Source organism: Dendrobium catenatum, unplaced genomic scaffold (genome assembly GCF_001605985.2).
Source record: "Dendrobium catenatum unplaced genomic scaffold, ASM160598v2 fragScaff_scaffold_717, whole genome shotgun sequence".
NCBI lineage: Eukaryota > Viridiplantae > Streptophyta > Magnoliopsida > Asparagales > Orchidaceae > Dendrobium > Dendrobium catenatum.
Window position 1 is genome coordinate 29,801 of NW_021319179.1, and position 72,089 is coordinate 101,889.

The window sequence follows — 72,089 nt, forward strand, 5'->3', positions numbered from 1 at the left end:
GTAATCACTTCCAACTGAAGTCTCTTCACATCCTGAACTTAAAAATTATCGAAGTAAGCTAAATATGTGATATTATAGAAGACTTTCTTCTTGGAATATATATTACCACATTCACCTTATTTTGCTGGTATTGAATAGTCAACTCATAATCTTTAATCAGCTCAAGCCATCTCTTTTGACAGAAATTTAAATTTTTTTTACTGAATATATACTTCAAACTCTGATAATTAGTAAAATCTCACATTTAACTCCATATAAATAATATATCCAAATCTTTAAAGCAAACACAATACCAATAAGTTTTAAATCATGTGTTAGGTAGTTTCTCTCATGTAGTTATAAGTACCTTAAAGCATAAGTTATAACTTTCTCATGCTGCATCAGAACACATCTCAGTCCTTTTAGTGAAGTATCACTAAATATCTAAAATTCTTATGTGTTCGATGGTAGAGTTAGGATTAGAGCAGAAGTTAAACATTCATTTAACTTTTGAAAGCTAGCTTCATAATAAGATGTCCAAACAAAAGCTACTTACTTTTATGTCAATCTCATTAGAGATATACATATTTGAAAAAATATACTCACAAACTTCCTATAATAACTAGCCATGCCTAAAAAGTTGTGTATCTTAGATACTGTTATAGGCCTTGGCCAATCAACACATCCTATATCATTTTAGGATCTATAAAAATACTTGCATTGCTCACACATGCCCTAGAAAAGAAATTTTCTTATGTTAGAACTCATACTTGAGGATATTAATATATAGTTGATGCAACCTCAAAGCCTCCCAGAATAATTCTCATATGTATTGCAAGATCCTCCTCAAAAGCATAATAAACTAAAATATCATTTATAAAAATGAACACAAATTAATCTAGATATTATTAAAATAACCTTTTTATCAAATCCATAAAAATTATTGGTGTGTTAGTTACTCATAAAAGGCATGACTAAGAACTTATAACATTCATACCCAGTGCTAAAGACAATCTTCACCACACTTGCTTCTCTAACTTTTACTTGATAGTATCAAGATCTTAGGTAAATCTCAAAATTTTGATCATGTAAATCATCAATCATTTGTAGAGAATGCTTGTTCTTAACAGTAACCTTGTTCAACTCTTTATAATCAATACACATACACATCATACTATCCTTTATTTAAAAAAATAGAATAGGTGCTCCCAACAGAGACAAACAAGGATGAATAAATTCCATATCCACTAAATCATGAAGTTATAATTTTAATCATTGAAGCTCCTTAGATGCAATATTATTTGGAGTCTATGATACCAGAGATATGCCTAAAAATACATAATAAAGAACTTAATATCTCAGTCTAGAAGTAGTCTTACTAACTCAAGGAAAAAAAATCCAAAAAATCTCATACTATCAAGACATCAGAAAGAGAACCATAATATATATCCTATCTTAAAATGAGGCCAGAAATACCACACAACCTTTCTTCTAGAGTTTACTACTTACATAATAGAAATTAAGCAAGATAAACTTCTATAACTCCCTAAAATAAATAGCTCTTACCACCTAAAAAAAATATGACTCTTTTTTTTTCAAAATAATAAATCTAAGCACTATACCAACTCAACCAGACCATACCTAGAATAAAATCAAACTAAAAATTGGGTAACCAAATTAGACTAAATCTCTATATCCTACTAGATATCTCTTATTCACAAAAATACACTCTGCTGGGTATCTTACCATCTCAAGTTTGTATACTAATAGATTGAGAAAAAGGTAATAATACAGAAGGAAAATATAACAAATCAAAGTAGTGATAAAAAATGAATGATTAATTTTAGAGTCAAATAAAATATGATAAGGTTGATAATAAATTTAAGCTAAAACTCTAATAATATCTGGTGCATCTCAAGCCTCATGCTGAGTGAAACTATATACATATGATTGAATCAAAGCTCATGTAATGGAACCACTAGGCCCTCTTTGACCTGAAAGTAACCTAACTAATACAGAGCATGCTATTAAACTGAATCCACAAGCACTTCCACTTCCAAATAATGCCTTCAAAATAAGTAGAGTGGAACTATCCTTTATCTCTCCACCGATTTGATTGAACTTTTATACTTGGGCTTAGGTCGCTGGTCAGTTCTTATATGTGGATACTTAGCTACCCTATATGCAACCTGCCCATACTGAAAACACTTCCTTATCATTCTATAGCTCTAATTAGAATGTCATCTACTATAACTATAATATATCAGTGATCTACTGATAGAACTAGAACATGCCCTACTTCCACTAATAAGAATTGATATTGACGATCAACACATCCTAAATTATTCAGGTCCAAACTTGCTTATCTTTCCAGAATAATTTTTTCCAAAAGTCTCACTGCCAAATCTCTACCTACAAATAGTCCATTAATGCTAAGTAGTTATTAGATCATTCTCTATTAGATGAGATCACTATACCAACTCAATGAAATTAAAAGTTGGGAATAAAACTAGACACTACGGTAGACTATCTCAAATCCCTCTTAGAAACATATGACACTTCTCATTGGGAGTGCTAACCAATTATAGAGTATATCTAGCTAAGGAAAAAACTATATTGCATATTGCATGACAATCCTACTCCCCTCAATCAACCTCTAAAAGGTTTCTTATAACTGTTGATATGTAGATGGGGGTACAAACCACACTTGGAATACATTAGTGAATTTTCCCTAACTGATTAAGAAGCTCAATATCCCTTGAAATTTCTCCTCCTATTAACCCATCCACAAGTGTTATGCCTCTCCATCTAGCTAAAAATTTACTAAAGGAATCTTCCTCTCATGAGGATACTACATACTATCAATTTTTTTCTCCAATCTCCTCTACCAATCCTCTATTCTCTGGGCTCAATGGCACCCTCAAATCTTGGCGGCTTCAACCTCAGAAACATCTATAAATGTTAATCTACATCATCAGATCGGACAATAGGGACCTTGCTCCATACCTCACCCATCAGTCGGGCTATCGAACTGGCAAATTGTTAAATAATATTAAAACTCACTATGAAAGTGGTACTTTGTATTTGTGCTACTTTATTAACACTCTAATCATTTATAAAATATGGGTCTTCTAGATTCATAATCACATAAAACACTAAATTGAACATACATGCATATAAAAAAATAAGAATGAGTACCCATATAGACCTAAAGTTACCTCACTTGACTTAAAGATCAAACCATATAACTCTAATTTAGAATCAATTTCCAACGCAACTATTGTGATACAAAAAATGGACTATCACAATCCAACTTGATAAGACCCACAGATGTTTCAAGTCATATCATTTTGGTTTACAACAGGTTAACCCAAGATCTAAGTTTTGAAAACTATTCAAATTGTTTATCCAATTTTAACTTTAAAGTGGACAACAAACCATAGAGATGTTAATAATTTTCCAGTGTATAAAAAAATAATCTCTTCCATAAAATTTATTTTATTTATTATAAAATATACATATAATAATAATATTGTAGTATATAGCTACAAATTGGAACACAATATAGAGTATACTAAATGATTAGCCATGACTGTACAAAAATTTAGAATTGAAGTATCTATATAGACTCAGATTGGATCCTAAAACTCTTACTAAACATGCTCTTTTCCTTTCCCAAACCCTAAAAAATCAAGGTAGAATAACTGTGAGCAAACACAACTCAAAAAACTATATTTACCATCTAAATCTTCAATTAAATTCTTTATTTTGCATGTAACAAAATTATTAATAAGTAATATAACAAATTATTGTGATTAGTGAGATAGTAATTATAGCAATAAAAAAATTAAATAATAGTGCTGGAAATATAAATAAATAAGCACTACATATATGAAAAAAACTAAAGAATTCTGACCAGTATGCCTCACAAAAGATAAAATTCATAGAATTTTGACCCTAATGACTCTTAACATTTACCAATTTTACCTTTGCTATACTTTTATTGATGTTTATACTTGTGCTTCAGTAGACTTTTAAATTTGCTTGTTATCAATGTTATCTCCTTACTCTCATCATCTATTAAGCCACATTTATCCGTGTCTTTGTCTTTTAGCACTATAGTCTTCTCATCACCTGCATCCAAAAGTCTTTGACTCATGCTTTGCTCATTGGCAATGAGTGAGATGATTAGATTTTTAATAGAATAAGCATTCAAATCTTTCAATTCATATATAGCCATAACTTTGGCATTAAATTTATCAAATAGACAATGTAGAATTTTCTTAATATTTTCAAAGTTTGAAAGTTCTTTACCTAAAGCATGCAAGGATGCCACTATCTAAGTAAATCTAATATACATGTCTGATATAGTCTCATAAACATTCATGCTAAAAAGTTCATTGTCAAACAATAATAAATTTAACCTAGATTGTTTGACTTCACTAGTACCTTCATATGTAATCCATAGTTTATCCCAAATATCTTTGCTAGTTGTACATGTCAAGACTCTTATATAGTCTTTAGAGGTTAAATAACATAAAAAATAATTCATAGATTTAGCATTCAATTAAGCATAAAGTAGTTCTTCTCTACTCCATTCAATAAAAAGGAATATTTATTTTGACTCCTTTAATAATTTGTGATGGTATATAATAACTAGTTTGAATCATATGCCACATTCAAAAATCAATTGGTTGCAAGAAAGTAGACATGCAAATTTTTAAAAAATAAAATGAAATATTATCAAATAAAGGAGGTCGAGTAATTGAATAACCTTCTGCGTTTTCTCTAGGTTTTCTAAAATACTATTTTTGAGAATCGGCTCTGATACTACTTGAAAGTTTGAGGAGGTTGTAAGAGCTCAATGAATTGTCTCTAAGGCACACTAAGATGAAAGCAATAATATCACTTGATGCAAAAGCTAGTACACTTTTCAAAAGTTACAAAGAAAGTAATGATAGTCTAATCAATGTAATGTAATATCAATTATAGATTTTCAACCAAGCAGTTAAATAAAAAATAAAATGCAGAAAAATAAAGTGTAGAAATTTAAAATTAGAATGAGCACACTAGATTTATAGTAGTTTAGTCAAACCATTATTGATGTACACTCCTCAGAGTCCTCCTCTTCGAAAATTATACTATCACTATAGTGTCTCTCTTTTAGCCCCCAAAGAATATGCGGAGCATCACTTATAAAATCTCTTTCACCAACCCGATATGATAAAGGACCGTAATCCTTTCACAATTAGAGAAACTTAAATCCTATTTCTCCCTCCTAGAGATGGTAGAGAACTGAAATCCTTTTATAGGTAGAGAACCTCGAATCCGTTCTCACTCTTCTAGTTATAGCGGAGTAGTCAGGTCTTTTGTAACCAAAGAGATCTTCTCCCAAAACTTCCCTCAAGATAAACCTTGACACATAGAGGAACACAGGTGCAAGTTTTTTGGAGCAACCATGTGGAACTGTCTCTCACTCTCCCTTGAAACCCATAAGGATCTTCTCCCTTTCTCACAAACCTCACCCTTTCTCTCTTTAACTCAAGGTTCTCTCTTCAAGCTTTACATAGAAGAAATAAACTCAATGAATGCAAAAAAGACTCTTATAAAGTCTTATGAGAAAGCTTAAATAGTGGGCATAAAAAAACCCTAAAAATTCAATTCAGCCGTCAAAGATCGTATAACACGATCAAAGGATCATCCAGTATGATGTGCATAATTTGACCTTGTAGTATTGTACGATCATCAATATGAATAACCAGTCGTACAGTATGATAAGTTTAATTTTTTCTGTTAGTAATGTACAAACACCAGTACGAATAACCAATTGTATAATACGATTAGTTCAGTTGAAATGTAATTTGTCTAGGATGAATCATGGGATGACCAAATATTATTTCTATTGATCATACAATATGATCCAATTCATACAATATGATCAAAATATCAAAATTAAGTAGATTTGATTGATTAATCATAGGATTGAATTAGGCAATATTTTAAATATTATATAATATGAATAGTTTCATACACTATAACTAGAACAATATTTCAAATTCAAATTTTAGCATAATTTAATGAACTGTGGGGTTTCTAATTATAACATATCATCCAGCACAATGTGGTATTTATATTGTACAAATAATTAAATTTTAAAAATATTTTTTTTTCTAAAAAAATAAAATAATTAAATAAATTTTTGTAACACCAAATTATATAGTACGATCCATATTATATAGTACAATATACATAAAAATTAAAATATTTATAATTATTTGTGTGTGTGTACAATCACCAAGCTAACATACACCTTTATAAAATTTGACTCAAAAAATTAAAAATAAATAAATGAAAATTATATACTGTTTCAGCATAACTTATTATATCTCATCTTAAGCCCTGAATCTTCAATAACACTACATGTTGTACCTAAATTGTTAGTTAACACACAAAAAATATGCTCTATAAATACTAGGAAAAATAAAGACACAATTAATAATATTTGTTATCATCAAAATTATAAACTCGGGAGCCCAAGTTGCAATATTATCATGCATCAGTGTACATCTTGAGGGAAGCTCAATGAAGAACCCTTTGGTATCAAAGGGCTGTCGGCTACTCCATCGCACTAGAAAGGTGAAAGTGATTTAGGGTACTCTACCATACCAAGAGGGTGAAAGTGATTTGAGGTACTCTATTACACCAATGAGGTGAAAGGGATTCTATACTCTATTGTATCAAGGAGGTGAAAGAGATTTTGGCTTCTTCGTCACACCGAGTTGGTGAAAGTCAAAATGAAAGGACTTTTCCACCTAGCGATAAGGGCTAATTAAGGAAAGTCACTATTTGTTATGATTCACAAATACTTAGCATATCATATATTCAAAAATTTAAGCTTTATGACCTCTAATGCATTTAAAATAAAAGAACTTTTTCAACATCAAATCTCCTCAGAATAAAATATGTCAAACAAATATGCACATATATAATTGTATTATAATAAAGAAATGTAAATAAAGTAAATTATAGAAATTTATAGAGTGCTATGTTAATAGCCAACAATTTGAAGCACTCAACAGAAATTTAGAAATTCAAAATTTTTAGAATTTCATCAAATTATTAGGAATTGTTCAGGACTCCATTTTTAAGATTTAAATGTGCTGCCATAAAAATTTTAAGATCAAAGTTATTTTTTAATTCACCAAAAATAGCTCACTTTTTATTTGTCCAGTAAATTTTTTTTTAGAAAAATATTAAAATGTTCCAAATGATCGATCATATCTACAACATATAGAAAGCTACACTATAGAAGTTTAACATATATAAAATTATCCTCATTTCCATTAAAAAAATTATAATTTAAATTAGAAAAATAACAAAATAAATAAATAAATAATTGAGTTAGACATAATGTAACCTATCACAATCCGGTTACTTCCTGATTTGGACCAATAGTAGAAAAAGACAATCGTCACTTGAAATGAACTTTCTCTCTCTAGAATTCTCACCCTTTCTCTCCCTAGGTTGGAAACACTTGGGGAGAAATTTGTCTAAAAAAGAGTTTAACTGGATTTTGATATTGTTTTATAAAATTTTGACTTGGCGCCACTACACTCTACATAGTGGTGTCGCAATGCAAACCCAAATAATTTTAAATTGATCTCAACCCAAGAGCTTGGCATTGTAGTGCCCCAAACCCATGACCTTAGCACTCCCAAGGGAAAATTTTTAAATTTTGTATTCTTGCACGAAGATCCTTAGATCCCACTTCAAAATAGATATATACATTCATATGCATAAAAAACACTCATAAATGCATATAGAGGATAATGAGAAAGTTCTAACATATATAACTTTAGGACTGGTCAAAACATGTGTAACTTAATACTATTTTTGTGGGTATCACACATGATCTCCTAAGGTGTGGCACATATGTGTTCTTATTTATGTTCAACAATATGTTATTTGATTAATTATGTTTATATATACATATGCATTCATGTTCATATAACTAAAGTTTTGATGTGGGAGACTAGTCCCAAATTTCTATTCTATTCTACTTCTAATTCTAGCCCCATCTATCATGTATGTATGTAGGAGGTTATTACTTAACCTATCTGATTTAAGCAAGTTTGAGAGGTTCATGTGAATCATAAGTTGAAGTGGAGTTATAAAAAAATTTAGGAAGATCTCATTCACCTAGTGAAGTTTACCTATGGGAGATATAAATGAAAGTAGAGTTATAAGTAGTCATTGAGTTATAATAAGCTGAAAATAAAGAATATTTTGTTGAATAAAATAAGTTTAAATATAAAGAATGTTTTGTTGTTCTTGTATAAGCATTCTCTAATATCTTTGTCAATGGTATAAGTAGAGGTACATGTTTTGTTTTGTTAGTCAAAGGTTCACCCATTTGATTGGATTCTTCCTTCATGGAGTTAAATTAAGATGCCTCATATACTTTCTCAACATGAGTAGTTACCCTAAACCATAATCATATCCTTTTCTCTCTCACATAACACCTTCCAATAATTGTAATATGATTGTAATTTTGTTTTAGAGTCTAACATAAGAGTAGTGTTACCCGACCTTATAGTTGAGTTTAGCACAGTCTCTAACAATCAAAACTTACCTGATATAGTCGTAAAAGTAGCTTTTTACATAAAGAGGTTTCACTACGTGGTGACATGCAAGAGCAAGTGTTTATGTATCCTTACTGCTTATGGCCGAAAAATAACCCTTAATAAATACCATCAAGTGGATGTCATCATGCCCTTCACCCAACCGATCACACATAGGTTGATGAAAGATGGAGGAGTACATGCAAGTAGGTTTTTATTGCTTTACAAATTTTTTTTTTTCTTATTTCTCCTTTATATCTTGCTTCTTATGCCCTCCTTTTGGTGGTGCAATGATGAAGGAGTCTACCAACATTTAAAACCATCTATAGCATTACTCTTTCAATCTTAACATTGCCCACCTGAAATCAAACTTATTATGCATATTAAATAGGTTTTAAAATTAAAAGAGTTTTAATAATATATATATATATATATATATATATATATATATATAATAGAAATTCATAGAAATAGGCTTCAATTTATATATCATATTTTGTTAATTAATTTGAAAGCCCCTCTTTCACTTCACTTGAAACCTTTCTTCGATTAAAATAAAGGTTAGGATGAAAAGCTCATAATGATATCTAACAACAAAGACATGATGCTTTCTCTGATTGTGACTTGTCAGCTACGACTCTTTGTCCATTTTAAATACTTCTTATGCACATGGTTGGGTGGATATTGAGATTCACTCTTTTTATGAGGGAAAATGTTTTAAATACTTTGAATATATTTTCTTGTTTATAGAAGATTGGTGAGAATTCTAACTTATTAATACATACACGTCTAACTACTATTAGTAGCGTTAGTAATAATAATAATAAATATCCATTGAAAATAAATCTAAACGTTATGTTTATACGTTAAAGGACTAATCAAATCGTAGCAGGTTTTAGATCTAATAATAGAGCTAAGCATGTTGATTGAACTGAAAATAACGTACCAACTTTATTAATTTTTGAAGAAGTATTATTGCCTGCGAGATACTCACGTCAATGGAATTTTATAATCCATTGATAATTTTGGAGAAAGAGAGAAAATTTTATAATCCTGCAAAATTTATTTGAGTGAACGCAGATCTTGATGTAATTCTAGACATAAAAATGCTCGAGTATTTCAAGTAAACTTTTTTTTTTTTAAAGTTAAGTAAACAATTTTTAGGGTCAACTAAAATATCATCCAATTTTTATTTAAAATAAATTTATAGTTTAAATGAGTGTCTAAACAAATCCGACGAGCATATGATCACTTAACTCCAATGTAATTAAAAGATTATATTATATATATAATATTTAAATGGTATAAATTTATGTATATTAATTTTTTTAAAACCTGCCCAAACGCTTTAGTTTCCATAAACTATAACTTTTCTTATTTTGAGTGAGCTTACAACCTTGGAGTAGCGGCCTTAGCACCTCAATCCTAATGCTAAGCAGCCTAAGACCAAACAACACTAGGAAAGAGCACTTGAAATTAGAGAGTGAAGGTTATAAGGGAAGGATAACTCTTTACTAAGAAAGCTCTTTATAAGGATTGAAAACTTGGATGCTACGGAATGCATTACAAATAAGGGGGTGGGTTCTTATTTATAGTCCACCCCTTATCCTAGAACATTCTAGAACTGACTACATAATACATATGCGTGGAGTTTTCTAGATGACTCCACACTATTCTTATATACAATTCTTTTACATTGCATTATTTTAGAGAGTTTCGAAGTTCTCTAAAATACTCTCCAAGTCCCTACATATATCTAGATTACTCTAGAGACATGTTTAACCTTCTGAACTTCCATAGTCTTCTAGAGGTTTCTAGTTCCCTCTAGAGTGTTCTAGGCTTTAGTAACACCTTCTAGAGTCTTGTAGAATATGATGAGTCTATGTATTGAGAGCTCTGGTTAGTCTACTTGCCCTATTTATCCATGTCATGTGCAATTTAACATGGCTAACCTCATGAAGTTTAGGTGGGGCATGACACTCTCCCCCACCTATTCTCGTGATGCCCTCATTGTGTGTCTTCTAGCAGCAACATCTTATATAGTCCATGGTTGCTCTTTGACCCTTGAACTTCTTCCTTACTCCAAAGTTGGGTAGCCCTCCATTTGGCATGTATGCTACCTTTTCTTCCCTTGGCATTGGTAGCTTCTTACACTACCCCTAACTACCCCTGCAATGTGACTCCCCTGAACCCATTTAGAACATCTGCTTCCCCTCTAGCTCATTCTCCTTGGATCTTGGCTTTATATGTCCACTAGGTTATGCTAAGAGGATCCCCTTATCCTTTAAGGTGTCATTCCTTGTCTTTGGTTCCTTCTTCCATGGCCTGACATCCACAACTTGGAAAGCTGCCAACCGATTCAGGTATTGCTAGGTCCTCCTTAGCATGGGCACCGTGCAAGCCATACCACCTTCCATGAAAATAAGTCATTAGTGAACGCCTTGGCATGGTCGAAGAAGTCCATCCACATAAATGGCTTGATAGTCATCCATGGAGACGATGAAGAAGTCCAACTTCCCCTTCCAAGCACCCATGCATAATTTTACCCCACGTGCTATGCTTTAGATGGGCTTGGGTGCTGAGTTAATTAACTTGATAAAGCCTCCTTCATCGCTTGACTTTATACCCAACCTCTTTGCTTCCTATCATGATAAGAAGTTATGAGATGCCCAGTTTTCAAAATGGCCTTGGTGGTTTCCTTCCCCGCCGTCATCTCCAAAAAGAGGAGGTCCTTTTCTTTGATTTGAGGCGCTTTAGTTTGAGGGGCTTTTTGGATGGCACCAAGCATTTGGATCGCCCCCATATAAGCAACAATCCCATCGTCTTCATCCTTTCCTTTATCTTCATGGGCTACAAGGAGTGAATTTAAAGCCTTCTTCTTTGGCAGGCCCTTGACTAATGAGGACCTCCACAAATGAAGCATTTGTTCAACCTATATATATGTCTTTGCCATCCTTAGGCTTCTCCTTCTCCTTGCTTCTGAAGTCTCGAGGATGCTTGCCCTTGTATTGGCCCTTGTCTTTAGGATGACTCCTGTCTCCCCCAATATTTTTGTGGTTGCCTTCCTTAGGTTTGGCCTCCTTGGAGTAGTCCACTGAGCCCTCCGCTGTTGTTATGGAAAAAGTCTCCTTGGAGCAGTCCACAAAGCCCTTCGTTATTGCTATGGCGGAAGCCAAGTCCTGTACTCCCCTTCGCTTGCCCAAGGTTGGAGGCCATCCATGAAGTTGAAGAGGGCATCCTTGTCATACATGTAAAGGATTTCAAGGGCCAAGTCAATGAAGTCCTTGATATAATCTCGTATTGACCCTTCCTGCTTTAGTCGTCTGGGCTTGACTCTAGCTTCATCCTCTGCATTCTGTGGGTAGATTTCCTTCTTAGTTCCCTCTTAAAATCTACAAAGGAAGACATGGAGCATACCCCCTTTTCTATATATCCTTTCCTCCTCCTTCACCAAAGCATGGCGAAGTCCTTGAGGTAAAGAGCCGTTAACTATATATTATACTCTTCATCTACCATGCCCATCACCCTGAAGTACTGCTCTAGTCCCCATAAGATGTTGTCCACCTCCTTTGCATTGCATGAACCCCCAAATCTTTAAGGCTTTAGCACCTTGATTAGCCTTGCCTCACTTGTGCTACATGTGGGTGTTGTTGCCAATACGCACTTGCACAGGGCCACATCCTAGTTGAACTTGAGAGAGCATCCTATTGAGTTCTCCTATGAACCCCTCATGCATCTTGGCCATCTTGTCCCTCATGGTATCCTCCAAATGGGATATCATGTCTTTAAGGGCACCATGGATGGTGGAGTCTTCTTCCTCAATCCCATCCATCCTCACTTCCATCCAATCAACTTGAACCTCCATGCCATGTATAACCTCTTCTATCTGAGCCAGTCTTGACTTGAAGGTGGAGATCATGTTCTCATACTTCCCCCTTAGCCATGATGAAGCAGGATCAACTTGCTCCTCTTGTACTTGCACATGCCGCATTAGCTCCACATGGGTTGTATTTAGACTCCACAACATGATCCCTGCTGCTTTATGCCATGCTTGGATCACTCTTTTGACACTAACCTTATCCAAGGGATTCATCCAGCTCTAATACCAACTTGTCACAGAGAGAACTTTCCTTAAACCTTCCTTGTGGTCTTAGCACCTCAATCCTAATGCTGAGCAGCCTAACACCTAACAACGCTAGGGAAGAGGACTTTAAATTGGAGAGTGGAGATTAAAAGGGAAAGAGAGCTCTTTACTAAGAAAGCTCTTTACAAGGCTTGAAATTTTGGATGCTATGGAGTGCGTTATAAATGAGGGGGTGGATTCTTGTTCTTAGTCCTCCACCCCTTATCCTAGAACATTCTAGAATGGACAACATAATGCACTTGTGTAGAGTTCTCTAGAAGAGTCCTTAATATTCATACATAAAATTTCTTTACATTACATCATTCTAGAGAGTTTAAGAGTTTCCTAGAATACTCTTCAAGTCCCTATATATATCTAGATCATTCTAATGACATGTAGGACCTTCTGGACTTCCATACATGGACTTTCATTTATGGACTTCCATTCTTATGTAGAACCAAAATACCTACTTTAGCCATACCATGTCCAATTTAGCATCCATTCTCATAGGGCGTGACGCTTGCTCCGCACGTTTGTAGGACTGCCTCATAGTTTTTCTTCTATTCGGAGGCGATGTCAAGGATTTCAACTTCCGTTTCTCTTCCGCGCCTTGCCGCTGCCGCCACAGCCTCCGCCTTTCGGCGGTCCGCCGTTTCTCTTGTTGCGTCTTCTTTTCTCTGCTCAAAGAGGTTCGCTTTTCTGGTCGTCTGTCTGGTTTTTGAGGAAATCTTTCTTATTAGGTAATATTCTTGAAATTACCTTGATATTAGGTAATATTCAGGCGGAAAATTTTCGCGATGGCTGCTGTGGAAGCCACAGGTTCGATGGCATCTGCAGACTCTTTGGTGGTTAAGCTGCCATTCCACCCAACCTATGATCTCAGGGGCGTCGTCGCTCTCGCTCTCGCTGAAGATGCCGGAGACCGAGGTCTGCTTATTTTCTCCTTTTTTATTCTTGGCTTTACATCTTTGTTATATTTGAAAACTTGATTCATGAATTGAATATATCGAGATCAGTCTTAGAGGATTGCCATTTTCAAATGCTTTGAGTAATCTTAATTATGATCTGTTCTATGGATTTCTAGTCAGGTGAACTCAATGTGCTGTTTTTTATTTCCTTTGAGCTTGATTATGGAACTTAAATATGAAACTACATCTCTGTCTTTCCATTTCAGCTTAAAACTATGCATGCTCAAACAAGGGCAATTTTACATTTCACCTCGTTTTTGTTGTTGTTGTTTAATAAATTTCGTTTTGGAACTTTCAAATTCATCTCAGTGCGACTCTTTTTAACTATTGTTATGTTGAAAATGTGCTATAATTGCTTGCGAAGTAGTAATCTCTTGGATTGAAACTTTACTGAAAAATATTCTCGCTAATAGTATTATGAAGTAACTTAGACTAAAAAAAAAAAAAAAAAATTAAAAAAAAAAAAAAAAAAAAAAGTAACTTAGAGAATTGTACTAGCCACAGCCACCAGTTCTTAATAGTAATTAATGTGTAAAAAATGTGCCTTTGGAATTGAAACCATTTAACCTAGAGTTGCTTCAACACTGTTATACTTGGTCTCTACTAATTCATAATCGCAATTCATTTGGAGAGTCTTTTCATATTGAGCAAGACTAGATATAATCTTTTCAACATTGTAATACCTAAATGCTACCGTGGTTTGGGAGTGGGAGGAATGATTACTGGCTAACCTCCTTGATAAGTCTTACCAAACCTCCAATGGTAACCTCCATGATTGAAGCCCGCTAATCTTCTTCTCATTTGATTTCTTGCTTGACCTTCCTACTTGATTACTCTCCTCTTCGTCCTTGTCTTGATTGCTTGGTGAATGCTTCTTCCTCATGTGTTTCCTTGCGTTCTTGTGTTTGCACCCAATCTAGGCCTTCTTTTTTTATTTCTTGGAGAGTGGAGAGAGTTAAGAGGGATATGATAGTAAAGAGGAGAGGTGGGTGTATTGCAACTAGGGTAGTAAGGATGTTTGGGTTTTGTCTAGTTAAAGAAAAAGGTATTTTGGTTGCATTTTTTAGAGTCCCTTGGCCAATTATAAAAAAAAGAGAGTTAGGTTGGATATTTGGAAGGGAAAACATCTTTAATTGATTAATCAGATGAATACAAAATGCCTTGTACATGCCATGCTCAATAATTTCTTTGATAATTGATTTTTTTACTTGGATTTTGAGATTGAAGATGTGAGACCTCCAGGATCAAAGTTCAGTTTAAACCAGTTGACTCAATTTGAAAAAGAAAATTATTTGAAATTTTGAGTTTTGAAATAAATTGCATGTCTTTGAGAGTGTTTTTATGCATGAAAATGATTGTATGTATTCTAACATGAGTCCTAAGAGTCTGAAGGGAATTTTGGCAAAATCTGAAGTATTTTACTATTTGAGCGCCTCAATGTTGGGTGTCTGAGCGCCTCGGCACTGCTATAGTAATAAACGCCAAATAATGACATTGCAGAGCTCGTCTTTTTTGGATTTTTGAACTAGCTCCACAACGCTAAGTGGTAGCGTTACAGTGCTAGGCCACTAATAACACATGAAATATCTTTTAAAAGCGCTATTTGATTCATTTCGATCGCATGCAACATATAATGAGTAGAGAGAAGGAAAGAGTTCTTAGAGAGAGAAACTCCATTTTGAGCCACTTCGGGCTGTTTTTAGCTGTCAGGGTGGTTGGGAAAGTTGTTTGTCTCTGAGCAGGTTACTCTTTGCCTATCTCAGTTTCAATAATTTGATTTATTGGATTTTTTTCATAAAATTTATATTTTTAGTACCGAAAAATGAGGATAACTTTATATTGGTAGAATGTTTCACTACGTAACTTTTTATATGTTATAGAGATTTGATTATAAATATTTTGAGTATTTTTTGAAAATTTTCAACATGGTGTTTCGAATTTGTGCGACTTTTATTGAATAGAAAGTTATTTGTACTCTGAAAAATAGTGTCGTATTATGATTAAAGTCTTATAATGATGTTTTACACAATCTCTAGTTATTTATTTATATTTGAAAATTATGCATTTTTTACTTAATAATATTTTTATAACTTATCGTTAAGACATTTTGGTAATTTTTGAATTGAGTCTAATTATGTTTTAATTAGTGAAATGCATCGAAAATGTGTATAATGGTGAAAGAAATGTATGATGATGAGATGTTATGCCGACGTTAGTGGGCGATCTAGGTGGGATTCTATTACGCCGGTGTTAGTGGGCGACCGAGGTGGGATTCTATTATGTCGGTGTCAATGAGTGATCGAGGTGTGATTGTATTATGTCAACGCCAGTAGGCGACCGAGAATATATTCTATTATGCCAACGCCAGCAGACGACTGTGGTGGAATTCTGTTATGTCTGTACTAGTGGACGACCGAGGTGGGATTCTATTATGTTGGTGCTAGTGAGCGACCAAGGTGGAATTTTATTATGCCATTGCCGGCATTAGCGGACAATCGAGGTGGGATTCTGTTAAGGAAGATATATGACATTTTGGGCTGAAAGCCATTCTGATAATCATGATAACATGTTTGCTTATAAATCAATCAATTTCAGTGCAACTTTCAAAGTTATTTAAATGCTCTTAAATGCTTATATGAAGCTCAGTCTCAGCTTCAATTTAAGTTTCAATTTTTGTAATCATTGATTTCTGTTTTAGACTACAATAGTCTACTGAGCCGTGTTAACTCACTCTTACTTTTACTTTCATTTTCAAGCCAGGAGAAGGGGAAGGGGAAGGAGTGAGCTAAGTATGTTTAGATGAATGATACTGGTGGTTCTTTATCTCCAACACTTGATTTAAGAGAGTTGTATGTTTCAAGGTTTGGAACAATGAGATTAGCAATGATATTTGAATCAACAAATGAAATAAAAACATAGGACATGTTCTTTGTATTTGTAGGACTAATGTTGGGCATCTACACTAAGAAATCCTAATTAGTTTTTACTTGTGTGAATAGACCAATGAAATTGGTGAAGTAATTTGTGTGGACAACAAAAGGATGTGCATTTGGAGATAACAAATTAAAAGCAGTATACAACTAGATGATTAGATGAGCCAAACAAAACCACTAATGATAGCCTCTTTGATTAAAGCTCCCTTATCTTTGTCTCCTTTGATTTCTTTCTTAATTTTCTCCTCCTTTTCCTTGCATTGATAGTTTGATGAATGATTCGTTGCCTTATATCTTTATTGTACTTTTGACTTTGCACCTAATATAGGCCTCCTATTTTTTGTCCTCTTGGGTAAGAGATGAAGTAGAGACAAAGAAAGGGTAGTTGAGAGTGAGCATTGAATTGCCAGCTATGTTGGAGAGAGGATGCTTGGGTTTAGTTTAGATATTGAAAGACGTCTCTTGGCTATCTTTTTTTTTATAAAAGAGAGGTCCTTGACAGTATAGGAAGAGAAGAGCAAGGGAGGGAAATTGTAGAAGAAATTATTCTTAGATTTAACAATTTAAATGATGAAAAATGTTTCACTTAAGTTACTATTCAAAGGTCTTAAAATGTGTCAATAAAAAATTAAAATAATGAGATTAAATGATAATTATTATTTATTTCAGTTGACAAGCCTAAAATTACGGCAACTTCTTGAGAGTACATTATTTCAATTCTAGGTGGTGCAAACACTTCTTATTTTCATTGAAGGATATTCTGTTAGGACTTGAACACCTTAAATTAGCAAAAAAATAGTAAATTTTAGCAAACCAAATAAATTTTTTTGTTAAGAAAGCAAACACGAACAAGCATGATACAGTGATCTCCTTTCGAGAGGAGGACATTCTTTTCCAAACTCTACATGCTCCTAGAATCCCTTACAAAAATAGTAGACAACAAGAACACTCACAAAATCTATATCAAGAAAAGAAAAATACAACCAAAACGCCTAATATATCTTTTACTATCCCCAACCCCCAAAACATGAATTTATTTTCCCCCCAAAATCTGAATTTACTCCATGTTTTTCCCCCCACATTCTCTTTTGATAAGCGATCTACTCATTTAATTCTCCTCCCTTTCCAACCCACTTTTCAGTTTGGTTGCCCCCCCCTCACTTGGGCCCACTATTTTAATTGAGTTGGCCCTATTTTGGGCCAACTATAATGAATGGACCGGCTCAACCGGTCCATCAATACTCACCCCCAAAAGTGTCACTTTGTCCTTAAGGTGGAATGAAAAAAACATCTGTTGAATAGTCTAATATGACTCTTATATGGTCTCGTACTTAGAAAGGTTCCTCCTCCTGATGAACACTTCTTTGCTTTCTATTACTCACTAACGCACTCCTTCAACCTCCAATTGTTCTAAAAATGCCTCTATGTTGTCCGTCATAGTCGGGAGAAGTGAAGACAAGGGAATTTACTTTCCTATCACACATCGTAGCTGGGGTACATGAAACACCGAGTGAATGGCTAACGATTGTGGAAATTGTAGGCGATATGCCATGACATCGATGTGCTCTACTATCTCGTATGGACCAAAATAATAGGGTGATAACTTATCAATCTTTTTATGTGTTAAGATTCTCTGTCTGTAGGGTTGAAGCTTCAAGTGATTCCTGTCCCCCACCTCAAATTGAATGTCTCTCCTTTGTGCATCTATTTTCCTCTTCATAATTTGTTGAGCTCTGCTCCTTCAGTTCCATCAAGATCTTGTCTCTTTCCACCAAGTACTACTCTTTGATGCCACCGTTGTGCTGCTTTGTCCATAATATATCAAGTGAGTCAGATCTCTTATGTATAACACCTTAATTGATGTTGTTCGAGCTGCCGAATGATAGGAAGTGTTATGCCAATACTCTGCGCATGTCAACCATTTTTCCCAAAACTTTGGTGCATCCGATATGAAGCATCGAAGATAAGTCTCCACACTACGATTGACCTCCTTTGTCTGTCCGCTGTCTAAGGATGATAAGCAGTGCTCCTTTTCAGGACAATCCCTTGCATCTTGAATAATTCATTCCAGAACAATCGATTCCGGTATCTTATGTAGTCTCACCACCCCCCTCATGAAAATCCTTGCTAATGATACTACTGTATAGGGGTGGTGAATGGGAATCAAACGGACAAACATACTCAATCGATACTCCAACAACAGTATTATAGTATATCCTTCTGACTTTGGTAGCCCTTTAATGAAGTCCATGGTCACTTCCTCTCACACCTTTTCTGGAAGAGCTAATTGTTGTAGGAGCCCTCTTGTAGACATAGCTAAATACTTATGCATCTGACATGTATAACAACTAGCTACCATTTTCTCGACATCCTTCTGCATAACCTTCCAGTACAGTTTTGCAAAAAGTCGGCAATATGTCTTCTTAACTATCGAATGTCTCTAATGGCCATCCCATGAAACTCTTAAAGGAAGCAGAGATTGTAAGAAGAGGTTTTTGGAAGCACAAATCACCCATTATAAAGCAACTTATGTTCCGCCACTGAATATCCTGGATAGCTGTCCTTATTTTCCACCTGTTACTCCCTAATTTTCTTAAACCTCGCATCCTGTTCTCTCTCTCTCCTTAATGCTTTCCAGTCAACCATTATGAGCACAAACAATGCCATCATTTGTGACTCCCCTATGCACCTGGATAAAACATTTGCTGCTTTATTTTCAACTCCATGTCGATACTGATTCTTGAAGTCAAAGCCCAATAACTTGGAAAGCAACCTTTGATGCCCCTTAGTGATCATTCTCTACTTCAACAAATACTTCAAACTCATCTAATCAGGTTTGATGATGAAATGTCTTTCCAATATATAAGGTTACCATTTCTGAATGACTAATACAATCACCATCATCTCTCTCTCATAGTTTGAACTAAGTCTTGCCCTAGCCGTCACTATCTGATTGAAATAGGCCACAAGTCTCTGGTTCTACATGAGTGTTGCTCCCTGTAATATCAGTTTTTGCTCCAGGTTCGTCCGGACGAAGTCGGATCGTCCGGGACGATCGGTACAGGTTGTGCAGAGAAAATCATGTTTGGCTGTATGGTTCGTCCGGGTCGTGACACTCCCAACCCAAAATCTGAGGCATGTGTCTCAACTACAAAAGACCAGCTGAAATCTGGGAGTGCTAAAACTGGAATGTTATTCATAGCCTTTTTCAACTCCTCAAATGCCTAGGTGGCTGACTCTCCCCAGTTGAAGTTGTTATTCTTGAGTTGTTTCGTCAGCAACTCTACTATAGAACTTTATCTTTTCACAAAATTTTGATAGTAGCTTTTTAGTTCCATGAATCGTCTCAACTCCCTCAAAGTCTTAGGTATGAGCCATTTGAGTATGGCCTCAATATTACTCTTGTAAGCTACCGCTCGCTCCTGAGATATCAAATGCCTTAAATACTCCACTATAGGTTGGGCAAAAGAACATTTTTTTTGATTGGCAAACAAAGAGTGCTCTCTTAAGGTAGATAGCATAACTTCCAAATACTCTAAGTGCTCTCCCTCATACTTTCTATATACCAGTCATAGTTTAAAATTGCGCAATAAGAGGTGCGCCTCTGCGCAATTCTATTCAAAACCGCCTCATAGCCTACGCAATTATGGTGCTTGATGAGGCGTATGCCTCAAGCTATGTGAGGTGCGCCTCACTGGCTCAATTGCGCAATTTATGGTGAGGCGTACGCCTCATAGAAGGGTCCCACATACTTAATATTAAAATGAAATACCCACATCTCCCCTTCTACCGGTCCCGTAAGCTCCCGAACCCGCCTTCAGTCCCGATCCCGTAAGCTCCCGAAGTCACCCGCACTCCCGTACGTCTCCGCCGCCGCTCCCGCAGAGCGGCGCCGCCGCTCACAGGTGAGTTCCTTATTTCCAGCCGCCCCTCTACATCCCTTCTTGAAGAGTTTTTAAAGTTTTTTTTTTTTAGTTTAGGGTATGATTTTTCAACTTATAGGAAGGCTAGGGTTTAAAATTTTTTTGAGTTTTTTTATTTTATTTTGCTTTTTTCCTTTAGGAAAGATGGTTAAGGGCAAGGAAAAGTGTAATACGTCATTGCGGAGGGACCCTTCTCGAAAATATAGTGTACAAGTTGACATAGTCGGCGGTGAGAAGACTTATATGTATTTGAAATGCAATTTTTACGAAAAAGTGGTGAAGGGAGGAGTTACCCGCATGAAGGAACACTTATCATGCTCTCATAAAAACGTAGCACCGTGTGCAAATGTGCCGGAAAAGGTGAATGATGAAATTATTGCTTACATGAAGAAAAGTATCATGACAAAACACTTACAGCAGGAGCAATTTGATGAAAGGGTCAAACGTGGTGCTTACTTCGGGAGCGAGAGTGGAAAGAGCTCTTCCTCCACTATACATAATAGAGGTGCACGGGGTCCTATGGATCAGTATATGACTAATCTAGGCAATGTTTAAAATTGCGTATTCGGGTATTGAGACGTTTTTCATTCGTGAGACAAGGCGTAAGCCTTAAGGCGTTTTGAGGCGTAAGCCTCAAAATCAAAAGATTACGTAAACATAAAATGATAAATTTTTTATATACTAATGAGTGAATAATATAAAACATAAAAAAACATAAGATATGAAGTGAAATAAAAATATCTCAATAATAAGACAACATGAAATATAGTTCAACTCAAAATTCTATCTTTTCCAAATCCTAGTATTCTTTTCATTAACATATAATTCAATTTCCAAAAATAAATAGCAATGACATATCACATAAGAACTCATAAGTCATCAAAACTGTCATCACTAAGGGGTTCTTCATTTGAATCATTATTATGGTGAACTGCTCTCTCCCCTTCCTCCTCTCCTATAGAGTCCAATGTCAGGCATTTACTTTAAGATTTATGTAAGTTTTAATATATATAGAATGGGGCGTAAGCCTTTACGCCCCATGCCAGTGAGGCAAGGCGGGCCTTAACCAAGTTGAGGCGCAAGCCTCATAACAAAAACTCTAGGCATAAGCATCGATGCGCTTTTTTACTAGAATTGCGCAAAGGCGGGCCTCAAGGCGAGGCTAATATTGCGTAATTTTAAACCATGAATCCAGGAGAGGATAGAGGACAAGCACAAATGATGCTTGCGGCTAGTACTAGAGAGGGTCGACATCAGGTTTGCATGGATATTGGCAGGTTTTTTTTTTTGAGAATGCAATATCATTTAATGTTGCGACATCGCCTGCTACTTCAATATGCTGTGGTCTGTAGTGTTGTATGGTAGAGGGTTGAAGGCACCTTCCATGTACTAGTTGCAAACATGGATTTTGAAGGAGCTGCAGAACACTGAGCGGAGCATTGATGAGTTAAAACGGACATGGATTGAGACTAGTGTTTCCATAATGTCAGATGGATGGTCTGACATGAGGAGCAGGAGCTTAATTAACATCCTTGTTAATAATCCCTACGGTACAGTATTTTTACGATCAGTTGAAGCTTCAGATGAGGTTAAAAATGTTGCATTCATTTTCAATTTACTAGATAGGGTGATTGAGGAGCAATTGGTTTTTTAGGTGGTGACTGACAATGCCAGTGCATATAAAGTAGCTGGTCAGATGTTGATGGAGAAGAGGAAATCATTCGCCCTGCAACTACTAGGTATGTTATTACATTTGTGCACTGCAAATCATTATCAATTTCTAATGCAAGTTTATTCTACAGATTTGCCACATCTTATTTGACACTGCAGAGCCTGTTGGATGTGAGACAACCTCTTGAAGCAATGTTTACATAAACAGAATGGCTTAACTCTGCGTGGGGGAAGAAAACTGAGGGGAAGGAAATAAGAAAGATAATTCTAAATAATAAATTTTGGTCTATTGTGACCTATGTCATATTGAGCACGAGACCCTTAGTGCAAGTTCTACGTTCAGTGGATGCCGAGAAGAAACCAGCCATGGATTTTATTTATAATGCTATGGATGAGGCAAAGGAGTTGTTGCACATAACTTGGGAGGAGAGGAGGTAAGTTATATAAAGATTTGGGATATCATTGATGCTCGGTGGGAGGTACAGTTACACTGTCATCTACATGCAGCAACATATTATCTCAATCCTTAATTTCAATATTCAGAGTGAAAATCATCAAACCTGGAGGTGAAGCTTGGCTTGTATCATTGCATGGAATGATTAATATCGGAGCAGACAGATAGGGAGCTTGCAGATTTACAACTTATTTTTTTTCGGAATAAGGAGGATTTTTTTGGTCTGCATGCAGCAAAATTAACTATTGCCAAACGGTCTCCAGGTATACTTATTTTGGTAAATGCAAAACACTTTATTATGTTATGATTATCATTTTTCTTCTTAAAAACAATTGAATGATGGATCCAATTTGGTGATTCCACTCCTGAGTTACATAGTTTTGTTATTAGAGTTTTGGGACTCACTTGTTCTTCTTCTGGGTGTGAGCGAAACTAGAGTACATATAATCAAGTACAAACAAAGAGAAAAAATCTTCTATCAACACTCATAATGAACTCCCTTGTATATATTATGCACAATAAGAGATTAGGATATAGGAGGTTGAGGAATAAGGGGTTGAAGGATGATGAAGACCTATTGGTGTGTGATGATGTGTCATCTGATAATGAGTGGTTCATAGATGATGAGACAGATTTGCCATTATCAGACTTACAGCTAGAGGATTTAAGTGTGGTTGTCTTGAGGGGCGAAACAGATCAAGTGGGCACATCCACTAGTATCACACCGCATACATCCACTAGCTCTGCAGCACAACAATCAAATAAAGGTATTCCACAACTTATATGCTATTGCATTATATTTATATCAAGTGAGCAATTAACATGATAATGATCATTCTTATTGAACAAGGAAGAGAAAAGCGAGTCAAATTGAAGATGATGAAGATATGATATTCATAGATACAATTGGAGAAGAAGATTCCCTTGAAGACTAATTTAGTGATGGGATATGATTGGATTTTATATGTTCCTTCTTAATTGTACTTTGGGAGTTTTGATAGACTATAATTTTGTGGTTTTGTACTTTGGAACAAGCTTTTATTGCATCTCTTTTCTTAATTTTCACTAATTCCACTTGTCATTTAAATGTTTTTATTATATGATAGAATCTTGCTATTATTTACCTACTAAAACCTTTAAATTCTCATTTACACAATTTTGCATCCGTGAGGCTTACGCCTCACACAGCCTCGAGGCTTACGCCTCGCCTCACGGACGAAAATCGCCTCAAGGCTTATTTACGCAATTTTAAACCTTGATACCAGTATATCGTCAAAAATACCAGCACAAACCTTCTCAAGTACTGCTGGAATACCCTGTTCATTAGAGACTAGAAAGTAGCTAGCGCATTAGTGAGGTCAAAAGATATTACAAAGAACTCATTGTGTCCCTCGTGTATCCTGAATGCTGTCTTGTAGGTGTCTCCTGGTCGCATTATGATTTAGTAGTACCTGGATTTCAAGTCGAATTTAGCGAATATGACATGTCCATGCAACCCATCTAATAGCTCATCAATGACCTGTATGAGAAACTTGTCTGGTGCAGTTTCCTTGTTCAGGGAATGGTAGTCTGCACAGAACCTCCAACTTTCATTCTTCTTCTTCACCAACAATATAAGACTAGAGAAAGGGTTCACACTGGCTTGATGATTTCAGCTTTAAGCATCTCCCGAATCTATCTCTCAATCTTATCCTTTTGGATCTGAGGGTAGTATTATGGCCAAACACTAATGGGGGAGACTTCTTCCTTCAGAATAATAGAGCGCTCATGCTCCCATGGGGGTTGTTATCCTTAGGGAAGCTGAACTATCGAAGTAGTGGCTGGACAATATTTGGAATGTCCTTTATCTCCCATGTCCCACCTCCCTCCAAGCTCTGGAGCCCCACCAAAAATCCCCCTTATTCCTCTTGTATGGCACGACCCATGATTTTTAAAGAAACCATTACTTTGGATGAGCTGGGGTCTCTCTTAATTACCCCTGTCCTTCCCTCCACCTTGATTTCCATTGCAAATGCCTTCCAGTTTACCTTGGTCTCCCCCAAGATTTTTAGCCACTTTGTTCCCAAAATTAAATCAATACTTCCTAACTCAATGAAAGAAATCCTCCTTGACGTGAATCCCCTATAGCTCTACCACCAAACCCTGAGGGATCCCTCTACTCTTCTCCACCTTTCTTGTGCCAATCATCACTCCAAAACATTCTGTGTCCAATAGTTTCAACCCAAATTTGTCAACCACCTGGTTCAATATAAAATTGTGTGTAACCCCACTGTCTACTAGGATCTCTACTATATCTCCTCTTATCTGTCCCCTCACCTTCATAGTGTGATTCGAGGTGAATCTCACTATAGAGTTGATACTTCAGCCACCTCTAAGTGAAAGGGTTTATTTTCCTCTACCTCCTCCTATACTGCCTCTGCCTCATCCACCTTCTCCGCATCACACACAAAGATTCTGCAAGGTATGATTTTTACATCTCTGTTTCAGTGTAAATTTTTTGTTGCATCTAAAAAATAGGCCCCTAGCCCTCTTGTCTTTTAGTTCAGTATAAGTCAGCCTCTTGAAGTTCCCTCCCTGTTGAACTCCATAACTTCCTCCTTTGGAGCCCTCCCTTTGAGCTGGCAAAGTCTGCACCCTAGGTGCCAGAAATGTGGTTGCCGTGTAGTAAGAACCTCCCAAACTAATCCCCTTACTACTATATAGTGAATTATTGTCCTCAATCAGCTAAGCCAATTCTATCATGTCCCCCAAATCACGGTGCCTTATCACCCGCACCGCTACTCTCAACTCGGATTTGAGGCCTTTCATGAAATTGCTCTCCAACACTGTCTCGTGTAACCTCCCTACATGTCCTAACAAAAGATCAAATCTTTCCCGATACTGCATCACAATGCCTACTTGTGTCAATGCAAATAATTGCTCCTAGTAATTTCCATCCTGCTTGGCTCAAAAATGCTCCAACAAGCAATCCTTAAACTCCTACCACGAATGGATTAGGTACATGGTCTCCCTCCATTGGTACCATGCCAATGCCTTTCGCTCAAGACATAGAACTGCTCACCTTCAAACACCGGCTTTATCATCTTCTTGACCTTCAGATCTCCTCCGCCCCAATTTCTCCTTCCTCCCCTCATGCCTCCCATGAAGAGAGCATTGGGGTCTCTCCACGGTTCCCTCTCCTCCCTTTTCCTTTCGTATCCCCTTTTTCCTTCAAATTCTGGCAGCTTGTTCTATTCTTCCCATTGCCTCCCACCATATTCTCTATCCATCCCCCTTTTCGGTAGAGGCTCAAGGTGTGGGTCTCCCTCCTCTTCACCAAAATTTCCACTTCGTCGTCTTCCCTTGGCAGGTCATTTTCTGATTCCCCCTTGCTTCTGGCGGAGCCACTTTAGTTTGAAACTCCAACATCCGTTTCATCATCTCCTCTAGATTCCCAAACTTTTCTTTCATCACTGAAAAACACTCATTCAACAATCCCACATTTATTCGTAGCTACCCTACTTCCCCCTCAATCTTTCCTTTTAACGCCTTAACTTCTCTCCCGACCATCGGTCCCAAGAAATTGTTCTGATATCAATTTGTTAGGACTTGAACACCAAAATCAGTGAACAAACAATAAATTTCAGCAGACCAAATAGATTTTCTTGTTAAGAAAGCAAACACGAACAAGCAAGATACAATGGTCCTCTTTCTAGAGGACCTTCTCTCCCAAACTCTAGACGTTGCTAGAATTCCTCATAAAAATAGTTTAATAACAAGAACACTCAAAATCAGCATCAAGAAAAAAGAAATATAACCAAAAGGCCTAATATATTTTTCCCTATTTTCCCCCCAAAGCCTGAATTAATTCTCCCCCCAAACTGAATTTAGTCTATATTTTCCCTCCACATTCTCCTTTAACAAGTGATCCACTTTTTTGATTCTCCTCTCTTTCCATATCCCCTTCTAGGTTGGCAGCTGGCCCCTCACCTGGGCCCACCATTTGGGCTGGCTGTAATGAATGGACCAGCTTAGCCAGTCCATCATATTCTTCTCTTTTCTCTACCCTATCCCCTTAGGATTTTGATTGCATTCTCTGTCCTGTCTTCCTTTAAACTGTATTCTTTGACTTAGAATTGGAGGTCATGAAATTTCTGCTTTTTCTTTTGGTTTCTTGTTTACCATGCTCACAAGTTTTTCATGCATGAAAATTTTCAAGCTTTCTTTTGTGTTTGGTACCTCCTGGATCATGCCGTTCATATGAAATATTATTTGCTCTGTGATATGCAGGAGATGTAACTTCTTTAGCCATACTTCCTTCTGAAATGGAAGTGGAAGCTCATTTCATTGCAAAGGAGGATGGTGTCATTGCGGGGATTGCCCTTGCGGAGATGATCTTTAATCAGGTGGATCCTTCATTGAAGGTATGACTTTCAACTTCTTCATAAAGGTATCATCATTTCCCTTTCAACTATTTTTCTATTGAGCACACTTAATGATTTTCTTTTTGCAGGTTGAGTGGTCTGTGAGGGATGGTAACTACATTAATAAAGGCATGCAATTTGGGAAAGTATGCGGTAAATTTCTCAATATGATTTTAATAGTGTTCTAGAAAGTGATTGTCGTTTAGATGGCGAGTTTGGAGCATTTATTAGGTGGTCTCTTCTGTGACTTAGTGATGAGGACATCGTCAGCAATTTCGACATGTGTTCCATCGGAGACACCGGAGATCGACGGCCACGATCAGGAGTTTTATTTATTTTGTCATGTTATGTAGTAATTTATTTTATTTTAGTTTTTCCAGTTTTACCTTTATGGGTATTTGGTCTCTATTGTTGCCCAAGGGGTATTTTAGTCTTTTGTTTCCGTTGTCATTTTGAGGCCTATATATATGGCCATTTCTTATGTAATGAAGGGATGAATGATCAATGAAAAGCTATGTTTGTTTCTACTTTTCTAGCATGAGTGCTTGAGAGGAAAGAGAGCTCAAGGGGAGCAATTCGCAAGGCCCACCAATCGTTGGAAGAGTCCGCGATTCGTGGTTAGATTTTTTTTCTTTATCTTCTCGTTCGTATTCGTATCCATCTCCTTCCCATCCACTACAAGAATAGCCCTCCCATCTCCACTTGCCGCCGCCCCCCTTGGAAGTCCACCGCCGGCCACATCCCCGGCCCCGGCCAACCACCCTGCCGTCGCACCCCCCCTCACCCGGCCACCCCATCTCCACCACATACCCAAATTTGAAATTTGAATTTTAAATTTCAAATTCTTTCCTAATTTGGAATTCCAAATTTGGAAAGTTTTCATGACGGTTCCTAATTTTAATTCCATTTGATATTGGAGTTTTAATCGCCTTGTGCCACATCACTAATTCAATATATATATATATTTAACAATCACTGCCAGATAATGACTGCTTTAATGTCTGTTTAGGGTTCCAAGAATTCTTGATTTAGTCAGATTCAATTGTTCAAGGACAGATCACTACGCCTTAGTTTACTGAAAATAAATAACCTCCTGAACATTTTGTAGTTGATATGTAAAGATTGATAAATTATTTAATAAAACGATGAATTATTTGAAATAGCTGAAGTCAACTTTGTTTTTTATTCTCCATCATGTACTGGCTCCATGCACTTTGATATCTCCCTCCTCTCTTACAGAACTCTTTGTTTCACTGAAGGTCATGGCTGATGCTGCATATCCTGCATGCATTTTAGAGACAAGAAAAACTGCACCAGGTCTACGCTTGGTGGATAAGTGGGCGGTCTTCTCCAGTTCTCCTTCTTGTGTACCTTTAATAACTTTGCTTGTTTTACTGTATTCACTGAGCTGTGTTATGACAGGTACTAATAGGCGGAGGAAAAAACCATAGAATGGGCTTGTTTGACATGGTGATGATTAAAGATAATCATGTATCAATAGCTGGAGGTGTTGCAAATGCTTTGAAATCCGTGGATTCATTCTTGGAAAAAAAGAATCTTAAGATGCCTGTTGAGGTACATTTTCAGAAAACATCTTTTTGGTGCTGCATATTCTTCAATATTCTTGAGTAAATACTTTATTTTGTTCTGGCCATCCTATACAATTACTTCAAAACATTTTGATAATTGGTTTTCTTGCTTTTGCAGTCTGTTTTCCAAGTACTTGCTCACTTTTGGACAAAGCCATGTTTAAGACAGTACTAATATATCCACATCATTAACTATTAAGCAGTTTAGCATTTTTCTGTAGTTAATAAATCAATGTTTTCTATGTCCGATGCTTGGTTTTTCCATAATCTTCGCATCTTTAATGCAGCACCTCGTGCAGCGATGGTAGTTTCCTGAAGGTTTTTAGGCTTTAATGTATAGATATTTTGGTTGGGAATGCATATGAAACTTTTTAACATATTCATTTACGCTTAACTTCTTATTCATGTATTTCAACATTTTAGCATTTTTGTACCCTTTTTTTTTCTGTGTACACCATCTTTATTGATGACAGTTGGCTTCCTAATTTCTCATAATAAAATGGTCCTTTTTTGGTATGTTGAGGGAGTGAATATTGAACTTTTTAACATATTCATTTACGCTTAACTTCTCATTCATGTATTTCAACATTTTAGCATTTTTTACCCTTATTTTCTTGTGAACTCCATCTTTATTGATAGCAGTTGGCTTCCTAATTTCTCTTAATCAAATACTCCTTATTTGGTTTGTTGAGGGGCTATTTTCCTATCTGGATTTTCATGGTTTAGGTTGAGACAAGGACAATGGAAGAAGTTAAAGAGGTACTAAACTATGCTAGCCAAACCAAGTGCTCATTAACTCGAATAATGCTGGACAATATGGTGATTCCCCTGCCTAATGGGGATGTTGATGTAACCATGCTTAAAGAAGCCGTTGAAATGATTGATGGAAGATTTGAGACTGAGGTATGTAGTGATACTTGAGGTGATTTCTTTTCTAGTTGTAGTTTCTACTCAAAGCAACCATGCAATATTGTATATGAGATTCTGCAAAATACGTGATTTGAATTTGTTCATCTACCTTCAGCAACTGAAAATTATTTCATCCACCTCTTTTTAAAACAAGTATTTTTCTTGAAATGCTTTTTAAAGTATGTTCTTCTATACCTTCATGCAAAACATCTGTTGACCTCCTTATTTGTTTCATAAGATAACTCGTGGGACATTAATAAACAATAGATGATGGATGCTACGTCGCATGATTTCAGCTTGACATGTTGCTCTCATATTAGAATATTCAAAATATCTACCGTTTCATTAAAAAAATACAATGTTGGTGTATTCGTGGCATCTTGGTTATCGAGAAAGACACTGACAACTCGATTTGATCATGTACGATTGAAATGATGAGCAACGGATGTGGGATCACACAAATCCTATTTGAAGCACATCATCCAAAATGAAAATCACTCAAAACCTTGCCTGTTTCACAAAACAAATTGGGTCGACAAATCTGAAATGTCTCAAAAATATGCAAAAAAGAACCCTTGTGTCACTAAATGGGAGTTTTAAGGAAGAAAATTATTTTACAAGGATTAATAAACAACATAATAAAGTATATTATAGTTGGATTAAAAATAAATGAAGTAGAGTTAGCTTTGAAAAGATGTATAAAGGTAAACTTTTAGGTCCAAATGAAATAGTTATTGTGCTTTGGAGAGTTATGAGAGAGATTACAATAATTTTACTAACAAATCCTTTTGGAATATCAAATGATTAGAAAAGAAGCATTTTGTTAATAACATTTAAGAAAAAATATATCATTTAAGATTGTACCATGGAGGAATCAAACTTATATAATGAAAGTTATGTGAGAGAGTGATGTGTAACATTAATATGAAGGTGGGATAAAAAGGTCAAGTTAAAATTTTGACGCTCTTGCATTACTTTTAGAATATAATCTTCAAATTTAAAAAGAGTCATCTAAATCATAAATTTTTATTTATAAATATCTTTCATTTTTTTCCTTCATTTCAAAAGAAAATTTTGATACATATGATATTTTTGCAACAAATAATTGACGTTATCTTTCTGTTGCATACAAATTCTTTTCTTTCACCTGTAAAAGTTAGAGGAACTTTTCCTGAATATAATTATCAACAAATAAGAGTGAATCAAACACTTTAGTTGCTAATTATATATCTAAATCATCGTAATTCTAAAATTAGAAAATAGTTTGCATGCAAATCTTCATATATAAATCATAATACATGACTTTATCATGGGCAGTAAATAAAAATGTATTTGCAATTCTCTCAGTGGTGATATAAGAAAATTGTTTTTTTTTTTGTTATTTTAATATCTTAACTTGTCTTATAATATACCTGTCATAGAACTATAGAAGCATTGCTTAATTTATATTATTAAAGACACATTATCTCATTAATTGTTTCAACATAAGCCTTGAAGGTAGGTCAATGTTTAAAATTGCGTAATCGGGTATTGAGGCGTTTTTCGTTCGTGAGGTGAGGCATAAGCCTTAAGGCGTTTTGAGGCATAAGCCTCAAAATCAAAAGATTGCGTAAACATAAAATGATAAATTTCTATATACTAATGAGTAAAAAATATAAAACATAAAAAGGCACAATATATGAAGTGAAATCAAAATATACAAATAATAAGATAATATGAAACATAGTTCAACTCAAATTCTATATTTTCCAAATCACAATATTCTTTTCATTAACATATAATTCAAAAAATAAATAGTAATGACATATCATATAAGAACTCATAAGTCATCAACACTGTCATTACTAAGGGGGTCTTTATGATGAACTGCTCTCTCCCCTTCCTCCTCTCCTATAGAGTCTCATGTCTCCCAATGCACTCATGAAGAAAACTTTATACAAAGCATGCACTCATGAAGAAGCATACTAACACTAACAACTATTACTAAAGATGATTAATACAATAATATGACGGGCAGTCGGGGGTCCAAGGGGGTGCTGCCCCCTGGCATGTACCGAGCATATATCTAGCAGGGTCGAGCATGTACCTAGCGATACCGAGCATGTACCTAGTGGTACCAAGCATTGTTGTACCGAGTGAACATTTTTTTTAATTTTAAGAGGCGGACGCCTCAAAAACATGAGGCGAGGATGCGCGCCTCAGTGAACTTGAGGTGTACGCCTCAATGCCAGCTCTCATTGCGTAGGCTTTGAGGCTTAAAAGTTTATATTGCGCTGAGGCGCGTCTTGAGGCGCGCCTCTTATTGCGCAATTTTAAACCATGGGGTAGGTTATGTTTTCTCTTTTTTTTCATGAATGTGGGTACATTGAGTACCCAATTAGCATCAGGAGGTGATTCCATCATTTAACATATGCAAACATTTACTTTGTATAATATATTCTTTTATATTATTCTCATAATGTATTTACTTCAATTGTATCTTTTGCTTATCATTTCATAGAACAATCGTGTGAGATTCAACTATGAAGAGAGATGGATGATATTCATATCAATATAAGGATTAAAATATATATATGAGGATGAAAAGAGGTGATTCCCTCACAATTTATGATGTTGGTGCAGATGGATCTATGCCTACTGAGTGATCAGATATGCAAATTATAGAAGATTCTATTGGAATAACAAAGAAATTGCTACCTTCATCTGGTATAGGAGGTGGCGTAAAAAGGAAGTCTACGACATCTGCTATTGATCAAAATATCCGTTAGTGTATTTGTTTGATGGCTAATAGTGTGAATGAAGTTGCTAATGCTATCAAGAGTTCAATAACATCTCCAAAACAAATTCGAAATATGTATACTGAACTGATGTTTGAGTTAACAAATATTCCTGGCTTCTCAGAATAATAGGTTGATACGATATATGATAATTTATAAAAAAATCCCACACTGATACCATCTTTTCTTTCAGAACCTACAGATTCTAAGGCTAGATGGAAGCGTAAAGAGCTAGGAAACTGATTTAAGCTGTTGAAGCTTGACATATCTGTTAAGTTGTTATCACTATAAACTATTTCGTGTTAATTTGTTGTAATTATAACTACGAACAATAGGTATATTTTTATCTTTTTTTTTTTAATTTTACATTTTCATTAATGTTGTTTACATGTTATAAATGGGAATCATGTGATTTATTGATTTCTGATCGAAGTCAATTGCTTTTATTGCTAAATTAAACAAAGAAAATAGTTTGAAAATTTAATTTTCTGCAATTATTTTGTAAAAACATTACCTAAAAAATAAAAATTTTAAATTTTAAAAGAATTTAAAATTAAAATTTCTCTCTATCACAAGTATATTTCCGTCTATTGCAACACACTGCTAAATTAATACATAGCAGAATTTTATATCTTATAGTAAAAAAAAAATTATAATGAGATCGTGCAATAAATGAATGTACTGATTTTATTTTATAACACCAAATAATACTAATAAATTTAAATTCGCTGCTTTTATAATATAATAGTTTTAATGCCAAAATAAATTATTAAAAAAAATGAGTTTACTTTACTCTGGTCTGGATATACCTAACAAAACAAGGGAAACAATTCTCCTACGTTTATTTTGCAGACAAGCAAATAGACTCAAAGTATTCAGAATGCACTACATTTACTTTACATTGCATTTACTTTACACTGCATTTCTTTTTCAAGCAACCAAAAAGCCCCTTAGTGATTCAGAGATGTACAATTAAAGGTTAAAAAAATATGCCCATTAGATGAGTAGATAAAATTTAATGGTAGAGGATGATCATGAAAGCGAAGTGGTAGATCTAGGGTTACATGAATAGAGGAAGTTCAAAATATTTTGTGGAAAATATGTTTAACACCTAAATCACATTCAATAAGAACCAATGGAAAATTAGGATTTGTCAAAGACGACCACAAATAATTGGGATAAACTTAATGGTGATGATGCTGAGCTTTGTGTATTGTGTGTATACCATGTACCGTTAGATTAGATTTGATATGAATTGTTAACCATCCACAACCAACCCATGTTTTTATCTATGATCTATTCGACACAAGGACTATATTTCCTGGCAATGCATCCATGCTATTTAAGGTTTGGTATGGCTACCTAAAGTTTTATTAATGATCACCATCAACAGAAAAAGCAGCAGTTGGATTCTGACCTTAGTTATGTGTGCATTGCTTTGAGACTACAATATCATTTACTACTGTTTAGAGCTGCATTGTTGATGACCATTTATGCCATTACTTGACAAGTAGTAGTAGTAGGCATGAAAACGATATTGTAGGATTATGCAAATGATAAACCGTCATCCCTCTTGGGCATGCATGTGCATTTGTGTGTTCATTCTTATTTTTTGATATTACACTCTTTATTTCTACATGCTTTGCTTGGTTAATCATTATGCTTACAATTGTATGCATATTTTAATGATGAAGTCATGGTAGATACAATCCAGCATCTGTTTGACTTTAGTTACCTTGAATATATGATCCATTAGAAGATTTCACCAGTTCAGCTTCTTCCTGGCAGGGAAGGTCTTATGCTTTCTAGACACAAGTTTTAGGCTACGTAATTTGTTCTTTTGTTGATTCTATAATCTCTTGATATAGGATGTCAGGTCACCTATTGACTGTTTCCCTATAAAAGAATGTTTTATAGTTTCCATTTCCAATCCAATCCTTGGAACTATTTCTGAGCTTGTTCGCAATCATTTAAGAAAAACTTGTCATATAGGAGTTTCATGGACCCACTCTCCGGTTTTGATGCCTTTATGAATGCTGAATTTTGACAATATTTGAATTTCAACCGTTGATTGCAGGCTTCTGGAAATGTTTCGCTTGAAACTGTGAAGAAAATTGGAGAAACTGGTGTCACCTACATTTCTAGGTATGCCTCTCTAATCATTTGGCAGAGTGAAATCTGGCCTGCATGATCTAAGCAAAGGCATAAATGAATGTTTATTATGTTATGTTGCCTTCCCTTTATGCTTCTGCATAGTCTTGTTAAAGTATTAAAATGCTATGATATATTTACCTAACAGGTTAATGTTCTGCAATACATCTAAAGATCGATTGGTTTTAGTTTATCAAAGATACTGGTCTTTTCCCAAGGAAACTTGTTTAGTTTACTTACATCATTAATAATAATCTATGATTGCTCTAGGACAGTTTCAAGATTTGTGTGATGCATTTTGGGAGTAAAAACAACAAAGTAGATAAGTAGAAACTAAAGGAACATAGGTAGGGGCTGATTTTTTTATTTCTTTTTCAATAGTAACGAAAGATACAATTGATTTACTATTCAAGATATAGATAAACTTTCCCACAAACCCTAGCCACTGCTAGGAACCCTAAACAAACCCTAGAATAATTTCAACAAACAAAATACTAGCCCTAGCCCACCTTTCCTCATAAATAGCCCCGATACATAATAAGCATAATTAAACATTTCCTTAACAAGTTAAAAACTTCCTAAACATTCCCCCTTTGATTTTAGTTCCTTGCATAATGAATTATAGCTTTCTTGAGCCCCACAAGGGGGCCTGAAATCTCCCTTGGTTCTGCCTCTGGTTTCGCCCATCCCCTGGACTGGTTCAGCTCCTGCTGGATTGGCTGGCTAGATTGGTTCGGGCTCCCCTCTCTGCCTATCTTATAGTATCAATACTTACTGCCCCCATCCCCCCACTAGACGTACATTGTCCTCAAGGTGAAAGGATGAGAACTATCTCCTGATTATCTCGTATGGCTTCCATGTGGTTTCGTACTGTGGAAAATCCTTACCCAATTGATTAGTATTTCCTGTCTCAAAGAGCTGTCAACTGTGGCTCATCTATCTTCCTTTATGGTGCATCTATGACTTTGTTCTCCAGTCCTGGGCGATAACCGGATCTCAAAATCATATCCAAATAACTTTGATAACCACCTCTAATGCTCGTCAATCATCATCCTTTGCTCCAACAGAAACTTCAAACTCCTCTGGTATGTTCTAATGATAAAGTGTCGCCCCAACAAATAATGTCGCCACTTTTGATGGCTAAGACAATCTCCATAAACTCCTACTCGCATATGGACTTAAGCCTTACCTTGGTTTTGAGTACTTTACTGAAATAAGCAATGGGCTGATGATCCTGCATGAGTCTTGCCTTTAGTCCATATTCTGATGCATTTGTCTCCACCACAAATGGTTTGCTGAAGTCACGAAGTGCTAATATTAGCACACTGGTCATGTTTCTTCAATTGTTTGAAGGCCTGTATTGCTGCTTCTCCCCAGTTGAAATTGTCGTTCTTCAGCTACTCCATAAGTAGCCATGTTGTCATGTCATACCCCCATACAAACTTTTGGTAGTACCCTATGAGACCCAAGAACTCTCTCAATTCCTTTAAGTATTTAGGCAAAGGCCAATCCAACATAGCCTCAATCTTGTACTATATGCTACCCCTACTATGCTTATCATATGTCCTAGGTACTCCATCTGTGGCTATGTGAAGAAATATTTCTTCATATTTGCATACAGCTGGTGCTCTCCCAAAGTCTCCAGTACAGTCCTCAAGTGACCCACATGCTCTGCCTCGGTATGACTGTAGATCAGGATTTCATAAAAAAATATCATTACAAATTTCTTGAGGTAGGTTAAAAACCTTGTTCATAAGGGATTGAAAAGTGGCGGGCACATTAGTAAGGTCGAAAGGCATCACCAAAAATTTGAAGCTGGTACATGAGTCATGAAAGCTGTCTTGTGCACATCCTTCGATTTCATTTTGATTTGGTGGTACCTTGACTTTAGGTCAATCTTCAAGAAGATGACCACCCCAAGTAGCTCATCCAATAACTCATCAATCATGGGAATACAAAATTTGTTCAGCACGATTTTCTTGTTTAAGGTCCTACAATCCATGCAAAACCTCCAATAGCCATCTTTCTTTTTTACTCGCAAAACTGAGTTGGAAAAAGGGCTCTAATGGGCTTGATAATTTCTCCCTCCAACATCTCTCTCTCTATCTCATTCTTCTAAATTTATAGGTACTGGTACGGTCAGACACTAATAAGAGAAACCCTCTCCTTCAAGTTAATGGCGTGCTCGTGCTCCCGGGGTGGTGGTAATCCGCTAGGTTGATGCAAAATATCAGGAAAATGCTGTAGAAGCTGATGTACACACTCAGGGACGTTGGTTGGCTTTGAATCTTTGACCTCCTTGCTCTACAACACCAAGTAAGCCCAGATCTGCTTCCTATATCACATTGATCATGATTTTGAGTGAAACTATTATTCTGTACAGGCTAACATCTCCTCGCAGCACCACCCTCTTCTCTTCCACCTGAATTCATAGTTAAAGATTTTCAGTCCACCTTCGTTTCATGAGTGCTCTCCAAATCGAAGGGATGAAAATCCTTCACAATTTGTATGTCCTAGAGTGTTAGCACCAACCTCTTGCAAATCCCTCTACTCCTCTCCGCCTTCCTTATTCCCATCATGACTCCAAAGCTCCCTCTATCTGTCAATACCAAACCCAACTAGTCCACGACTTGATTTGAGATGAAGTTATAAGTAGCCCTGCTCTTCTCTCTTACACTATTCTCTCACTCTTAAAACAAAAGAGAAAGACTAGTTAATAACACAAAGGGATGCCACCCTTCAAAAAAACGAGAAAGAAAATTGTTCAGTCTGCCTAGAAAGACTGTGGCGCCAGTTTGGAGCGCTGCGGTACTCAAGATTGTCATCATGATGTAATGGCGCGCAAACGCACAGTATTGTGGCATCACAGCGCTGTAGTATCACACAGCGTTGCGACTTTGAATCTATATTGCTGCGGCTCTTCGCTCTATATCTTTTCTCCCAGCAAACTCTGCAGCACCAGGGTACTTGGGAACACAACTCCAAGGCGCTTAGGTACACATAACGCCAAAGTGCTGAATTGCTAATTGACAATCTCTTTCCCTTTCCCAGATCATGAAAACTAGAAGAAAAATCACAGTGAGCTTAAACAGCTTATCAGGCCATACATATTGATCTAAATTTTCAAATATTTTTTTATTAATTATTTTATTGAATATTTAAAAACAGTTAAATGCAATCTAATAAATCATTGTTTGTACTGAGAAAGGGAATAAAAGCACACCATTTATTCAATTATTTATATAACAATACTGTGCAGATAAACATACTGAGCAGATAAATTATATAACATTTTATATTAAAAAATAGTTCATATCATATATCCTGGTCTTAGAGATTATCTTAAGGATTTTGTCACTTATATGACCCTTTTGTACTTACAACTTAAGAACATAGCTTATTGGCACCAAAATATTCTCGGATACAGATCTTAAAGGATTATGGCTCTTTATAACTCCCAACAAATGTTTTTCAATCATATGAGTATATATTTTATCACATTGTAACAGTTAAAGCATAATTTAACACATGTCAGAATTGCACAATGTTCTATAACGGTAGATAACTAAACTTTCTATTTAGCAAATTTTCACAATGTCAGAAAATAATCAAATTATCAAGAATTGTGTAAAAGATAATTTCAAACATTTTGTTATTCTACAACATTATTTTCTTGCGTCCAGATTATTTTCTGTTCAATTAAAATTGCACAATCGAAAGTTACATATTTTTCGATAATGGAAATATAAATTTAATTAGAAAATTCAATAAAACTTCATATTTTTTAAAAAATTGAGATAAGCATAATGTGAATTACCTCTATCCGGACAACTTTTCCAACTAGACCGACTGCTGAAAATGATCTAAAATGGCTCAAAATGCAATTTTTCCTCTCAAATCTTGCTCCTCTCTTCTACTCGCCTACTGCTCAAGTGAAATGGCAATGGAATAGTGGAAAATATTATATTTAAAGAGTTCATAATGGTCTAGTGCTGCGGTGCTCAATTGGAGCTCTATGGCACTCATAAACCAGAGAGCATGGCACTGCAATGTTACTATTTGACATTTTGACTGAGTGCAGCAGCGAGGTGCTCCAAAAGTGACATACTTAGATTTTGCTGAAATTGACATCAAACACTTGGAAGTCATTCTAAAGCACACCCAAACATTTTCATGCACTAAAACACTCTAAAAAACATACAGATGGTTGTAAAGCTCAAAAGTTTATATCTTTACCTTTTTCAAATCGGGTCAGAAGGAGTAGAATGGAATGTTGAACCTGGAGGTGTCACATAGGGACTCTTGCTGTGTAGCAATTGGATTGATAGAGAAAACTCAGTGCCCATGAAATAGAGCAACAATGAAGCAAGCACTTTGTGCTGGTTGAAGGTGGGGTAGCTTGAGTGGTGTTTTGGTGTTCTCTCTCTCTCTCTCTCTTAGTTGAAGCAATGATGTTACAGGCATATTATCACCATTATACCAATGATGGTAAAAATATTTGAGTCACTTTTCATATATCTTCCCATGGTAATTGTGGCAACAGTGGCACAAGCACTTAAATGCACCGATCACTCCAGTCATACCAAGCCAAGCTCATTTCCATGAGGATTGTTAAGGCTTAAGGACATAAAAAGAGATGCTATTATCGGTCAACTTTTACAAGGAGGAACATCAACACTAGTCGGGGATTCCAAGAATTATTAGAAGAAGGATTGAGCGAGATCATAAAAGCAAAGAAGGAATACCATCATCTTCAAAATCAAAGTCACTAAATATATCAGCACCCTTTGCTGGACAATCACAACAAATTTTGCAGGCATGAACACTATAGAAATGACCATTGTATGGTCTGACCACTCGGCTGACCCGTTATCTTATATTTTGTCTATTTTTTACTTTTCAAATGATTGAGTTCTCTTAAATGGGTGAGTTATTATAGCTTTGGATTTGATCTTTGTTTGTTTCTGACTTAGTGAGTTAAGATTTTAGGCTATATAGCTTATATGAAAGTTTGTAACAATCAAAGGCTTTACCAGTCATCTGTGAAAATGAATGGTTAGTTTCGAAATTGTCTTACTATTGCCCATCATGTGCTTCTCTTGCAGCGGGGCATTGACACATTCAGTGAAGGCGCTTGACATTTCTCTCAAGATTGATACTGATCTCGCCCTCCATGTAGCAAGGCGTACAAATCGAGCATGATCATCATTGCAAATCTGATTGGTAGTTGCTACATTTGCAAGAATAAAAAACTGAAGCTTTTGAGGCTGCGGCCTTGCTATCGTAGACTCTCAGAGCATAAATATCACTAATTTTATGATTAAATTTGCTCAACGTCCAATTTATTTGGATCCATCATCACCGCACTGATCAGATGTATTTTATCCTTTGTATGAGCGTAACACTTGACTATTAGGATCACCGTCACGCTAGCTTTCAACACCTCAACTACGAGGTTGATTTGTATGGGGCGGAAAAGTTCACTCAATTCGAAGTTCTAGCTACATTACATAGCTCAACATGGCATCCAATTCAAAACATAGATAAAACATCGTAGTAATGGCAAGGTTGGTTCAACAAAAGATTTTTTTTTTTTTTTTTATCAAAATTTGTACGTGGATGACATTTGATTTTATTAGCACCTAATCTTTTGGTAAGAGCTATTGAATTTGGTGAGACTTCACGAGTATGAAGAATGAAAGAGAAATATGATTATAAAGTATGATAAAAAATATCGGTGTCCAAAAATATAGAGTGAGGGTGAGTCCTTTTTTTTTTTTTTGATAGAAGCATAAATGCATTAAGGAAAAGAGAACGAATCAAAAGAACTACAAAGATGATTCTTCCTTCATCATTTGAACAAATGAAGGAGGAATCTTATCCAAGGTAATATCTTCCCAAATAAAACTACTAAGAAGTCCATAACTAGCAAACAAGTCAGCTAGTTTATTTCCTTCTCTATTAATGCATTTAAAAACAACATAATTAAATTTATTGAAAAAGTTTAACTCATCTGAATTCTTGAAGCCAAGATCCTCCACATTTTGAATCACCTTAATGACGTTATAGTTGTCGCTCTCAATAATGGCTCCCTTGTACTTGAACATCCAATCTTTTAAAATGCTCTTCAATGTTTTGATAGCTAGAATTTCCAATTGGTAAATGTCCCAATGGATAGAAAACTCCCCAACAGCCAATAAGAATCTTCCTTTATGATCTCTAATAATACCTCCAACTCCCGCTCTATAAGAAGAACAAAGAGAAGCATCTACATTTATTTTTAACCAACCGGTTGGTGGGGGATGCCAAACATTCAACAGTCTACAAGACTGATTAACACCCCATAGTTCCGGTAATTGATTAAAAATCACGTTGGAATAAGTAGATTGGCAGATTGCTTAAACAGCAATTGAATTGGCACTTCCATTGATTTTCTCATGAATCAATTTGTTTCTAGCCTTTCAAGAAAAGTATATCACATTGAAGTAGAGATTAAGAATCATAACATATTATTTATTAATCTTTTGAATCCACCTGCAGATTTCTTGGAGATTGCTGAAGACGGGTAAACCAAAGCCCCATTTGTTTAATAAATTGATCACCTCCTTGATTTTAATACACCCACAAAGAATATGCTCCAAATCTTTCAATATCGAGAGAACATCTTGGGCAATTGTAGTTCTCTAACATCCCCCTGTGATTAAGAAATTTGTTCGTTGGTAAAGCACATTTAAATAATCTCCATATGAAAGTTTGAACTCTTGGATTGATTTTAGCCTTTTTTTATCCAATAGAAAGGTTCCCAATCCTCTTCTTGTTGCTGAAATTCAGAGATCATCCCTGGAATCGTTTTCCCCAATCCTTGAAAAATAAGTTCTCTTACATCTTCATTCTAGTCAGGATTGATTTTGATCTTAAGAATAAGATCAACCAGATCATTACCGAAATTCTGCTTCAGAATTTCCACATTCCGGCTTCCTTCTTCGATGTATCTGTTTAGCAGATTATCTCCTTCATCTTGAGGAACAATAAAAGTCGGCCATTCATTGATTCTTTTGTCAAGTATCCACTTATCCTTGAATACATTGATTGAATTCCCATTAGCTATTATCCATCTTAAAAATGGATCCAGCACCTTACCTCCATTGCAAAGTATTTTCCAAGAGGAAGAAGTTATCTTATTACCTGAATTTTCTAACTTTACACCGTACTTGGGAGCCAAAGTTTTATGTAGTAAGGAATCCTTGTTATTCAAAAATCTCCAAGATAATCTAGCTCTGAGAGGAGCTACCCTTGTTGTTGAAGAAAATAATCCCCAACCTCCTTTTTTCATTGGCTTACACAAATTCTCCCAACTGATATAATGCAGTCTAGGATTTCCACCAGATTTCTTCCAAAGGAAACTTCTACACATTTTGTCTATCTCTTTTAGAACTTGTACCGGTACCAAAGAATGGGAGCTGAAATAGTTTGGGATGGTTAGGATTACTGTTTTGATCAGAATTAACTTCCCTGCTAAGGATAATGACTTTGATCCCCAAATGTTAAGAAATCTGAAAACTTTCTCAATAAGAAAATAAAAATCAGTTGTCATCATCCTTCTCAACGCCATTTTAATTCCAAGGTAAAAAAATTCCTTAACTTGTTTAAACCCCATTATCCTGGACCGTTGTTTCTTCTTCCTTATACTAGCATTGCTTCCAAAGAGAATACATGATTTTTCTGTATTGATCTTCTGCCCTGTCCACAAGCTAAAATCGGATAGAATGAATTTTACTTCAAAAACTGCTTTTCTTGATGCTTCTGAGAATACCATAACATCATCAACAAACAGTAAATGGGAAATACGTGGACCATTAGAGCTTAAACCAAATCCAACAGTACAATTTGAGAAAGCATTTGTGAGAAGTTGGGAGCAAAGGGTGAATAACATGGGGGACAAAGGGCAACCCTGACAAAATCCACTTTCAGCCTTAATCCATCTTGATAACTTTCCATTTATAATAATAGAAAATCTGGGATTTAAAACACATTCTAGAATTAAATTTGAGAACATATCTGGAAAGTTAAAGTACTTCAAAACCTGTTTTAGAGTTTTCCAACTCATGGAATCATATGCTTGCTCCATGTCTACTTTGTACGCCACCATCCCTTTGTTGCCTTGGAGTACCTGAACTTATGAAACATCTCTTGCGCAATAAGAATATGGTCCGAAATGGACCTTCCTCTGATAAATGTAGCCTGCTCATCCGAGATAAGCATAGGGATGACCGACATAAGCCTGTTCAAGATTACTTTTGCAGCAACTTTATAAACTGAGTTGCAAAGGCTTATAGGCCTGTAATTAGATGGCAACAAAGGATTAGAAACCTTTGGAATGAGAACCACAAGAGTGTCTTTCCAATTACAATCCATGCTCCCTTGATTGAAGAAATGATTTAAAGCTTTCACAAAGTCTTCATTGATAATCTTCCAATAGAATTTGATGAATGAGAATGTAACTCCATCACTACCTGGATCTATATTTTTGCCCAGATTTTGTATAACCAAATCAATTTCCTCAACTGTGAATTCTCTGGATAAAGAATTTATTTCCTCCTGTTTCAAAATATTCTTCTGTTTAGGCCATTCTTCCAAGCGACAATTCCTCTGTTTCACTTTGAGTTGAAAAACTGCATGAAGATATCTTCAATGATGCTTTGATCCTCAACAACCAGCCCATCTTCACTTTTTATTTTCAAGATTCGGTTGCCAATTCTCCTAGCATTAGCAAATAGATGATAGTAATTTGAATTACAATCTTCCTCCTCCATCCATTTTACTTTAGCTCTTTGTTTCCACCAACTACACAACCGAGCCATAGTAGTGTTAAGTTCAATAACCTTTGATTTCATATACCATCATTCTTCCTCAGAAAGACATCCAGCTTCGACTTATGCAGTTTGTAGCTTAATGATTTCCTCCATTAAACTATTTTTATGATCATTGAGGTTCTTCAATTTAGCCTTACTCCAAAAGAACAGCGACTTCAGAGTTCTTTTACATTTTGCATTCAATATTTGGGGATAATCACCTTTGCAATTTTTGCTCCATTCCCTCTTCACCACAGCAAAAGAAGCCGGGTAGGATGCCCAAACATCCTCAAAAATAATACTCCTCTTCTTAAAAGAACTTGAATTACATAAATTGAGAACCAAAGGGCTATGATCTGATGCAATTCTAGCGAGATGTCTAACAGTTAATTGAGAGAAATGATTCAAAGCAAAAGAATTAAGGAAGCACCTGTCGAGCCTTTCTAAAATCCTTGCACCTCCAGATTTATTGTTACACCATGTAAACCTTTGGCCAATAAAACCAATCTCATGCAAATCATTATTAGTTATGAAAGCTTCCATTTCTTTAGCTCCTTGAGAAAAGAGGAATTTCTTACCTCCTCTTTTGTCTTCTTTAGAAGTGAGGCAGTTGAAGTCTCCTCCTACTACCATAGGATGGTCCTCCACCAAGTAAAACTCAATTAACTCCCATAGCTCTCTTCTTTTGTTTAAGTCTTTGCTCCCATAGACTGAAGCTATTCTCCACTTGCATTTATTGTTTATGGTTAAATTTCCAATAAGACATTGGGATGAAGAACCAACCAAGGAATAATCAACAATGTTAGAGTTCCAAAGAACAATAATCCCTCCAGATAAACCATTAGATGGGACCATAGCATATTCCCATCCATCTCCCATAATCTTCTTCACATCTCTAATGTTAAAATCAGAGATTTTGGTTTCAAGTAATCCCATAAAAACAACATTATGTAACTTAACAATTTCTTTCATATATAGAGAAGCACTACTCTTCTTTGCTCCTCTACAATTCCAAAAAACTAAGGAATTCATGGAAGAAGAACAGTGGGATCTGCTCCCACCTTACCTTTCACATCCAACTCCAACCTTCTACTCCTTGTGATATTGCTGTGATTGGACCAAGATCTTTCAACTGCTTAGATTTCTTTTTCTTCATACGGCTGGAATCTTCTCCTTTCTCCTTAGAGGATTAGCTAACAGCTTCAGTTTGTATTAGATCTTCCTTCTTCTCATTTTGATTCCCATTTGACACCTTTCCAGTATCAATTTCATTAGAGATCTCTCCTTCTTCTAATAGATCATTCAATAGATCAAATTTATTATCAATAACAAGAATATTAGAATCATTCCTTTTAAAATTCTGCTGCACTTCATTGTTGACATCATAACCGTCTTCAGGAATCAATTGCTTGCCTTCCTTTTGAACTTTATCAGAGTTCAATATTGAATCTTCTATGTAATTTCCCTTGACTTCCTCCTTCTTATTATCTGTTGCTTTCCTCCATATAGTCTTCTTCACTGGAGTGCGAGTATAACCTCTAGATTGATTCACTTTCCTTCCTCGGTTGACTATCATCCATGGCCCATAGCTATATGAGTTTGTTTGTTCCTTCCCATCTGCAACTTTAGCTACTTCCCTGGCTTTATCTGGAACAGTATTAGCAATTTCCTTATCACTGAATTTTGCATTGCCATCTCCTTCACCGCAGTGTTCCTTCGTGTGCCCAATGAATCCACTAAAGCAAACATTTGGGATACGTTTATATTCTATCTTTTGATAGAATTTCCCATTAGCTCCCTCCACCCATACTCCTACAGGAAGCTTTTTATCAAGCTAAATTCGGACACACACCCTTCCGAATTCTCTGCAACCCCATTGAAACATGTTTCCATCAAGGAGAATTGGTTTTCCAACCATAGAAGCTATTCTGCAAATATTCAAGTTGTCCCAACATTGCAAAGGAAGGCTAGGAAGCCTAATCCAAATTGGTGATGACAAGCCTTTAAGAGAATTTGGATCAAAGTTTTGAGTCCACTTGTCCATTCCAACAATTTTACCATTCACAAACCAAGGCCCATTTGCGAGAACCAAATCCATGCTCTGTTTTTCCTGGAATGAACAAAAAAACCAGCCCCTGCTGAGCATGGTTAGATGAAATTTACCATATTGATTCCACTGCCTTCTCAGTTCATTACTATTAATAGAAATAGGAGCTTCTCCACTAAAGATTTTAATAACCAAAGAGTTGCTAGTCTTTTGGTATTTTCCTCCTCATTCTTCTCATGCAATTTCACAGTCATCCGATCTTCAGACAAATAGTCACCGAGTTGAAGATCTTCAACTGATATATTTTCTCTTCTCTTCCAAGCATTATTTTGTCCCGCATCAGCATTTCGTTCAACAAAATGAACGTCTTGAATATCTTTTCCCGAATCCGCTGAATCCACTTCTCGAACTTTCAGTAGATCACAGTACAGAACTTTGTTTCCAGTCTCTGGAGCCAGGACTCCATTCACATTATCCACTCCGTCTTTTTGAGTTGCAGTTTCATTCACTTCATTGCATACTAAATCACCTTTGCCCATAGAAAACGCCTTGTCCACTTCATTCCGGACTGAATTTCCATTATCAGGAATTATCTTCTCAATAGGGAGTAATTTGGAAGGAGAAGCTTCATACCCGTTACCAAACATAAAATCAGATGGAGATTTACTCTTCTTGACCTCATTTGATAAAATCACATTCTTTCCTTTACCAAATATTACCGGTTCCTTCTTCTCCAGATAACCTCCTTCATTAATGACCAAGCTTGTACCTCTACCTTTGCTTTTGTTATTCAAATTTGAATTCCTGTCACCAAAAGCCAGGGGAGATGACGTGAAAGCTCTAGTCGAAGACTTTGCGGAAGAACACCGATCATCATGTTTAACTCCGGCCGCTGGAAGCCGGCAAACATCTGCCTCCATTCGTTTCCCGTGAAAACCGCGGAAAACAAAATTTGAAAAATACCGTTGAAATGCCTAACTTCTTCAAAGCTTCGTTCTCTAGCTTCTCTCTCTAACTTCAACAAATGTTCTCTAACCCATACATAAGGTAATTATCAGAGTTTATGGGGTCACATTTATAGACTTATGAGGAGAAAACTTCTTGTAGTTCTATCGGGAGATGTTTGTGGTGACTTAACGACTTGGATGATGGTGAGTGGCCTTAGGAGGTTGATTTCCATCAAGGTGATTGTCTCTCTCACGCGCTTGGAAGAATTTGTATAAGTTCTTAGATGCTGCATATACTTGGGATGACTTCTCGACCTCATGTTTCCTGTTGGCCAGTGACGGGTGGGTGATATGACCGTGTTGTCTGAATTCTCTTTCTAGAACTTTCTAGATGCTTGTAAAATATTTACATGAATATATAAGTGTATACAATATTTTTCTTAAATTATTAAGAAAAGGTGGGTTAATAGAAATTTTTTTGAAACTCCATGTTTAACATAAATGAGAAGAATGATTTTATTTATTATATATGATTCAATAAATATAATATATATATATATATATTATAATTTGATAAGAAATACTACGATCAACAACAGCCTAAAGTAAGTAGGACGTATTTTGCTTTTAGGGCCTAGAATTTCTAACAAATGAGTAAAGTACAAAATTTACACAGCTCATCTTAGCCTGTTGGTTGAAAGCTTAGGCTTCCAACTAAGAGGTATTGAGTTCGAGTCTTTGTGTATGCGTTGTGTGTGTGAGTTTGCCTTAAATGGCCTAAATGTCCAAAAAAAAAATACAAAATTTATCTAAGTTTTGAAGAAGACAGAAAGGCTAAAATCCGTGGTCTTGGGTAGGGAGTTTTCCTATCTTGCACAACAGGAGGAAGCTTGGTTAAGGAACGCGAGGCGGCATAGCTGGTGGGCGGCCACGTGGTCGACGAAAGGGAGGTCGAAAGTGGTTTCTAGGTGCGAGCACGACCTGTATGCTCCTGCACAATTGACATGCAACTATTGACCAATCATTACTAAAAAAAAATTTTGTTGATATTATTATTATCATATATTATTTTTAACTATTTCACACTTATAACTGTTCTTGTACACCTGTAAATACCTGCTCAGGTAGGAGTATCAAATTGGATATTCGGGTTGGGTTCAGTTCGAACACATAACTGATCAAGCCTAATTGGGTTGACCTGAATGCGTTTATCTAAACGGGTCCAAGAGTTGAACGTGGACCCATATCCAACCCTGATCGATATGACCCACCAAAACCAATATTATTTTTGTAGTATTTTTTTTTTCTAAAATGTATTTTTTAGAAGGATAAGAACTGATTAGCAAAGTGGGCAAATTGTAATAAAACATCAAATAATAAAATTAAAATGGATTAATTCTTTACAAGATGAAAAATTGAAAATATATTACAAAATACATACATCATTAGTTCATTACAAAAATCAACTTTGTACAATACTGCAATATCTAAAATTTAGAATTGGAAATAAAATAAATCAAATTTATTCAACCTTCACCAACAAAACAACTTACATCTGCTTTGAACTTACAATAGAAAAATAAAAAAAAAAACCCACAATTTGGCAAAGAATCATCGGTTCCAAGCCTCCAAAAATGATGTAGTGCACTATGCACTATTACAAGCCTGCCAACACATAGCTGTAACTAAAGATCAACAAAACAACCACAAAGAGGTCACAACCACAGGCTCAGGATGAACCTAACAAAGAACCATCAACTGCAACAATTTCAAAAAATGTGCCCTCCAAAGTTACAAATTGGCAATGTGGATTTGATCAATTTAGTATTTATTAAGTTAAATATTATATACTCAAAAAAAAAAAAAAAAAACCCTTTCACCAAACTGTAACCTAGTTGCATCTAAATTTCTATGCTTTTAGTAGTTTATAACTTCACAAGGTTCTTCATCACAGCTCAATTAAGAACTAATCAACCTCGACAATTATACCTCATAACCAAAAGAATAGCAGACCGCAAAGGCTGAAAGCCCACATTTCACAAGGCAGAAGTTAAGTTAAATAAGCAACAAGATAGTAGGTCCATAAAAAACATAAAGCAGAAAAGATAAAAGAAAACAGGCCCATAGAAAAGAAATGACAATTGAAAAATTGGATCTATAATTCTAAAAGAGTATTTGACTGTATAACACAATTAATATTCGATTGCATAACATAATTATAAAAGAAGCTATTTGGAAGGACTGATCTATATGAGTATCCAACTGCATAACAGAAATAAATGTTTAGCGATAGAGCACTCCATAAAACTAGTCATTTCTATTACCACTCAAGGCTCAAGCTAAAATTAGAAAAGAAATAGAAAAAAAAAAAAATCCTTTTTCACTCTGAGAGCAGCAAGCCCACTCAAGATGTCAACACTCAACAACCAATTGCATAACACAATCAGCAGTCGATTATATAACACAATTCATAAGATAATTTGATAATAACAACAATCATTTCTAATACGCTCAATAACTTGAGAATCCATTATAAGATGCAAAATACATAAGTAAGAAGTTCCACACCATTTCAACTTAATGTTTAAGATGATATACTCATTGGGGCATTCAATTTTGCAATTTCATTTCAGTCAAAATCTAAGCTCATGATGTTATTTATTACTACACCAATCTTCAGTGCATACCAATGCTTCGACAATATCATGTTTCAATGTACTTCAATATTGATCAAGAAGTCTACCGCTATTGCTAAAAACATTTTTAGATGCCATAGTAGAGATTGGAATGCACAAAACATCATGAGACATGCTCGAGACCTGAAGAAATCTGTATTAATTAACTTTCCAAAACTGCAAAATATCTAACTCATTTTTCCTATCCAACTTAGGTTCATCCATATATATTTCAAGGTCTCACTTTCTTAGTATTGTTACCTCTACCTCAAAGGAGTCATAATCCTGTGTAATGTTTTTCAGCTTTGTTCCATGAATAAAAATAACATATGGTCAATAATAAACTAGTACATGTTAAATTGTTGAGGACAAACGTACAAAAGAGTGGAAGCTATTGTAAAGTGAAAAACTAGAACCTGAAGAAATTGTGATTTTATGATTAGTATTAACTGACTGATTGAAGGAGTGCTTTGTGAAGATTGAGATGTTTGAGATGTAGTGGTTGATGATTGGTTATTTGTTATTGAGTATTTTGAAAAAAAGTGTGCATAACTTCTCTCTAACTTTTTCAATCTCAAATGCATAATCAATAGCATACAATCTCTTATAACACCATTCAACAAGGTTAAATTTATGCCTTGGGTCATGAACTACAGCTATTGATAAAACAACACTAAAGTCTAACTAATATGTCTCAAACTTGGCAATCATGCCAACAATCATTCTTCTCATATACCCCTACCCATATGACATTTCATACTTTAATGTGACATATGCAGTAAAGACATAGGAAAAATAGAGATTTGTAGTTAGGTACTTTGATCTAGAAAAGGCACAAGTGTTGCAAATCTGGACCCAAATTTTGTGATTTTGATGATAGCAAATATCATTGGACTTTTCACTATGATATTTGAATATATTACATATCTATTTTGCCCTGCTCACTATCATTTTAGGATTATAGCTCACTTGCAACCTCGATCAGCATAAGACTGGGAATACTAAGAATAAAGTTTATATTTTTTAGTCTTTTTATACTTTTTATATTTTTTGAGTCAAATATGTATTATGGTGGATCCTAAAGCTAAGTAACCTTGCACACTCACACTCAAGGGGTGAGTTAGTGAGTTAGGAAAAAGTTAAGTTTTCTGTATTAATCATACATGATGATTTATATCATACTTGATGATTAGTTAACCAAAAAATCTTAAATAGGGTACCTATGCTAAGTAAGATTGATTAAAGTCATCATACTATACAATTCCTATCATACAGGACGATTAGTTATAATCAGCAAAATTACCACCAATCACAATTTTTGTAATTTTTTAATATTCAAAATATGTGTCTAATCGTACTATACGATATGTGACAATCATGCCTAAATTAATCATGTGATTAGGAAAATAATTATGGTTAATTTATTCAATCAAATCATACAGGATGATTGGTAACAATCATACTGTATGACCCGAACGATGCATGGGACGATAATTAAATCATCACATATAGTCTAAGGCTAAATACTATAGTTTTTCAGATAATCGTATAGAACGAACCCCCAATTTTGTATTGTATAAGCCTAACTCTGCATGTGATGATATTTAAATCATCGCCTATCATACTAGACGATCAGTACATCTCTTGAACTGATCATATAGGGCAATATATTTCGTACTGTCTAAAAAGGTTATTTTATTCTAATCATATTGGATGATGTTCTTAATCATCCTAGACAATTAGTTCATCTCCTTGAATTGATCATACATGGTATGTCTCCTCGTATAATATGAACACGAGTACTTTTGACTAAGCTTACATGATGATCTTGGATTATACTGGGTGATTAGAATAAGTAGATTGAAATTTAGGGCTTTTTGAGAGGTTATCTATTCAAGCTTTGACGTAGCCTATTTCAAAAGAGTTTTGCTGCTAAGTTTCTTGAGAGGGAGCATAGAGAGGGAGTTAAGGAATGCTTTGGGAGAGAAGAGAGGGAGAGTTATTTGTGAGAGAGAGCTGTGAGGGATTCATAAGGTTACTTCAAGAAAGATTCTTACTTATTTTCTTTAAGTTTCTGCCTTGATCCTTTGGTGGATTTGGGAAGACTTTCCATGGTATTAGTCCCAAGTTCTCTACCTTCTCCAGGAGGGAGAAAAATAATTATTGGTTCTCTACCATCTCTAAGAGGGAGAGAAAATATTTTAGATTCTCTGCCTTTACCAGGAGGGTGAAAAAGGATTCTAGGTTCTCTCTTTTCACTAGGAGGGTGAAAAAGGATTTTAGGTTTTTTCCCTTCATTCGATTGGTGAAAAGGATTTTGTAAGGACTTCTCTGCCTTATTATAGGGGCAAAATGAGAGACACTACTTTTAGTGTAATACCTAAAAGGAGATTTATAGGGTGTGGATGTAAACAGGTTGGACCGAACTACTATAAATTTTTGTGTATTTTGTTCTTATTATTTTGCACTTTTATTTTTTTTGTATTTTACTATGTGGTTCAAAAACACTGATTTTCTATTATTGTGAAATTAATCTTCTTATGTATTAGAGGGTTAAGATGTTTGCTTTCAGATATTAAAAAGGCTGCAATAATTTTTTTTTTCTTAATTTTTTTTAAAATAATCAATTCACACTCACTCTCAGTTAGCCTCAGATTAGTTCTTTGAGGTATAACAATATTCATGAACTTTCAACAAGTGATTTCATAGAAGGGTGCTATGAACTTGCATATGTTTATCATTTTCTTCGATTCAAAACTTGAAGGGAAACACTTTGAAGTACATGAAAGAACATTGATGTAAATTGAACTATTTAGCATAACAAAAGTTGAATTCTATCTAGTTGGTTTGTCTTACCTCGGGCCTTTACTAGTTTCAAGAAAACATTATCTGACACATTAAAAAAATATTTTCTTGCATGAGAGCCTTTAACATATTTAATTAGTAGCGACCAATCATTGTCGCCACTGCCACTATCTAACACATGGTGGGCCACACATCACACCCTCAAACATGACTTATTCATATTACAAAGGTGATCCATCATTGGAATGACGGTGCAGGAGATGGAAGGCTAGGATCACACCATGTAAGATGATCCATACTAAGTATCACACATTCGATCCCTAACAACACCCGCGCGGTTTGATATAGGCAAAGTCAGGGTCGTTCTTAGTTCAATTTGAACTAAAAAAAATCATTTACTCAAAAATTTCAATCAGACAGTCTAAATTTGATAAAATGTTAAACATAGAGTCTACACAATAGTATATTTCAATGCCTAGAGTTGGATTCTCCATGCATTAAGTTTTTTTTTGTATTTTTAATTTGATCCTAAACATACAAATGGCTATAACTTACTAACCAGTGGGTGGATTTCTTTGATCTTGGGCTTGTTTTTCTCTTGGAGAAGTCCTCTTCAACTTTGTAGAAGAATGCAAGAGCTGGTTTGGCTTGGATTAAAAGTTTGCATTTGATTATCTATTTTTCTTCTTTATCTATTTCCTCTTAAACAAGGGCGTCGGAAGCTATGGGGAGTTGAAGAAGGCTAGGAGAATCTAGTGGATCTCTTGGAGAAGAAGATAAAATAAAACTTTTGCTGGAGGAGACTTAAAAAGTGAGTTAGGTTGATATATGTATTTTTTATGCTTTTTGGCCATTTTGAACCCTAGCTCTGGTTTGGATGACTATGATTGATCATAGGTGTTTATTGGATGATTACCACCTTTCCTAAATGGTTAGAAGATAGATGTAAAGTTTCATGGATGAGTGTGACTTGGTCGAGCTCACATGAGGGGAGCGGGACCACTTCTTGCCATTTTTGGCTAAACCAGGGATTGAGCTTTGTTTGAGAGCTATTTAGAGAGGGTTTAAGGTTTATTTGAGTGGGTTTTGCTAGCTATTTTGGTGGGAAATGGATTTCTTAGCAATTCTTAATCATTTGACCATATTTGGAGTGTTTTCTTTGACTTATGTATTAGTTAACTAGTTAATGCTAACTAGGATAAGAGTTGGGGAGGTCATGCATGTTGTAGGAATAAATTCCAAGAGGTTTGAAGCAATGGTTTGGGAGTTTGATTGAAAATTTGACTACAAGTATGGGTTTGACCACTCCAAATGGGATGGCCAAGTTAAAAAAATGGGGGTTTGACTCATAAAGGTGTTACGTATGTATTGATCATGCAATAAAATTATTTTGTGGGTTTGATTTTGCATGGATTGAAATTTGGCTCAAGACAAGACCTTTTTGGCCACTTGGGTTTAGTCATATGGCTAACCCAAGTGGCCCAAGGGTTGGGTCACCTATGAATAATTATTGGGGTCTAAATAGACCATTCCAATGTTTCAAATTAGTTTGAAAATGCTTAGGGTATTGAAATTGGGCTACGTTGAGTGTGTGGTTAGTTTGATAAACCATGGTTTACTTAGCCAAACAGGCTTGACCAAGGATTGGGCTAGTTCCGGAAGTTCAAAATAATATTTTGGACCTAATATAAATATTCCCACGCAACGGAGATGTCTTCTTGCAAGAAATGCATGTTTAAGTGCTTAAGGGGCGCTTTGTTCAAACATGATTGACTTGGTCAACCAGCTCAAAGCAGGACTTATGATTTAATTCAATACACTCCAAATGATATTTGAAATGTATTGGAAGATGTTTCATGCTTAGTTTGATTGAGCCATGCCGAAGTTTATGAGATGGTTTGATTTTTCTTTAGTGATTTTGGAGTTTAATGGGCCCATGGTCAAGCATGATCAATCAGGGTCCACTAAAAGTTTAGTTTTGAGTTTAACATGTTGTAACATTGATCATTGATATATTCAAGGGGTTTTAGGTGGTTCCCAATGTCTAACTCCACAAGGTGCATGGTCCAGTGGCATGGGGTATAAATTTTTTAAGATTTTTTAGTATTTGCAATTCAATTCAGTTTTGGGGCTTAAAGGACTCAGATTGCTATCATGTTTGAAGGGTTGATCATAGAGATATGGCTAATCAATATAAAATTGATGGATCATAAGTTTGAGATCATTTGGTTTATTTTTGAGGTGATTGCAAAATCACTTAAAAAGGGTTATGGGAGAAGGGAGCCTTGACTTTGGGTTTATAGTTTTGGTTTTGGTTTTGGTTTTCGATTTTGATTTTAGTTAATCAACCTTATGTAAGAATAAGGTAAAATAATAAACCCTCAATATGTGTAGTAGAATAAAGTTATACTGTATATATTGGCATTGACCGATTAGATAGATCAAGATTAGGATTTAAACTCCAAGGAAAGGAAGTACTTAACCTCAGATTTAAAGAATGCCAATAGGGGACTTAAACATAACAGATAGATTTGTTTTCAAATTTGATTACCTCTAGATCTAAGCAAGAAAGCACAGGGTCTTACAAAAAATCTTAAGATGCTAAAGAGGGGGCTAAGCTATGGAGGGGCCTAGTAGGATTAAATCCAACACTAGCTAACTAAGATCCTAGGAGATAAGAAGTTTAAAGACTCACACCTATTCCTAAAAGATCAAAATTTCTTTTATTTTAATTTATCTATAGGTCCAAGGAAAGGAAGTGTGAAATTTTTCACCTAACCTTAAGTACTAAAGAGGTGGCTAAACTATGAGGGGGCCCGATAGGCTTAAATCCAACACTAGAAATCCAAAATCTTAGGACATAGGAAGCTTAGGAACTTACACCTATTCGTAAAAGATTGGAATTTCTTTAATTCTGATTTATCCTTATGTCTAAGAAAAGGAAGCACGGGGTCTCACACCTAACCTTACGATGTTAAAGATGGCTAAGCTATGGAGGGGCCTGATAGGCTTCAATCCAACACTAGCTTAGTCGAGCTCCTAGAAAATAGGAAGCTCAAAGACTCACACCTACTTATGAAGGATCAAAAGATTTGATTTTGATTTGATGCTAAGATGGTGCTAAAATGGTTTGCTCCACCATTAGTAGATTTAATCATCAGGAAAGAAAGTGCGGGACTAACACCTAATTCTCAAGACCAGAAGAGTTTGATTTTGATACTAAGATGATGCCACTGAAGTCTTTCTTCACCACTAAAGTAAAGTAAGTATGGGGACCCACAACTAAAGGAAAATAAGTATGGGGACCCGCACCTAACCTTAAGGATTGAAGGAATTTTGATTTGATTTTTATTTCAGACAATTTGATTTAACTAATTTTTTTTTTATTGATTTTAGATTCAAACTACATCAAGCATAATATTTCTTAAGAAAATGCTCATTGACAATAAGCATTGGGTGATTTCCTTTACAATCAGTTAGTTGATAGGAGCCTCCTTCGTAGACTTTCTATACAAATAATGTTACTTCTTATGCTGGTTCAAACTTTTCACTGATCTTTTGATGGGCTAAGATAGGTCTCTAATGAACCAAAATCAAGTCTCCTACTTAGAAAGTTTTAGGTCACATTAACTTATCATAAGCCTAAACCATTCATTATTTATATAACTCTAAATTTTGTTGAGCTTGGAGGTGACACTCTTCAAGCCCTTCCAGCTCTTCTAATCAGTTGTAATTTGATTTTGCATGATGATCTTTAGAGAAAGGATTTGCACTTTCAAAGGGAGCATGGCTTCAGACCCATACACTAAGGCAAACATAGTGGATTGGGTTGGAGTTCTATAAGTGGTCTGATAGGCCCAAAAGGCTTCTACAAACCTCTCATCCCATTGACCTTTATTATCATCCAATGTCTTTTTAATGATTTATACCAAAGTTTTGGTGAAGGCCTCAGCTAGTCTATTAGCTCATGGGTAATAGATTATTGAATATTTTCAATCAATACAATGACATCTTGTAAAGTTATTTTTTTATAGGCTTGAATGCAGACCCACAATCGAATATGATTCTACAAGGCACGTTGAATTGATATATGATATGATAATAAAAGAATTTCATATCATAGTGTGATGTTACCTACCGTAGGGGAATTAATTTTGTCCAGTTGGAGAATAATCAGTTGCAACTAAAATGAAGCAATGGCCCTTTAAAAAAGAAGGGTCACTAGGCTCAATAACATTCATGCCCCAACTCTCAAAGGTCCACGAAGCTATCATGGGATGCAACATGTTAGGCGACTGATATAAAACCACACCATGAACTTGGCGTTGATGATAATACTTTTCAATGTTCACGCAATCATCAATAATGGGAAAGCCAATAATATCTAATTCTTTTTTACTTTTATTTTTGTTTTAGGACCTAATTGATGAGCATCACACATTCTAGCATGGACGTCATTCACAATCTTTAGGGCTTCACACTTATCTAGACAATACAACCACATTTGATTGCAAGAATGATGGTACAGGGTTTCATTCACTAGTGCATATGAGAGGGCACACTTCTTAATTTGATTAGCAAGTGAATTGTCATGAGGAAGTTTTCCTTCTTGAAGATAATCAATGAAGGGCCATCTCCAATCGTCTTCTTCATTACTTGTTAAAAAGGCAGATGGTCCTCAGAATATTTCTTATTGACATACTCCAAATTTATAGGAGATAAAAACCTGTTGGCCTTGAACTTCTATAGAATTTAAGGCATCCACAATAGAATTATTTTCACAGGAAATTCTATACAAATTTAAAACTAAAATTTACTCGAGAAGGTGATTTTAGTAGTGCTCAAATTTTAGATGTTTTTGATTCAAAATCTTGTAGGTTCCTATAATCTGATTGATAACTAGTTAAGAATCTCAAAAATTTTAATTTCTTTTATGTCCATCAATATTGCAAGCTCCAAAATAGTTATCAGAGCTTTATACTCAACCTCATTGTTCAACAAGGCTTTGAAAAATGATATAAAGAATGCATTATTCTCTTTTTGGTGTTATAAAAATTAGGTCAATTTTAGCTTTTATAAGAAAATAGATTTTAATGCTTCATCTAGTTGAAAAGATGTTGAATCATAAAAATATAATTCCTAAACATGATCATTAAATTCCTTTAAACTCATGATTTTCTCATTAGGTAAATCATCATTAGAAGAGATTCTATGAAATCGATGTAAGTTAGTAACAACCATCCTTTCACAACACACATAGGAATGAATGTTATTTTAAATTGAAGCAATATTATAGGCCATTAAGTCAAAAATCTTGACAATATAGGTCGGGTCATAGGATATTATAATGGATTTACTCTTGAGATTAAACTTACTGATGAGAAAGTATGTAGTGCCTTAGCTTTTGGACTACAAAAACTAAGGTAAAATAATATTTCTCAATGGAAAGATCTCAAATTTCTGCTAGAATGAGTAATTAGCTAAGATAGTGGAGAGCATTTTCCTTGCCCTCTTTATTAACTTGAGCTAACAAGGCACCAAGTGACTCATCCAAAACTGCAGTATAAAGAATGATTAATTTCCTCCAAATAGGGGCTGCCTAGACCGAAGGATTTGTAAGATCTTGCTTGATATTCACAGATACATTTTGACATTTCTCATCCCATATGAATTTAAATTCATTTTTAGCTAGGAAATAAAATGTTTGGCACCTTCCAAAGAGGTTGAAAATGAACCTTTTTATATATGTTGACCTCTCTTAAAGGGATTTTAATTGAGTTAGGCTTTTCAGAGGTGGCATATCTAAGATGGCTTCAATATTAGCTGGATCAATTTCAATTCCATGATGCCTCACTATAAAACTCAAACATTTTCTTGAAAAGCCTTGAGTGGGTTATGGAATTTTAAACATAAATTAAGCTTGGGTTAATTGAATTGATAAGGAGTGGTTACTAATCAATGATCAATTATTTTTCTTATTGCACATTGATTAGTCTCCTAAATAATTGAGTTATATTTTGATTTTCATGTATAGGATGCACACACTTGCACTTAACTTAGGCTCTCCTAGATTTAAGAATTGATTGTGCTTTCTTGTATTTATGTATATTGTCAAAGGTTAGAATAACATTGATTTTAATCCCACAAATCTAGCAGCATTAAGGATAAAAATTAATAATTTATTTAGAGAATTTAGGAAAAATTTTAGGAGATAAAATACATGTCCAATAAGTTTGAGAGTTTAAACATTTGAACTTAGAGACACATCCAGCCCATAGGAAAATTCTCACTGGTTTCAAAAAATCATTAAACCCCTTAATTAAATTAAATTAAGCTTAAAGCATCAATTAACCCTTAAAACTTCTAAAACTTCTAATAAATCAAATTTGAATATAAAAATTATAAAAAATACCTCTAATAGACTAGAATTTAACCCTTAATCAATAAAAATTAAAATCCCTTTGATTTGACCCTTAATTTAAGTTTAATTTAATTTTTTTAAAAAATAGACAATTAATTAAAAAAATAATTAACAATTATAAAGAATTTTCTAAACACTTGGAACATCCCCTTAGGTCATTTCTAACCTTTGGGGGTGATTTCAATGAGTTTAGAATTGATTTGGATCAAAACCTAAAAATCTCCTTAATTAAGCAATTTTAAAAAATTCCAAAATTCCCAAACTTTGAAAAATCATAAGTAATTCTAGAAAATTCTAAATTGACCAAACTTAGTGTCATTCAACTCCACATAGTATTTTATAAAAAAGGTCAAACCTCAAAATCAAGTCAAAATTAAAAAGTCAACTTTGCAATCAACCGCAGATCAAATTTAGATCAAACTTAAAAAATTCATAACTTAATATAAAAAATTTTAAATTGAGTAAATTAATAGTTCAATTGCTCATCTTTGGGTCTAAAATTTATTAAAAATCTAAAATTTTAAAATTAACTTTAATTTAAAAATTCAACATTTTAACCCTTATTAGAACGCTTAAAAAATTCTAATAATTCAAACAAATCAATAATTGGTTAAAATCTCAAAAAACTCTAACTTTATTAATAAAATCAATTAACCAAAATTCTAATACATAATAAATACTTCAAAGATGAAGTTTTTAGGATGGACTACTTTAAGCTGCGGGACTAAGTGTCCTAAAGTGGCCTAGTTCCTCGAGCCTGATAGCACAATGCCACATAATGATTGGAGTAAATTTAAATTAATTATTCCTTAAAATCAATAACTAGTCAAATTAATTAAAATTTATCAATCCCTTAATGTTTAACTAATTTAATTCATTTGATTAATCAATCTTTAAAATGCATCTTAAAGTAAACCTTAATACATCACTATTTAAAGTCTAACCAAATTTTCCCTTTTAACCTTCAACAAACCCAAAAATTAGACAACTTTAATAAATCACCCATTCTAGGACATATCACAGCCAGATAACCTTCTCACTTACTTTAGATGATTTGCTAGGATAACCAACTCTAGTCAAGGCTAGGCTAGTGTTTACATTTACTACTGTGTGCTAAGTTTTTTGAGTTTTCATTATATGCTGTGATTGAAGATTGATTGATGTGAGTATTTATTTACTTTAACTATAATTTGTGAATTGATTTGATGGATGATAGTTTACCCTTAGGTTATGATTATTATGGTTGCTCACTGAATTTTCTGCAGGTGGCCACTTGTGCAGGGCAATTAAATGAGCCTAAATTAATGATAAATATAACTACTATAGGTGCTCCAATTGCGTAGCCCCCAAATAAATAAGAGTGTGGTAAAGTGTGATTTACTTTTTATTGTATATATATAAACTACTTGGGATGTATTTTATTTTTAAATGGTTAGGATAACCTTGTAGGAGAGTCTATATTTTTCTTTTGAATATCACTATAATTTGTTTGAAAGCTAAGAGTTATGAAAGTGCTTTAGGGTTGGGATACAAGTATTAAAAGTTAGATTCTAAAGAGGAAAGGACATCCCTTAGGGGAAGATCCTTTTCCATTTGGAAGCCTTAATTTAGATCATTTAACTACCCAAGATGAAAAGAATAGCCTCCCATTAGAGGGAATAGTTTTCTTTTTCACTTGGATATCAAGATATGATGAATCCAATGAGCCCAAAGAGGAGAATGACAAAGAGTTGAAAATAAAGAGTATCCCTTTCAAAGTCACTTGTATCTGTCTTAATATTAGAATCTAGGTTTGTGGTTAATGGTGCCCAACCACTTTTAATTTCTACAATTATTGGGTTATAATAAACAGGTTGTTTACCTATGGACATTTATTTGATTGATTTAATTTATTGATGTGTTTGATTTGATTTGATTGCAATTAGGGTTGCCTGCTTTTCTTAGTTTTTTTATCAATTTACATGTCATTTCTCTTTTAGTGTAGATTTGATTGAAGACTTGTGAGGGCACGTATAAAATTTTTCTACTTAAAATAAAAATAAAATTTTTAGGCCAAAATAGAAACTCTAATAATATAAGAAGTAAGCCCGGGACTGCTGGGAGTCTGCATAATCATATTGATTGTTTCTCTTCCTTGTTAATCACCTCCCTACCTGTGGGTTCTCGCAGACCTCCTAGCCATTGAGGGTATATATCTTTCATGGGGATACTATACAATCTCTTGGGAAAAAAATAAAATTTTAAGCCTTGTTTAAAAATTGTTACATAAACATTTTATGCATTTAATCGAGTGGGTCAGCATGCATTGCATTAAAAACTAATTTAAACATGTTTATAATTTTAATTATATTTGTCTCAAGCTTCTCACCCAACATAAGTCGAGGGACAAATAAGGATCAACTCTAGACGTCGGTCCCAACTCTTAAAAACTTTAATAATAATGTACCTACCACTCTTTCATAATAAAAATTGGACTCATGGGTTTTAAATGGATTAGGTAGTTAGCTAGCTCCCTAATCTAGATCTGGGTAAGTCTAAATTTTACACTCCATTAGTTATGTTCGGGCTAATACAGTTTAGTGCCCAATTTGGACTTGCGATATGGGGCTAGTTTTAAATCATAAGATCCCAACCTTCGTAAATATAATACCAAATTTTTAATAATCTATCTAACTCCAATAAAAATTTCTCTCAATCTAAAATTTAAAGCCTAACTTTGATTAGGTTGAGACACTTCTGAATTGTTTTAGAATCTCAAAGTTTCTCCAACCCCTCTTCTAATGACTCCAGAAAGAAGTATTTAAAATTTGATGCAATCCCCATTGAAACTCCAAATTCACCTCCTTTGATATCACTCCTCAAAAATCTCTGAATATAATTTCTACCATTCTTTTAATCAAGATTATTCATAGGAAATTCAACCTCTCTACTATGAATTAACTATAAGGGCTTGAGCTCGTAGAAGATTTAGAACCCACATTAACCTTTTAAAAAAAAAAACAATATTCCAAATTCAATTAATTTTATTTGGGAAAATCAAAATCACCGACGATCGTTATCATCATGTTCGATCAATCATTAACAAATAGTATTATCTTCCTTTAGGGAGTTGTATCATTTGTTAATATGACTTTGAATATGAGAATAATGATAACTCATCAAGATAATTGTAGCTAGATTTTTTTTTCAAACTTCTTTACCCTCCAGGGCTATGTGTAGTTCTTTCCTAAATTTGGCTACAATATTAGAGATAGAATTTGCAATTATAAATCTAAACCATATTTTGAAATCTTATTTCTACCTCTTGAGGTAATATACTTTTTCTAACAGGTTGTTTTATTTTAGAATTAAAATTCAAAGTCAATTTTAGATTCCCCAAAGATGATTAAACTTTTCAAAAACCCCTTTCAACACCTAATAATGTTACATCATGTTAAAAAAATGCAAGATCAGTTAGATAAGAAGACTAGAATCTAGCTAAAAAACTTCTTGAGTTGGTTTCGATAGTTCCTCCAGTTCAACAACCAATTATTTTAGTTCCCTTAGTCCGACCAGCAATCCCTTTAGTTCTTTCAGTTCCTCTACCACCAGCTTAGAAGGACATTAAAAAAATGATCAAGGATTAGGTAAGGGAGGCCTTATCCCATTCCCAAGGGACCACATCTATTCCCAAGGGTAGACCCTGCCCTGAGGAATATAATTCAATCCATTTTTTAAAGGGCTTCGTGCTACTATCATTCAAAATTTTCATCATTGTTAAAAACCTGAGACAACACAAGGCCCATTTTTAAGTTAGCTGTTGGAACATGGGAGGGTCAGATGCTCTTCTATTTCACTAATTTGTTAGTAGACTTTTTGGTATTACTTTTGAATGGTATGTTTGTTTTCCTTATTTTTGTATGAGGTCATTATGATCTAGTTAGGTTTCTTTTTGGTGACCAAATGACTAAAAGGTCTCTACCTCTCAACCATATAGGTCCCAGTCTAGATCCAATTCTAACCAAATGCATTTCCACTCCTCAATTCAATCCCCATACCAGAGCCTTGATCAAGCCCAGTCCAAAATCCATTTCAATCCTCAACTCCAAGTATTGGATCAATTTTCAATTAAATTCCAACCATGTTTAATTAATCTCAACCATTCATATGATTGAGATTGATATGAACAATCCAATTCAAACCCAAAATCCTTAATTCCAAATCCAAGGCCAAAAGCCTAAGTCCTAAACCTAATTCTGGGTGAGTCTTCTATCATTTGGAGACCCAATTAAATGACCACTAATTTATGATTTTTCAGTTGCATGTTGGCCTAGCATGTCTCTAGGGATACCCTCCAAATGTGTACCCATTATGAGGTTCCTAACCCTAGAAACTATTTTTTTCCACCGGGTGCAAAACCTTTAAATACTTATAGTCTGTGCCATTAGACATACCATCCAGTGGACTTTGTCCTTGGTACTCTTGCCAAACCTTCCAACCACATCCATGCATATTGTTATGACTTTTTAACCAATAACCTACTCTTTCTTGGACCTAATTTGACCTAGGGTTGACCAGTGGTCAAAATGACCAAAATGCCCTTCAAGGGGCTTTTGGTCTTTTCCCCAAAAATTCAACATGGTCTTCTCATACCGATTTCCAAAACCTATCCTAATGGATCCTAAATATCATTGGGGATCCATTGGAGCCAAACTCAAGTCTTGGTTTGACCTAGTTGACCAAAATGCCCCTTATGGTTTCAAATGTTAATTTCAATCCAAATGACATCACCAATACATGAGAGAACCTCTATTTATCTCAAAACACTGCTCTGAACCTGTTTAACCCAAACACAACCCATGGTTTGACCATGTTAACATGGTCAACCATGGTTGACCAAATTAGCCCTTTACCTCTACTAATGTCAATTTCAATGTTTGAACCCATTTGAAGTCAAATCAACCCTCCAAAACCACTTAATTAGACATTTCATAAATGTCCAAGGATTTTTAAGTCAAACCTTCCTAGGTTTAACTTGGTCAACCCACTTGGAGGGGTCAAAACCCTCTCCAATTTCATGTATTTGCTCAAAAACCCAACCCCTTGACTACAAACCCCTTGGGATAATTTCCTACAGCTCCCTTCTTCTCAAGACCTATCCCGGTCACCATTGACTAGTCAATAGGTCAACAAGTAAACAACCTCCTTTTAGCCCATGTGAAAGAGGTTAAATCATGTATACATCACCATGCCACCTAAGCAAACTCTACCACCAATAAAATTTGTTCAAACCTGCTGGAGAGTGACCTATTTCCTCCCATATTATAACTTAAACTTTTCCCTTAAATGACGTTTTTCTTGGGTTTAGCCAAATGGGGGAAAAGGGCTGTGGTCCCCCTCCCCATGGACCAAGACCAATCCCTCTCAACCCCAATTATTTCCTAGTTTTGGGCTACCTTGGGGACACTTGTCACTCATCCAAACCATTCATAAATGAATCTTAACCATCCAATTTGAAACAATGGGGTAAAGTGAAGGCATCATGACCTAATATCCATGATCCTTGCATTTTTCATCCAAGCTCTAACTCCAATAGCCTCTAACCTTCCTTGAGCCTTACCTATCCTCTCTAGCTCTTCCCAAGTCCGTTCCAAGCCTTCCTCCATTATTCCTAGGTCTCATCATTATTTTATTGAGGAGATGACATTCTTCAATAACTTCAAATCCAACCGTCAATATCTCATGGGGTCTTTAATAAAGTTGTAGAGGACATCATCAGGAGAATAAGGAGTACATGATCTAAAAAATCCATTGGAGAGATTGTAAGATTTCTCACTATTAGGTATAACTTTAATTTGAAAATGCAAAAAATCTGTAATGCATGGAGCCTTCAAACCCTAGGCATTGCTAGATTATGTTTCCCTCAATTTATGTTTCAAATTTCATAAGGTTTGACTAAGTATTTTCTAAGTTATGAGTAATCAAAGTTTTTATTAATTTTAAACTTAGAAAGGTCTTATATCTGAGCCATCCAATCATTTAATCAAATGACTCAGATTAAAATAGCGCACCTGCCAACCTCAGGACTGGAATGCGGGTTTCAGCTCACAACCGCGGGGTGACATGTCAATATTACATTCTTCCATGTGTTACTGAACTGATCAAACGGCCAAAAACCTATGCTAACGTGGTTATGTCAGGGATACATGTCCCGAACATATGTAAAATATAGGGACAGTGGCGCCACCATTTGAAATTAAAAAAAAAATAGATGAAAAGTTTTAATTAATTGCCCAATATCTTTTAAAATTTAGAGAAAATAAAAAATTTCACAAAATTGGACGTTCTTGATATCATTGGAAAGGGAATTGAATGTAAAATTTATTAAAATTAAAATTAAATTGATTTGGCCGCTATACTATGAGGTATTATAGTTTGTTTGAAATCAATTTTTTGTTATTTTCTCACAGTGTAGTGGTCAATTAGGGTCCAAATTTTGGTGAAGGTTTTTAGGTATCTTAGGCATGTTCTGTAATTTTCTTAGGATCAGATACCATGAACAAGAACCTGAAGATAAAAGAGTACCCCACTCAAAGTCTACTTGTGTATGTCTTAGGATTATAATCAAAGTTTATGTTTGATTCACTTTGCTTTCATATAGGATCTTGCCTATTATTCCTAGTTTTTTTGAATTTATGTGCCGATTTTATTTTAGCCTGCATATGCGGAGGCTCGTGAGGGCACGATAATTTTTTTTTACTCAAAATCTAAATAAAGTTTTTAGATAACATAGAAACTGTAATGACATAAGATGTAAGCTCAGGACCGCTGGGAGTTCTCATAAGCATATCTTTATATTCTCTTCCTTGTTATGCACCTCCCCACATATAGATTATGGAAAACCCCCTAGCCTTTGAGGGTGTTGATCTGTCAAGAGAATGTTGTGCAATCTCTAGGAAAAAAATATTTTGCACTACTCTAGTTAGGTGCTGATCTGTCAAGAGGATATTTTACACTCTCATAAAGATTGAACTCATGAATTTTAAATCAATTAGGTGGTTAGTTGGCTCCCTAATCTAAGCTGGGGCAAGTCCAAGTTTTGCACTGCATTAGTTAGGTCCAGGCCATTGGCGTCCTGTGCCCGATCTAAATTTAGGATCCAGGGTAGATTTTGTATCGTAAGACCCCAACCTCTAAAAATATGATACCAAATTTCTGATAAATCAATCAACTCAAAATAAAATTTCTCTTAATAAAAATTTTAAAGCCCAACACATAGATTAGGTTACGACACTTCTAGATTGTTTTAGAATCTCAAATTTCTCCTATCTTTCTTTCTTTGACTTTAAAAATCAATGCTCAATCTTATTCCAATCTCATTTAAAATTTTAGTTTCACTTTTTTTATATCACTCCTAAAAAGTTTTTGTCATTATTTTAATCAGGAGTTTTTATAGGAGACTCCATTTTCCTACGATGTAATTAACTAGAAGGGATTTTTCTCATAGGAGATTTAAAACTCACGTTAATTTTTCAAAATTTAATTAATGTTTCTCTTAGGAAATTAAATTTATAATAATTGTTATCATCATAATTGAATAATTACTAATAAATGATATATTCTTTCTTCAGGGAGGTATATCATGTGTTAACATAAATTCAAATATGGAATTTACTATAAATTCTTTTGATTATCATGGTCAGATATTTGGCTAAATTTTATTATGACCCTCTAGGGTCAAATACAGTTCTCCCTTAAATCAGGCTATGATAATTAAGAGTAAACCTCCAATTCCGAGTTTGAACCCCTTAAGAGATTTTATTTCTGCTTTCCACGGTGATATATTATCCCTAATAGTTTGTTCAATTCTAGAATTAAATTTAAATTTAATTCCTACTTTTCCCTAAGAAATTTAATTTAAATTTATTTTGCAGCTTGCAAGGAATATCCCCTTTTCAAACACCCACAAAAAAAATAACACGCTCGGTGGGACAAAATTTCTCTCTCCATCTTTAATAATGCCATAAATTTTATTGTAATCATAGTTTTGATTATCATTCTTCCATTGGCCCCTCAACCCATTCCTCCCTTGAGTGAGTGTGGCCAACAACAAAAAGAAATGAAGTGAGAGGTGAGTGAGGAAACCTCTGTCAAAGTCGGGCTTTGACATTTTTCCTCCAACTTAATTAATAGAGCAAAAGAGTCAAGCCAAATCCTATAATATTTACCTGTAAACATTACAAAGTTATATATCCAAATAAATCTCAAGTATGCTATGTTTCATAATCTTTAGAAGACCTTGAAGTCTCAAAATCAAAATTCAAATCGATTTAGCAAAATACAGGCTTTGACATTTAACCCCAAGTCAATTGGTGGGATGAAAGAGTCAAGCCCAATTCTCTAGGTTTTCTTATCAATTTTTAAACCTTCATGTTGAGTGAAATTCAGCATGCCGAGTTTGAAAACGTGAAGAAAATCCATCAATTTCAAATTCAAATCAAGATTTACTATCAAAATAATCAAAGTCAATTTTGATATCATTGTAATGCGTTATTATGCAATATGTCCTTGTAGCTTAGTGCATACAATGATAATCCAAACTCAAAATTATTTGTGATTTCTCAAATTCATTTCAAAATTTCTATTTCAACTCCTTTCATTTCAAATTCTTTAACCAATTCCAAGCTTTGACATTTTTTCCTCTAAGTCAATCAATGGAGTGAAGGAGTTGAGCCAATTTCTTTGAATTTTCTCACTAATTTTGTAAACACTCATATTGAGAGTAAACTAGACATGCTGGGTTTCAAAAACTCGAGAAAAAATTGTCAATTTTCAAACATTCAAAACCCTTTTTAAAATCACACAAATCAATTCCAATTTCAAAAATTAAAATCCCTATCAATATTTTTGTCCCTAAGTCAATTGGTGGAGTGAAAGGGTCAAACCAAACCTAAGGATCTTCATGTCAATTCTATAAACCTACATATTCAAATAAAACTCAATATATTAAGTTCAAAATTTGAAGAAGATCTGTTAATTTCAATTCCAAAATTCAAATTTCTCTAATAAAATATGGGCTTTGACATTTCATCCTCAAGTCAATTGGTGGAATGAAAGAGTCAAGCCCAATCTTGGGGATTGTTCATGTCAATTTTGTAGACTTGCATGTTCAGGAAAAATCTAATATGTTGAGTTTTTAAATTTGAAGAGGATCCGTTCAATTTCAACATTAAATTCAAATCTTCTCAACCAAATCTAAGCTTTAACATTTTACCCCAAGTTAGCTCGTGGAGTGGGAGAGTCAAGGCCAACTCTTGAGATTTTCCTGTCAATTTTGTGAACCTTCATGTTGAGTGAAAACTTAACATCTTGAGTTTCAAAATTTGAAGAAAATCAATTAATTTCATGATTCAAATTCTATTTCAAAACCAATTGATTTGAATCACATTTTATTAATTCCATGAAATCAAATATACTCAAATGGCTGGAAAATGTACATTCTTATTGCACAACTATGTGATTGAAGAAGAACCACCTGTGCAGAGTAAAAAAAAATTGTTAAGGCTAGAAAGATTGTTTAATCGGAAGCCTTAAAGTAAGTCAAACTTGAGGCTGATTAAGAGATCTACTCCTTACACTTACCCCCTCTTTGGTGGAAGTCATTTCCACCCTCCTCCAATCAATCAAGGAAGGGAGGTTGAGAGAATGATAGTGTGATATCCATCGCACCTTTTGACTACTACATAGAAAATATCTACCAAACTAGAAATTCGCAATCACGAGTAATAAACCATAGGGCCCAATTGAGGGTTATAACCAATCCACTCAACTAGATTATGTTAGGTCAGATTAATATACATGCCCCACCACATCATTCTATAAAGGAGTTGTAGAAACTACCTTGGGTGCCACACTCATAATTGTGAGGTCACTAGTAGTTTGGGAGGGGAATAATTATGGATATGAGATCTTATCAGATAGTGACACCATTTAAATTTAACTTATAAAGAGGATCCTATCGTGATAGATCTTTAGATTGAAATGGTGCAGTATTATCTAGGGATAGTGTAAACCCTAAAAAAGTCTCTTCCTCCGAAAAGATTGTAGAAATATAATTTCATATTGGCAAGGTCTTTCCACCTAGACTTGCTTTTTTTAAGGAAAATATATTACTTTTCGAGAGTAGTGGGTTTGGATTTTCAAGATAGTTGATTCATCTTTTTTAGAGAAATTGACCTCTATTTTAAATTAAAAATAGGAGAGAGTTGTGGTTGAATCCATTAGATATTTAGAGGCCCCTCCCTTCTACCACTTCTATGGATTGATTTGATTTTTGAACTAAATTCTATGTCAAACTTAAGTTTATTTTAGAAAGAAAAATCTTCTTGCAATTTTCTATCTTGGTAACATGTTCTAAATCTATTCAACGACTTTCCTAGTCAAGCTCATTTTCTTATCAAAAGATTGGGTCCGATTTGGGGATTATTCTTCGTTGCATAAGAGAATGAAACTCATTCTCTTATGCAAGGAGATACAATCCTTTAAAAAAAAAAGTGCAATCATTTTAAGATTTTTAAAGGAGATGAATCCTCTTGTCAAAAATAAAATCAAAAGATGCATAAAGTGCCCTAAGAAATCAAAATATGTGCAAAGCGCATCACAAATAAAAGACAAATGCTTCCTTCTTTTTAATACTTAAATCTCAAAGAGCCCGATCGCCTTTAATAGCTTCACTTTAAAAAATCTTAAATCTAGATTTATTGTCATGCGTGGACAATCTATTAGATAGAAAAGAGTCTTACAAGAGAATTAAAAAAGATTAAATTTCTCTCTCCAACTTAAATTTTTTAAAATTGATTTTAATTTAAAAAATTTATATAATGGAGAACTCCGATTCGGTTTCTATGAAACTTGATATGGGTTAACAAAATCCAAACCCTTAGCCATTATTAGGTTAATTGGAGTCACTCTATTTCTCAATCTACTTGTGAATTTATTCCCACTTGTCATTTTGATAGGGTCCAAATGATTAAGTGAAAATTTCTAACAAAAAGAATGAGTATTCTACTCCTGATAAGAATCCAAATCTCATTCTTGAGGAAAATATGTGAGTCCTTAAACATGGGCATAATTTCTTTTAAAATCTAAATTGTAAAATATCACTCTACTATGGGTCCAAGATTGTTCTCATCTAGAGGTGTGTCTTACATCGCTGGAAATTACTTTTTAAAATTGAGTCATGACTGAGTAGAGTGCCCAACTCTGATTGGAGGAGCTCGAAGGCCTCAGAGAAAGTTGCTTTCAAACTCAACAAAATTTGAAATTATATAAGTCGTATGATTTGAAATCATGATAAATTGTGCCACCTCAGGACTTTCCAAGTATGAGGCTTGGTTGTTGTCCTTTGGAGACCTATTTTAGTCAGTTATAAGATTAATGGAAATTTAGAATCAACATTAACTGGATCATTCACCATAGAAATGATTTATGAGAGAGGTTCATATCAATTTATCAAATTTGAAGGATGCTACTTATTGTTTTTAACATTAGGGCAGCTCTTCAATAAGTACCATGCCTAATGCGCATCAAATTAACCATTAAATTTGCCCCTCTAAATTTTAAAAGATCAAAATCATCAATCAATCATATCTAATCTTCCCCCCTTTGGGTTAGGTGATGCCTTCCCTTAGGTTCGATCCTTTGTGATGAGCATATTCCTAACCCATCATATAATCATCTAGACTTGATCCTATATGATGGACATATTCTTACCACATCATACAATCAACCCAGAGTCGATCCTCTATGATGAGCATATTCCTACCCTATCATATGATCTCCCAGACTTGATCCTCTATGATGGGCATATTTTTACCCATTATATGATCTCCTAGACTCGATCCTCTGTGATGGGCATCTTTCTACCCCATCATATGATTTCCCATACTCGATCCTTTGTGATGGGCATATTCCTACCCTGTCATATGATCTCCTAGACTCGATCCTTTATGATGGGCATATTTCTACCCCATCATACGATCTCCCAGATTCGATCCTCTATGATGGGCATATTTTTACCCCATCATATGATCTCCCAGACTTGATCCTTAGTGATGGGCATATTCCTACCCCATCATACGATCTCCCAGACTCAATCCTCAATAATGGATATATTCCTACACCATTATACGATCTCCCAGACTCGATCCTCTATTATGGGTATATTTCTACCCCATCATACGATCTCCTAGACTTGATCCACTATGATTAACATATTCTTACCCCATCATATGATCTCCTAGACTTGATCCTCTATAATGGGCATATTCCTACCCTATTATATGGTCATCCAATACTCGATCCTCTATGATGTCCATATTCCAACCCCATCATATGATCATCCTAAACTTGATCCTCTATGATGGGTGTTAAGAGAGTTAATATTTGCATATTTTAAATTCCTGCAACTTGTATAGTTTTGATGATTTCAAATATTATTATTTTATGTATAGTTATCTTCTAACACTTTTTGGAAGAGTTATTTTTGCTCTTGTGTGTACTAACATTTCAAGAAAATCAAACTCCAGACTACAAAGACTTCAAATCAAATTCAGTATGAGATATTTTGTGTATTTTAAAACTTGCATTTTTCTTTGAATTAAGTTTAAGAGGGAGTGATTGTAATTGAGTGAATAAACACAAACACTTTAGGAGATCTTGAGAAATTTGTACTGATCGTATGGGACGAACATAGTTCGTACGGGATGAACATAGTTCGTACGGGACGAACATAGTTCGTACGGGACGATCAGGTCAGTTATATCCTTGAAAGAGCAATAGAACGAACAGGAGTTGAAGAAATTTTTTCTAAGTCCTGATCGTCCAGGATGAAGTGTATTCGTCCAGGATGAAATGCTCTCTGGAAAAATTTCATTCAGAATGAAGTGTATTCATTCCAGGACGAGTTGCTCTCTGGAGTATTATCGTCCAAGATGAAGTGTATTCGTCCTGGGACGAGTTTCTCTCTGGAAAAATTTTGTTCGGACGAACCCATATTCATCTCAGGACGAAGTAAACCGACACTGAAATTTTAAGTGACGTTTTATAGTTTTTTGGGAACCGACCTATGGAATAACCGTTCGTACCAGACAAACCTTGTTCGTACGGGATGATGTATGTGTATGAAGTCATTTTGTACCCATATACATTTGGTTCATTTCCAACGCATTTAAGTAAAATCGTTCAAGACGATCCACGATCGTACAGGACGATCCAATGCATATTGACTTAAAAATTTGCAATTTTTGGACGATTTTTTATGTCTTTCCTATAAATAGTCCAAACTAAACTACCACTTAATCTTTTTGCCTACTGATCTTCGTGCCTATTAAAAGAAGAGTCAAGGAGAGAGTGTAAGAGAGTGTTCGAAGGAGGATTCTTATTACTAGAGTGTGAAGGCTTCACTTGGTGTTCAAAGGTAATAATCTTTAATTTTGATTTGTATTTACTTTACTCTTTTCTTTCTTCCTTCTAGATTTCTTGTGAAGAAGATTTGTCAAGAAGAACCGATTCTCTACCGACACTAGGAGAGTGTGAACAGCTGAAGGGTTCTCTGCCCACACTAGGAGAGTGTGAAAGGATGAAGGGTTCCCTGCCCACACTAAGAGAGTGTAAAAGGATGAAGGATTCTCTGTCCACACTAAGAGAGTGTGAAAGTACGAAGGGTTCTCTGCCCACACTAGGAGAGTTTGAAAGGATGAAGGATTCTCTGCCCACACTGGGATAGTGTAAAAGGATGATGATTCTCTGCCAACACTGGGGATAGTGTAAAAGGATGACGGTTCTCTACCGCACCGGGTAGT

The 72,089-nt window shown here is 34.9% G+C and overlaps 2 protein-coding genes across 2 annotated transcripts; one reads left to right on the forward strand and one right to left on the reverse strand.

Moving 5' to 3' along the window:
- Positions 1-13,180: 13,180 nt before the first annotated feature.
- Positions 13,181-40,099, forward strand: LOC110116375 (nicotinate-nucleotide pyrophosphorylase [carboxylating], chloroplastic). Its single transcript, XM_028696219.1, is given in 9 exon segments — positions 13,181-13,412; positions 13,505-13,650; positions 26,942-27,075; positions 27,165-27,306; positions 28,315-28,418; positions 28,498-28,650; positions 29,391-29,567; positions 34,428-34,495; positions 39,607-40,099. Coding segments are annotated over 9 exon segments (1,137 nt in total). The 5' UTR covers positions 13,181-13,296; the 3' UTR covers positions 39,704-40,099.
- Positions 40,100-42,631: 2,532 nt separating this feature from the next.
- LOC110116355 lies at positions 42,632-44,289 on the reverse strand. Its single transcript, XM_020849902.1, has 2 exons — positions 43,575-44,289; positions 42,632-43,173 (listed from the first exon to the last, which is right to left on the reverse strand). The coding sequence occupies exons 1-2, from the start codon at positions 44,287-44,289 to the stop codon at positions 42,632-42,634; spliced, it is 1,257 nt and encodes a 418-aa protein (XP_020705561.1).
- Positions 44,290-72,089: the final 27,800 nt, after the last annotated feature.

What these genes read in the sequence shown, in the direction of transcription:
- LOC110116355 (XM_020849902.1), bottom strand. Translation starts at nt 44,289, where the DNA reads ATGGGATTACTTGAAACCAAAATCTCTGATTTTAACATTAGAGATGTG. An exon ending in ATGGAGCAAAAATTGCAAAG is followed by an intron (nt 43,174 to 43,574) that starts GTGATTATCCCC and finishes ATCTTCATGCAG; the next exon opens with TTTTTCAACTCAAAGTGAAA.